This window comes from Dromiciops gliroides, chromosome 6, assembly GCF_019393635.1.
Source record: "Dromiciops gliroides isolate mDroGli1 chromosome 6, mDroGli1.pri, whole genome shotgun sequence".
In the NCBI taxonomy this organism is placed as follows: domain Eukaryota; kingdom Metazoa; phylum Chordata; class Mammalia; order Microbiotheria; family Microbiotheriidae; genus Dromiciops; species Dromiciops gliroides.
This window is the reverse complement of record NC_057866.1, coordinates 97,479,024-97,550,816: the sequence shown is the minus strand read 5'-3', so window position 1 is coordinate 97,550,816 and position 71,793 is coordinate 97,479,024. Positions and strand designations below refer to the sequence as shown.

The 71,793-nt window shown below is 43.7% G+C and overlaps 2 protein-coding genes across 2 annotated transcripts; both read right to left on the bottom strand.

Moving 5' to 3' along the window:
* Window positions 1-17,246: 17,246 nt before the first annotated feature.
* Window positions 17,247-37,769, bottom strand: LOC122732837 (stem-loop binding protein). The gene is made up of 8 exons (XM_043973236.1): window positions 37,546-37,769; window positions 36,046-36,207; window positions 30,333-30,437; window positions 28,191-28,250; window positions 27,656-27,793; window positions 26,325-26,474; window positions 25,061-25,142; window positions 17,247-18,372 (listed from the first exon to the last, which is right to left on the bottom strand). The coding sequence occupies exons 1-8, from the start codon at window positions 37,617-37,619 to the stop codon at window positions 18,256-18,258; spliced, it is 888 nt and encodes a 295-aa protein (XP_043829171.1). The 5' UTR covers window positions 37,620-37,769; the 3' UTR covers window positions 17,247-18,255.
* Window positions 37,770-48,184: 10,415 nt separating this feature from the next.
* Window positions 48,185-69,953, bottom strand: TMEM129 (transmembrane protein 129, E3 ubiquitin ligase). The gene is made up of 4 exons (XM_043971739.1): window positions 69,634-69,953; window positions 65,045-65,519; window positions 54,992-55,151; window positions 48,185-49,617 (listed from the first exon to the last, which is right to left on the bottom strand). The coding sequence occupies exons 1-4, from the start codon at window positions 69,836-69,838 to the stop codon at window positions 49,369-49,371; spliced, it is 1,089 nt and encodes a 362-aa protein (XP_043827674.1). The 5' UTR covers window positions 69,839-69,953; the 3' UTR covers window positions 48,185-49,368.
* Between the last annotated feature and the right edge of the window lie 1,840 nt (window positions 69,954-71,793).

Here is a 71,793-nt window from a genome sequence, read left to right as displayed (position 1 = left end):
CAAAGTATAATAAGGTTGGAACCAGATAGAGAAGGGTTTTAAATGCCAAACAGAGAAATTTATCTGTCAGAACCTGGACATAATAGGAAGCCACTGGAATTTACTGAGTAAGGGAGAGACATGGTCAGACCTGTGCTTTGTGAAAAATCACTTCAATAGCTGTGTAGAGGACAAGCCAGAGGACTCAGAGGCTTGGGGCAGGAAGACTATGAGGAGGCAATCCTGCCTGTTCACTTCCTCCTATTGGATTCTGGCACCAACTGGGTCCCAGTTAACTGTCCAACATCACTATCTGTCTAAGATCTATACCTATGTCTATATAGATATAAAAACACACACAGAGGGCAGCTAGGTGGCGCAGTGGATAGAGCACCGGCCCTGGATTCAGAAGGACCTGAGTTCAAATCCGACTTCAGACACTTAACACTTACTAGCTGTGTGACCCTGGGCAAGTCACTTAACCCTAATTGCCTCACAAAAAAACCCCAAAAAACAAACAAACAAACAAAAAACACACACATTCACAATACACATCTAAGTGCATATATGGATATTTATATATACATACACACATGTATCTGCATATGAATATAAATGTAAATATATATATGCATGTACATATATACAAATATAAATCTATATAGTTATACGCATATGTAGATATAAATATCCTACCTCTACCCCCACAGTCCCTAGCTGCCCTGGAAACTTCCTAGGCCTATCCAGTATATATGGCAGTCTTTACCCACTTCAAATCTTGGCTTTGCTACTTATGGCCTCTAGGTCATAGGAGGGGGGCACTACTTGTAAGGAGCAAATGAGGTAAGATTTGTAAAGGGCTTAGCACATAGTAGGGCACATAGTAGGCACTTAATAGATTGCTTATTCCCTTCACATTCCCCTTTTCTGCCCTATCCTCCCCTACCAGAAGGGTCCATAAGAGGCTCTTGCCTCTCTTACGCTAGCCGCCTGCCACCAGATCTGGGACGGCTGGGGGCCATTTCCAGGCAATACCTGCTTCCCCTCTTTTCTTTTTTTTTCTTTTTCTTTTTTTTTTTTTAGTAAGGCAATTGGGGTTAAGTGACTTGCCCAGGGTCACACAGCTAGTAAGTGTTAAGTGTCTGAGGCCAGATTTGAACTCAGGTACTCCTGAATCCGGGGCTGGTGCTCTATCCACTGCGCCATCTAGCTGCCCCTTGCTTCCCCTCTTTTCCATCCTGGTTCACCCCTTTTACAGGGAGGGATGGAAAAAGGAGCAGGCTGAATGCATGACAGCTCAGCTTGGCATGGCCTGATTCAGCTGTGATCTCACTAGCACAACCAGAAGGCCCTGGTGGGCTCAGGCCCACACACATGTACTGATGACACAGCCACGGTCTAATATTAGTAGAGAGAGGGCGTCGGGGAGAAGAGGGGCCAACAGGGAGCAGGGCCGCCCACCCTCTGCTTCGTGCAGTCATCCAAATCTGGTTTTGGCATCCCTAGCCTCTCATTCCTATATTCGCACACCCTTGTGTCCCCTCTTCTCGGCCCACCAACAATAGAAATCAGTCACCTTTCATCATGGCAGCCTGAGGAAGTGGGGCTATGATCCCCCTTGAGGGAGGGGGAAACTGAGGCTCAGAGCCAGGACTAAATTTCCTGAATGTCACCCTGCCAACAAGTGGAGGATCTGTATTTGAACCCATGGGTTACTTTCAGGTTTGTTGATCTTCCTGCTACATCATTGCTTCCGGGAAAGAACTAAGAGGCCTCACATTATTCTAGTGGGCAAAGGGCTGGACCTGGGTTCAAATCTTGGCTCTGACATTTACCATCTGTGAGACCTGAGGCAATTAGGTCAGTTAAACTCTGTAATCATCGACTTACCAACAAGCCATTTTGAAGTGCTTGCCATGTGCAAGCCACTGTGCTAAGGGTTGGAAACATAAAGAAAAATGTAGTCCCTGACTTTCAACTTCCTCATCTGTAAACCATGGGAGGCTGTCCTCCCTACTTTCTTCAGGTGGTTGTGGGGAAAGTGTTCTGTGAAATGTGAAACGCTGGAGGAATAGGAGGCCTAGAACCATCCCTTGGATAGATGAAGATGGCTGAAAACAGCTCAGAAGAACTGGCTTCAAACCTCACCCTGGTGACATTGTATGACCTTGTATGACCTGTATGATCTTGGACAAATCAGTCTGGCTCCGTGGCTTCCCTTTCCTCCTCTCTAACATGAGGGCATTGCATCCGATGACCTCTGAAGCCCCTTCTGACCCTACATCTGATTCTATGATCAAAGAAAATAAAACTGACCCTTAGTGCTCAGTCATCTGGCCCAACCCTTTCATTATACAGAGGGGACAAAGGAGCACCCAGGGAGGTGCCATCAGGTCCTGCCCCTGTCAGGGATGGCACAGTAGATGGCTGAGTCCAATGGGCTAGAAGGCTGAATTAAAACCAAGACCATCCCCTCCCCCGGATCTGCCTCTAAACCTTCCCCACTGAATTTGCATTTGCAAGCAGAGGTAGTTTCAGCCTTGGAAAGTTACACATCAGTTGGGGCTCTAGAAGCCAGGATGGGAGAGCTCTGCCTTCAGAGCCACCTCCCAGGGAGAGTCAGACCAGACAGGATGGCCCCAGACGTGGGGGCCTGGGGCTCGGCCGTACCTGGCTAGGTTGGCAGGCCAGTTGTTGCAGTGCCTGTGCCCGCCTGCCTTTCGCCTTCTCCTCTGACTCAAAGGTCAGAGCCCACTCAGAAAGTGAGCCCCAGTTCCCCCTGGTTCCCACCTCAAACTATGCGGCAGCCCACAGTGTTCAGAGTTTGGCCCATTGCCACCCAAAACTTGGCGCTGGCTTTGCCAGTCTCAGCAATATTTCCTGGCCGCGCCAGCTGGAGCTTGGGTGGCTGAAACCCAGAGGTTTTCCCCTATCTGAGGTGTGTCTTGATTACCTGGAGTTTGCACTGCCTGAAGAGGGGTTCTAACCACGAGGTTGGATAGCTTTGCAATGGCTGGGACACTGAGGGAGCTTGCCTTCAAAAGCTTTCTTGAGTTTGTCCGTGTGTGAGGGTCTTGTCTCTCCCCAACACTGAGGACAACCTCCCTCCTCCCTGTATGGGAATCCTCTCTCCAATGACCTTCACAGGGTGTCATCCAGCCTCTAACTGAACACCTCCACTGGCAGGGAGCCTGTTATAGAAACAGTCCATTCCACCGTTGAACAATTCTGTGAGGGAGAGGAAACCAAATTGTTTTTCCAAAATTTGGGGGAGGGGATAGCTAGGTGGCACAGTGGATAGAGCACTAGCCCTCCAGTCAGGAGGACCTGAATTCAAATCCAGCCTCAGACACTTGACCTTTACTAGCTATGTGACCCTGGACAAGTCACTTAACCCCAATTGCCTCACACACACACACACACACACACACACACACACACACACACGCAAAAAAAAAAATTGGGGGGAAAAAGTTTTTTCCTAGGAATTTATAGGCATTTAACAGGTATTTATTTTCATTCCTTCTGTCCCCCACCCCCACTGGGAAAACCAAAACAAACCAAAACAAAAAACTGACAACCCTGTAACAAATACGCAAAATCAAGCAAAACAAATTCTCATATTGGCCATGACCAAAAATATGTGTCTCATTCTGCATCTTGAATTCATCACCTCCCTGTCAGGAGGTGGCTAACACAGAGAACTAAATGTCCCAGCTTCACCTCATCAGTTAACCAACAGATATCTCTGAGAACAAGCAGCCCTGCCCTCAGGGAGCCTATAATGTAAGGAGAGGCGCGACTCACATACCTGGACAAAAAGAACAATTTAAGATTTTTTTTTAAATAAAATTTTTGTGACGTCTTTTGTTTTGACATCACCCACACTTTTCAATCCAGCCTTCCCCACCTCCTTCCACAGAAGCATCCTCTATAACAAAGAATAAAAAAGAAAAGGGAAAAAAAAACGTGCAAAGCTTGCCAACACATCACAAAGTCTGACTTTATCAATAGTGTTCCACACCCACAGTACCCCACCTTTGCAAAAGAAAGAGGGAGGTACCTTCTTATATCTCATCTCTGTGGCCAAGCTTGGTCTTTATACTTTCACAGCATTTGGTTTTAGTTGGTTATTCTTCTTTCCATTTCTGTGTGTTTTCCTGGTTCTGCCTACTTCATTTTTCATCAATTCATTAAAGTCTTCCCAGCTCCTCTCTCTATATTCATCATGTGACTCTCAAAATCAAAATTCTTCATCTCTCACGTGTTATTTGGCCCTTTGGCAACGTTTGATGCTTAAGTTTGTAATGGAAAGAAATGCTAACTTTCGGTTAGAGGTGAGTGAAAATAAAGATGAATATTTTCCCCCCTATCCATGTTCACAGACCCAGTGAAATATATCTGAAACCCCCTAGAGAGTCCTTGGACCCCAGGTTAGGAGCCCCTGCTCCAGAGAACTGGAGCCAGCTCTCATGTCTCAGTCTCTGGACCCAGAATCCTCCACGTTCACTTTCCCTTCCTCCTTGCCAAACTTGCTCTTTCATTTCTTCCTCCCCCTTTCCTTCCTGCCTTCTTCCCTTGACTCCCTTTCTTTTCTCGTGTTTCTCTTCTTCCTCTGCCCTCCTCTCTTCTTCTCTCCCTCCACTTTTTCTGCCTTTATTCAGAATATTATTAAGTCCCTGCTATGTGCAGAGCACTGTGCTTGAAAAGCTGGAGGGGAAGTCTGAGCCTGGCTCACAGCCAACCAGTCCCTCCCATCTCCACCAGCCCTTGGTCCTTAGCTGCCCTGGAAACCTTCCCATACTTGCTGGGGCTGCCCAGCTCAGGTCAAGCAGCTCCCATCTGCTCTTGACTGAGAAGAGGGTACCTGGGAGAGGAATTTAGTTGAGTTCATCCATGCCCTTAAACCACAGCAAGACAACAAAGTACACGTGACCCCTTCTTGGCAGATACTCAGAATCCCCATAGTGAGCATTTCTCCCTAAATGACTTCTAAAGGAAAGATGGACTTTCTCACTGGGCAGTGCAGCATACTGGAGGGAGCCTTTGATTTGGGGAGTCAGAACACTGGGGTTTGTGTTCCAACTCTGCCCCTAACTCCTTAGTGTGATTTTGGGCACATCCTTTCCAAACCTCCTTGGCCTCCCTCTGCAATTCTGACGTTCTCTGTTCTAAAATCCTTCTCCAGCCCTGGTATTCCCATGAGATAGAATCACAGTGTCAGAGATCTAGAGCTAGAAAAGACCTTAAAAGTCATCTGGGTCAAACACCCTGTTTCCCCCACCTCCATTTTGGCAGATGAAGAAACTAAGATCAGAGAGGTTAACTCACTTGCTCAGTGACTGAGCCAGGATTAGAACCCATGTCCTCTGAAGCCAAATTTAGGACTCTTTGGAAAGGAGGATTCACTGGCTAAGCTGAGTGTCTGGGCTGACTTGGCTCTTGAGCTAGAAGGGACCTTAGAGATCCCTCATTTGACGGCTGAGGAGTTTGAAGCCCATAGAACAAAGGTTCTTAACCATTTTTGTATCATGAGACCCCTTTTGCAGCCTGGCGACACCTAGGGACCCTTCTCATGATAATGGGTGGGGTTTTTTGGTGAGGCAATTGGGGTCAAGTGACTTGCCCAGGGTCACACAGCTAGTAAGTTCAAGTGTCTGAGGCCAGATTTGAACTCAGGTCCTCCTGAATCCAGGGCTGGTGCTCTATCCACTGCACCACCTAACTGCCCCATGATAATGTTTTTAAATGCACTAAATTAAATGCATCGGATTACAAATAAAGCCAGTTATATTGAGATGTAGTTATCGACACATAAAAAAAAAAAAGTTTTCAGACCATAGGCTTCTAAGAACCCTTGCCACAGAAGTTATGACTTGCTCAAGGTTACCCAAGTACTAAGTGAGAGATTCAATTTAATTCAACAAAAAACACGCATCATATGCAGGGGGTTGGGTGAGGTACAACAGTCATTGAAGATACTGTCCCTGTCCTCATGTAGCTTAAGTCAGGTAGGGCTGTGGTTTTCCAGAGGAATATTGGTGTTAAAAAGATGGGCCTTTAGGGGCAGCTAGGTGGCGCAGTGGATAAAGCACCGGCCCTGGATTCATGAGTACCTGAGTTCAAATCTGGCCTCAGACACTTGACACTTACTAGCTGTGTGACTCTGGGCAAGTCACTTAACCCCCATTGCCCTGCAAAAAAAAAAAAAAAAAGATGGGCCTTTGATTCAGAGAGAAACTTGAGGTCACTAAAAATGCTGCAAAATTAACTAACTTATTGTTCAATTCTGCACCCAGTTCATTCATTGTTCATTTGTAGCGTGTGTCCAAGATCTACATACTGATGGACCAGCTCTACAGCCTGTCCATTCAACCGTGTGTTATAGCTTAGAGGAGAGGCATCTTTTTCTCATCCACTTGGTTTTTCCTATGTGAATAGTCTCCGAAGTGATTATGTATAAGGGTTGGAAAGGTAAGGTAGTGCTGGATTGTCGAGGGCCTTGAATGCTATAGAAAGGAGTCTGAACTTTCTTTGGGATCCAACAGAGAGTCCCTTCATATTTTTAAGGAGGTTAGCAAGAGAGCTAAAACTGTACATATAACAAAGCTGTCAGCAGTTTGAAAAATGAATTGGAGGGAGCACCTGACATGCCAGAACTCCTTTGTCCTTTCAGAAGAGAAAAGGAGAAACAGGCCTGCTCCCTCACTGCCTCCCAATGGCTCTTCTTATCTGTACCACATGTGGGTTTGATCCAATGCCCAGATGGAACGCTGGGGCCTAAATTTCCTTGCCACGGGTCTGGTCTGGGATAGATGCTGTGTATTCTCAGGGCTTTCAAATACCCATGTCACGGACTGCAGAGAAGTGGATGCAATTACCTTGGTGTTGAGGTGTTGTTAATATGGGAAGCATATTAACAACATAAATAATGGGTCGGGGTCTTGGCTTGGTGACTTTGGGCAAGTTGCCTCCTTTCCCTGGGCCTCGTTTCCCAAACTGAACAATGGTGGGTTACACTAGAAAATCTCTGAAGTGTTTTCTGTCTCTTGTGGTCTTTCCTCCTGGCAGGTACAGAAGGGAATCTGCCTGACCCTGACTTGGAAGAGAAGTTGGGGTCTTGAAATGGAAGTTTTGACAGATGACCCAACTCATTCTTTTGGTGCTTATGATTTAGGGAGTAGTTTAAATGAGATAACGTGACCTCCCCATAACTGGAAACTATGGGGAATGGACCCCGAGGCAGGAGAACAGGAAATTTTGGAAAGGGAATGGAGGTTGGGAACAGCTTTGGAGGTAAGAAAGGGATCGGAAGAATGAAGAAGAAATCCAAGAAAGGAGATGGAAATAAAACCCATGGCTTCAGACAAACATATGCACAAAATATAGGTAACAAACAAAATCACTGGTGATCCTAGTAATGCAAGGAGGCAAATTTGACCTCAAAGGTCCTGAGACTTGATCAGATGGAAACTGAAGAGTGGAATGTGGCTCTAAAAGTTCTTTATGAAAAAGGAACAAAATAGATAAAAGGCCAGGGAAAGGTATGGGCACTAAGTATTATTGTCTATTAGGAAAATATACTCTTTAATTGAAAAATATAATAAAATTTTTAAAAGATATACTCATGTGAGGAAATTCCACCAGGAACCAGGACAAAGAAGCACGGTGGGGAACATTTGGGTGAAGATAAGCAGAGGCAGAAAGATAAGTGATATTGTCATAGTAGAATGCTACACACCCACCTAGACAGAACCAAGCAATACCTGAGGAGTTTGGGAAATAGAAGACAAGCCTAGCAGGGAGGCATGACATAGTAGCAGTGGGGACCTAAAATTACTCAGACACTTTCTGGATTTCTCTCTTTCTCTGCCAAAAGCAAAGCAGCTAATGGTTTCTTAGCTTGAATGAATGATATTTCCAATCTTCGAAAGGTAAAGGAAACTTTAAAACCCCCAAACCTATGTGCACAATAATTAAATAATGGTGAATAAGGTATGATATGTTAAAGCAATAGAATATTATGACATTGTAAAAAAAAGATGACACATACACAAAGAAATATGGAAAGACCCAGACAAAATTATAAAGTGTGAAATTAGCAGAATAATAATAGAAAACATTTATAGAACATTTTAACATTTGCCAAACACTTTACATTTGCCATCCTCACAACAACCCTATGAGGGAGGTGCTACTATTATTCCAATGGGGAAACTGAGGTTGGATGGGGTTAAATGAGTTTCTCAGGGTCACACACCTAGTATAGTGTCTGAGGAAAGAATTGAAGTGAAGTCTTCCTGACTTTTCCACAGCTCTATCAACATACAGGGCTGCTTCCGACAACCAACACTGTCTATGCACTGACTACAACTTTACTAGAAAAGAGGAAAGAATGATTAAAGAAGGAAAACAGGCCTTAAATTGGCAAGACTTCAGGCAGGCTAGGAAGGAGACGCAGAACAAAAGTATTTCCTTTGCTCATTAATTTGTTTGGTTCTCTCTTCTTAAAGCCAAAGGATATGGGAGAAGATCTTTGTCCCTTGTTTTGAACGTTCATTTAATTATTTGTTTGTGTTGATAGTTACAAATTATGATAGAAATTATAATAAGATAGAAATTAACTTTTAAAATATGAAGCAACAAGGGGGCAATTCTATTCTGAATTTGGTTCTTACCAGTAGGAAAAACCACTGTACTGCCCAGATGTACAATGCATTACTAGTACTATACAATTAACATCCATAAAATTTCCCTTCTTCCTCATACCCTCAGTACCTCCCACCCTTTTCCTGTGTCCTCCACTCCGAGTACTGTGTGTGTCCCAGGCTCCTTCTGATCGACTCAAATCTAAGCCACACTATCCATGACTTAGGAGTAATAATAATAAATGACATTTGCATAGTACTTTAAAGTGTGCCAAGAAGTAATTTGAAACTATGCCCCCAAAGTTATTAACCTATGCACACCCCAGCCATGCCACTGTTATACCCCAAAGATATCAAGGAGAGAAAGGACCCATATGTACAAAAATACTCACAGCAGCTCTTTTTTGTGGTGGCAAAGAATTGGAAATGGAGGTGGTACCCATCAATTGGGGAAGAGTTGAACAAGTTCTCTTAAATGAATATACCGTAAGAAATTATGAAAGGGACAGTTTCTGAGAAACCTAGGAAGACTCATATGAACTGATGCAGAGGGAAGTGAGCGGAACCAGAACAGTTTATACTATAACACCACCACTGTAAAGACAGACAGCTTTATAGCAACTTCATTGTAGATATTACCACCCCCATTTTACATTAAATTCCTCTCAGTGATCAGGGTCACAAAGCTACTAAGTGGGCAGCTTTGGCTGGAGCCACAGTCCTAGAGACTCGGGGCCTTTAGCTGGGCTTGCCCTAGAAGCTTTGCAGCCCACGTTTCATTGTCATAACCTTAGAGAGCTCAGGGTCCCTTTTACCAGCATGGAGTATCAGAGGACAACTGAGAAAAGGAACATACATGTGGGTGTATGTGCATGTGTGTAAACATACACAGCTGAGTGGACAGAAAATGGAAGGGACACAGGTGGAAGAATAACTCATCACTTTTATTGATGTCTATAGGCAAAAGGCTTTCTATAAATATTCATTTATTATAAAATTTTTCTAACGGTTTTGTTATTGTTGATTAAGTATTTACTTATTTGTAAATAGGGTATTTGGTGGGTTTTCCTTTTTTAAAAAATTTTTTTCAGTTAACAAAAATCTCTTTTCTATTCTTCCCCACTTTCCTTCCTTTTTCTATCATTGGATAAAAGAAAAGAAAAATAAAGCCTTTGTAACAAACAAGGAACATAAATTCTCCCATTGGCCACATCCAAAAATCTATGCCTCAGACTGCGCCTTGAGTCTGCCGTCCCTCTGCCAGACTGTGGGCAGCACTTTCTCATGCCTCCTCTGGAATCCTCTGGTATAGTTCAGAGTTCTGAAGTCTTCCAGAGTTGTTTTTCCCTTACAATGTTGTTATTGCATAATTTGTTCTCATGGTTCTGTTCATGCCACCCTGGATCAATTGAGACAAGCTTTCCCAGATATTTTCTGAAACCTTTTGTCCTCATAATTCATTCAGCCATTCCCCAGTTGATGGGGAAACACCCTCAGTTTCTAGTTTGTGCCACTACAAAAAGAGCAGCTGTAAATCTTTTTGTACCTGTGAGTGAGTGGTGACTGGATTTCAGAACTCTGATGCTCTGTGACTGCCCTCTGCAGTACTGATGGATCACTGGCTTTATTTCCAACTCAAAGCTGGAGGTTAAGGCCTAAGAGACTGCAGGACTTGGTATTTCTGGGCCCATGGTGCTCTGAAAATGTGTGTGTGTGTGTGTGTGTGTGTGTGTGTGTGTGTGTTGTAGACAACACAAAGCAGCAGCTTGGTGGTAGAAAAAGACAACCAGATCTCTCATAGCCAGAAGTCATTTTTGGCTTGTTTTGTGCTGTGAGCATTTTTGTGTGAAGGTCCTTCATTGACGGAATTTCCCACCCACTAGAGTTTGTGGCAAAGCCAAACTACTGCCCAGAAGGCCCTGGGACCCAGAGCCAGGAGATCAATGAATGAAATAACCAAGCATTTATGAAGGACTACTCTGTGCAAGGCACTATGATAGTCACTGAAGTTTCTAGGAACTTAATTTCTACCCTGGGAGTCCAACATGTACATATTACATACATACAAGATACATATAAAGCAGATACATGGGAACTTTGGTGGGGAAGGTTCTAGCAGTGGAGTGGGGGGCGGGAGCCAGGAAATGCTTAATGCAGAAAGGGGCATTTGAAATGAGTTTTGAAGCTATCCGGGGATTCCAAGAGGTCAGAATTGGAAGGGAAAGCATTCCAGGCGTGGGGTCAGAGATCTGGTTAAATAGATACGTTCAAATCACTTAACCTCTCAAGAGTTTAAATGGGAAAAAATAACCTTGTCCCACCTACATTATGGAGCTGTGAGAAAGGTTTTTTGCAAACTTTAAGGTACTAGAAGCATTCATTAGAGGGTCATCAATCTCAAGCTGGAAGGAACCTTAGGAGATAGAAAACTGAAGTGATTTGTTCACGGTCACCGAGGTGGGATGTGGCAGAGCTGGGGTGGGAGTTATTGTTCCGTTCTTCAGCAAGTCACTGATGCTCCTTTCACAATATCTCTTGCATCCATTCCAGGCTCTCTAGTTCAGACCCTTATGACCCCTCCCCCAGACCAACTCTCTCTCAAATCCGTCCATGCGTCATGATGAAAAATGCTCTCCACATTCAGAAAAAAGGACTGTGGATTCCGAATGCAGATTAAACCAGACTGTTTCTACTTTTGTTTTTTGAGATTTTTCTCTTTTTGTTCTGATTCTTCTTTCACAACATGACTAATGTGAAAATATATTTGATGTGACTGTACATATATAACCTATATCAGATTGCTTTCGGTCTTGGAGAGGGGGGAGAAAAATTTGGAACTAGAAATCTTATAAAAACAAATGTTGAAAACTATCTCTACATGTAACTGGAAAATCAAAAAATACTTCTATGATTTAAAAAACAAAAATCAAATATGTCCACATGGTTTATAGTCTTCCTTATGCACATCTGCTGAACATGTCCCTTTCTTGCTCAGAAGCCTCTAGTGATTTCCCCTTTCCTTCCAGGATAAAAGAGACTTCTCAGCTTGGCACCTAAAGGTCTCTCAAAATCTGCTTCAACCCTTCCTTTCCAACTTTGTTTCCTGGTACTGTCCTTCATGCACATCCAGTCAAACTGGATGGTGTGCCGTTCGCAGGACTCGGCAGCCGTGGATGGTGCCCACTCCTGGCTGGTACGCACTGTCCCCTTAAATTTGCCTCTGAGAATTATCCTCCACAGCACATTTTAAGCACTATGTCTGTCCTCTGTGAAGCCTTCCCCCTCTACCTTGAGATATTGGCATTCTTTGCCTTCTCAAAGTACTTTGTGAGGTTCTGGTATCAGTAGAATGTACCGGCTTACCTTTTCTCTAATACATCACCCCTCGATTACCCTGTGATGAAGATCGCCCATGTGGCAGCCAGCCCCAGCCCCTTGAAGACTTAGGTTCATGCATGGTGAGGCACTTTTCTATTGTATACCCCATGTGACTTGAAATTAGGGTCCCTAAAATTAATTTGGGTCTAGTCATCAGCAAACATTAATTAAGCACCTATTATGCTGCAGGCAGTGTTAGGGCAGGAGATAGACAAAAATCCCTAACCTTATAGAGTTTATAATCTAATGGGGAATACAACACTACTACAAACAAGATAGCCATGCATATTTACATATTGAGAGATAAATATAAAAAAAATGGATAGATAGGCAGACAGATTGATAGATGGATATAGATCTGCACTGGGAAGTGTAGGCTTTCCCTCATACGGTCCCTGTTGGATAGGTACTAGACATATCATCAGATGAGGAAACGAGCTTTAGAAAGGTGGTGACTTGCTCATGATAACACAGAAAGTGTGCAAGGGAGAATTCAGAACCAAGGTCTCTCTTTTCCCGAGGTCTACGGCTCTTTTAACCACCCTGGGGTTTTTTTCTCCTAAACTCCTGCCTGAAGGGAGTTTTTTGGCTTCATAATAACCAGAATTAAGCAGAATGTGTTTCACTTAATGTTGGTCAAGTTCAGTGAAATCTGACCCTACCAGTAATTTGCTGCAGGACCCTTTCCCTCAGTAGGCCTCAGTTTCTTCATGTGTAAAGTAAGAGATATGTCCAGATGACCCTTCAGGTCCCTTCTGGCTCTGAATCTGGTTCAACAGTAGTACTAGCTCCATCCCAAAGCAGGAGAGCCAACCCCACCAAGTTATTTGGGTCCTAGCATCACTCATTCTTCTTCCCACACCACTCTAAGGATGGGCCCGATTTGCAGTCAGGGGAGACAGTGTTAAATTGTTGGGAGAGAAGCACTAACTGCTGCTGGTAGGACCTCTCCCTCCAAGCCTGCCTCAGAGGCAATAGATAAAAGCAAGGTGAGCCAAGGGCCTTGGGCTGGTGAGGAAAAATCATCCCCACAGGAAAATAAATAAGAGTCAGGTGAGACTGCTTTATGGCAGCTCAGGCATTCCTTAGGGGCTTGCTTTATATTATGTATCCCTCAGAAAGACAAAGATGTGCAAGCTAGGCTAGGCTTAAGAGCAGACTGAGGGGCAGCTAGGTGGCGCAGTGGATAAAGCACTGGCCCTGGATTCAGGAGGACCCGAGTTCAAATCCGAACTCAGACACTTGACACTTACTAGCTGTGTGACCCTGGGCAAGTCACTTAACCCTCATTGCCCTACCAAAAAAAAAAAAGAGCAGACCAAGATCTTGGGCATAGAGCAATCAACAAAGCTGGGTGATGATTGTCCCAAGGACAGTGACATGCGCATCCTTAATTACACCTTCTAGTACTTTCCTTTTAGATAGGTCTGTGTCATAGGTCTTGGGATCCTGACAAAATAGAAGACACAAAATCAAATGAATTAGTCAGTAATCAAGAAGACAAGGATAATTCTTTAAATTACCTATGAAACGATGACATTCAGTACTACTGGGTACAAAGCAAAACATTGAGGACAGAAAAAATAATCAATCAATCAACAAGGACCAGTTAGGCAAGTTTAACAATACATTTATCATATGGCAACTGTGTGCAAGGACCTGTGCTAAATTGGAGGATATAAGGACAGGACAACATAATCTCTACCCTCAAGGAACTTGGTTTAAATGAGGGGGAAATGACAAATGAAGACTGAAAATGTTTCAACAGGTGAAGTCTATTCCAAGTAGTGTGCTCAAAGACATAGAAGCAGGAAAGGGCAAGACAAGATTAAGCAAAAGCTAATAGTCCAATTTAGCTGGAGACATAGTATGGCTGAAAAATATGAGATAAGAAATGAGGTTGAAAAAGTAGAATGCCACCAAATTGTGCAAAGCCTTGAATATCAGGATGAATTCCTAGCTCATCCTTAGGCCAGAGAGAGGCAGCCACTTGTTTCAGAGAAGGGGAAACAGCATAGTCACACTTGGGCATGCAGAAGACAAAATGTAGAAGGGAAAAAATAAAGCAGGGAACTGTAGGCAGCTCTATTACTACAATAGTTACAGATGAGGATCTGAAGCAGGGAATGGGAAAGAGGAAAGGAATAAGGATTTCACGCACTCTCCCTCCGAGAATGAGAAGGGGATGGGTGGAAGAGATTTATTTCAACAACTTTATGAACTGTACAATGATCAACAAAAACGAATGTTTCAATATACAAAGAAAAGAAAAAGTATTGCATCTGAAACTGCGCAACTTCTGTGTAGTTTGTTTTTAAGTGTATATTAAGCTTAACACAAAAGAAATAAAACCTGTCTGAATTCTCTTCTGAGCTTCTGCTTTCTTCTATGTTTTGTAGTTTCATTCATTGATTTTTTAAAAGGTGTTTCATTAGGCAAAAGTAAACAGTATGGGGGCAGATACAGAGACATTGAGGACAGAAAAAATAATCAATCATTCCCGCTTGGGGAATGACAAGTAGTCTGATTTAGCTGGAAAATATACCTGAAGGATTTTAGTGGGAGATAAGGATGGAGGTAGATTAGAGTAGATCCTGGAGGGGCTAACTGAAATATAAGTTTGGCCTTTATCCTTTGAGCAATAATAAAGAGCTTTTGGGGGATTTGAGCAGTGATATGGTCTGTGCCTTAGGAAGATTATTTAGATAGCTGATGAGGATAGACAGGAGACAAGGAGACCAATTCAGACTATTAGAACTCAGGAAAGGCGGTAAAGAGCCTGATCTAAGGGGGAACTGTAATAATTTGGCCTGGAGAAGGGTTAAAGGGTGAACCAATGGTTAACTTTAAATGTGCAATGGATTTTTAATAATTCCTACCAGCTTATCATTTGAAACTCATCACCTCTCTCCCTAAAAGCTGCCCCCTGCCTCAGTGTTTCTATTTCTACTGATAGTACTAAGATCCTTCCAGTACCCAGGCTAAAAACTTCCATCACATCCATTTTATGATATGGCCATTGTGAGAATGTTTTGCCTAACTTGGGTATCTGAACTGGGAGATTTTTGTTTTGTTTTTGGTGAGGCAATTGGGGTTAAGTGACTTGCCCAGGGTCACACAGCTAGTAAGTGTTAAGTGTCTGAGGCCGGATTTGAACTCAGGTACTCCTGACTCCAGGGCCAGTGCTCTATCCACTGTGCCACCTAGCTGCCCCCTGGGAGATTCATTTTACAAATTACAAGCCATCAGTCATTGCCTTCTACATTCAGTCAGTCCTGTCCATTCTCTGTGAATTCTCTGCTTTGTCTTCTATTCTCTCATTTAGGTCTTTCATAACCTTTTACCTAAAATTACCTGCCAATAACTTATTGTTCCAAGCTTATCTTTCAGTACTTGTCTCCATATAGCCTATACTCCAGCTAATTGTATTATTCACCATTTACTGAACACGTGCCTCTATGTTCTTGGTCCTTCCATAGATAGCATCTGGTCCAACTCTTGAATTTTGCAGATGAAGAACTGAGGCCCCCCAAAGCTAAGTAACTGAGGCAGCTTGGTATAGTGGAAAAAGCATTGGCGATGGAGAAAAAATGGGTTCAAATCTTGACATTTATTACCTGGCTAAGTGACAGCCCCCTGGGCACCATTTAGATGAGCACATGGCTTTCCAGCCCTAGATCTTGAATTCCCAAGTTATTTGTACTGCCCAAAATTAAGACAGCGAGAGCATCCTAGGCAAACATTCCTAGCATCCCCACTCATTACAATCTAGTACATTACTAGTATTACCCTACTTGGGGTTAAGTGACTTGCCCAAGGTCACACAGCTAGTGTCAAGTGTCTGAGGCTGGATTTGAACTCAGGTCCTCCTGACTCCAGCGCCAGTGCTCTATCCACTGAGCCACCTAGCTGCCCCATATTACCCTATTTGTAATGGCACTCAGCATTATTTTACTTGTCCTCTCTAGGGTCTAGCCAAATTCCATGGCTGTTCTGCTTCTGAACTTTGTATTACATTGGTTACTTTTACCTAGTTTAAGTTTCATAAGATGATTTAGCTCATTACATTTTTGTACTTGGGAAAGTATAATTGTGTAATCTTCTATAAAAGCACAGGAGAGTAATCAGCCATTTTCCTTGATCATTTTTGTTACTGGTTGTGAAGATGTTGATAAGGTGTCAAAAAGATGTGCAAGTCTTATTTGTAACAAAAACAAAACAAAAAAAACAATCCACCTGAGTATTATAAATTTCAGGCTAAATCCCAGTCATAAAACTTAGCTAATGAAGGGATGGCAGCATTTTTGAGTCTCAAGTGAATTGTGACCCTCACAGAAACCACCTTCCAAAGACCCATTTCATTAGAGTGGATCCTTAAGCATAGATCTACATCTATACAAACACACATATACTCTCCTAAATAGGATGTAAGTTCCTGGAGGACAGGTACTATTTAATATTTCACCTCTAAATTCCTAATGCCTAGCAGTACTTGGTCTGTCATTTACTGGAAATAAGAAACCATACACTTTCAAGTGCGGTCCACAATAATTGCTCAGTTTTTTTGTTGGGCTCTGTCCTTTTGGATCATTTTTGCTAGTGTTATTCAAAGGTTGGAATAAAAGAATGAATAACACAGCCTTCCTCATTCTCTGTAACATTTCCAATTTGTCCTCAAAGATTGTCGTTATTGACCTGATCTCCAATTCAACAACCTAAGAAATCAATGTAACGATATTCCAGATGAAGCCTGACTACATCTTTAAAATAATAATAACAAATTTTCCAATAGTTGTACAAACCAGGACACATTTACCACAGAACCACCAAAAGGTTTTTTTTTTTTTACCAGACCAGGGCAACTAAAATCCTAGCAATGAAGTCTAGACAGGATTCACTAGGAGTAAGAAATAATTAAAAAGAAATACGTATCATCTGTCACTAGTTGGTATTTCACTACGATTCAAGTTTTGAACAATTTTCATTCATTCAACTATGTATATTGAACACCTATAAATTTCAAGCTACCAATCTATAATAATAAAATTACAGTATCTGTACCTTCCCATCTATAGCATGTATCTACCTTTTTAATGGGGAAAAAAGGGAAGGTATAAGATATACAGGACAGTTATTTCTATTCTTTTGAAAGAAAGCTATATGAATTCTGAAAATGAATGCATGAGAGGCTCATCAGGAAGTAGAGTAACAAAATTCACACCTATCTGACAACCTAATAAATCTGATACACCATATTCTTTTCCTTTTATTTTTTTTGCAAGAACATTCCATACAAAAGCAATTAAAACATTAACTGTATTAAGTTTACAATTGAATATTTGAACAGAAAATCTGTACAATGTTATCATTTACAATTTTACATGGCTTATTAATTGGCTGCATCTTAAAAATGCTTTTCCCTACATACTTCGAATTCCTTTAACTCTTCTTCAAACATCACAAGAAGAGCTGTCTATCACAGACTATTTACAAGTACCAAACTAAGAATGTGGCAATCTTCAAGCTCAGTATTCAAATAATTCACCACATCTATGGTGACCTTCCAGTGCTCTGGATGAAACGAAAAGCTTTAATACACATGGTACCTTGAAAAGATGCCAAGAGTTGAGTTTGTTTTTTGGGATTTTTTTTTTTGGCAGGGCAATGGGGGTTAAGTGACTTGCCCAGGGTCACACAGCTAGTAAGTGTTAAGTGTCTGAGGCTGGCTTTGAACTCAGGTACTCCTGACTCCAGGGCCAGCGCTTTAACCACTGCGCCATCTAGCTGCCCCCCCCCCCCAGTTGAGTTTGTAAGGAACATGGAGTCATTCAATTCAAAGTACACTGACAAGACACAAAGAAATGCTGGCTCCTTGTTCTAACTGTATGATAAAGCCAAGAGACCAACGTGACACTTTATACCTTGAAAAAGCCACTCGTGTCAGCCAAGTTAACGTAAAGAGAAACCTATGGAACAATTAAATTGTTTCAATGTCACTTTTCTTGGGTTGTTACAATTTATAATTTAACACTTGCAAACCCATCCAATATACAAAAAATTATGTAAAAATAAGAAATGCAGCAAGAATAGCAATATCATGAAACAACAAACTATGAACAGGAGAGAAACACCCAGTTATCAATGCACAACATAGTTTGGCCAACATTTCACCAAAATTATTTTCACCTAAACAATGTCATCTATTTTAGAATAAAATTCGTTTCCTCAAAACAGCCTCCAGGTGGCACCCTTAGCTCACAGATGGGAATTCTTTCAGTGGTTCAGTCAAACAAGCCTCCAAGTCAAATTCATCTCCTGCTTGGTAATCAACATGTCTAACTTTTGTGGGCGTGCCAGAGTACATATCCTACAAAACAAAAATGCGAGTCACACAAAATTAAGAAACACAGATAAACAAGTATTCATCCTGTTGGTAAAAATGTTATTCTTTTAAAAAAGTCTCCTTTAGTGTTTTTAAATTGACTTCTTCACTTTTCTGTCATCTTAAATACAGGCAGAAATATTGGTACAATTTTGTTACAGAGATATTCACATACCTATTAGCCCACTAATTCAAATGCATAGAGGTAAAGAAAATCTCACTTAACTAAATTTTCCCCCCTAACAAACATTTCCCCAAAACTACAACAAACAAGACTAATATGTTGTTTTCCCCTGTACCTGAACTTGATAATCCCTTTCTCAGTGGAGGGAAAGGATTATCATACGCTAAAAATCTTATCTTAAAAAATTTTATGTAGTGCCACTTTGTGTGATCTATGCTTTCCAGGTTAGAAACTATATCACTTTAGTATACTGATAGATATATTCTTGGTTTAAAGCACAAACTCTGCTTTACCTCCTAACACCTAAACCACAGAAATGGAATCTTATGGAAACTACTTTCATAATTCAAATATTTGGTTAATTCCCAAAGTAAGACTTTTGAAGTGGGTACAAAAGTGTTTTAAATTATAAAAACAAATTAAAACTATTGGTTTTCCTTCATATCTTGCAAACTGGCAAAGATGAAAAAATTTTAACAAGGGACTGTGGAAAGAGATTAATATGCCATAGTAGGAGCTATAAATTAGTATAATGCATCCAGATATCAGTTTGAAATTAGGCAAGTAAAAGAACTTCTCTGTTTCAAAACTTCTTGACATAACTCCCTATTCTTTCCTCTTTGGTTCTAAGTCTGATGAAAAAGGTTACTCTTCTTGCCTTTTATCCCATCTTTCCTCCTCATCCTGCAGATTGTTCCCCCCTTCCACTATTACTACCCTGTCTCTTTTTTTCTTTTTTTTTTTTTTTTTGCAGAGCAATGAGGGTTAGGTGACTTGCCCAAGGTCACACAGCTAGTGTCAAGTGTCTGAGGTTGGTGCTTTATCCACTGTGCCACCTAGCTGCCCCGTCTCCTTTTTTCTAATCTTCAAGTACTCTAAGTCTATGGGTTCCTTTCTTGATACCCTCAAACATGTCCCAGCTGCATTCATTCTTTAAATAACAATAACTTTGCTTGTTCCCACCATCCTCCACTATCTTATACCTCTCTTCATAGTCAAAATGAAAGGATCTCTCTAGCCTCAGTCTCCACTTCCTCCTCTACTCTTGCTCATTTCTCAATGCCTTGCAAAAATGGACTTCCAACTTTGGGGCAGCTAGGTGGCATAGTGGATAGAGCACTGGCCCTGGAGTCAGGAGGACCTGAGTTCAAATCCAACCTCAGACACTTGACACTAGCTGTGTGACCTTGGGCAAGTCACTTAACCCCAACTGCCTCACCTCCTCCCACCAAAGGACTTCCAACTTCACCACAACTTGAATCCACTCTTTCCAAAACTCGCAATGATTCCAAATTGCCCAACTCAATGGCCTTTCTCTCAGTCTTTATCCTTCTCGACCTCTGCATTACTGATCACCATGCTTCTCCTTCTGGTTATTCTCTTCTTTTTCCTGGTCCCTCCATCTCAGTCTCCTTTGCTAGACAGTTATTCACCCATCATTCTATGCAGATGACTCCCAGATCAATGTCTACATTTAGAATCTGCTGAGCTCCTGGTCTACATAGCCAGCTGCCACCTATTGGTCTTTCCCCACTGGATCTCGAATTTAACAGATTCCAAACAAATTAACTGTACTTTCCCTCAAAGCTATCCTCCCCTTTTTACTTTGCTTATTTATGGTGAAGATACCATCAACCTTCCAGTCACCCAGATTCAAAACCAGAATCCCATGGCTACCATCCTACCTCTAGGCCTCATCACCTCTTGCCTTGGCTGCAGTTAATGGCCTCCCAATTTGTTTCCCTGCCCAGTCTCTACAATCTCCAACACAGCCTCTTGACCAAACTCAGCACTGGCAAAACTGGAGCTTGAACCAGATTAAAATGTAATTAGGAAATGTCTAACAAAATAAAAACTATTTAACATAGATAACATTAATTTGTGGTTTTCTAAGTCAAAACACAGGCCACAGGCATCTACTTCTCTTTAAGCTTGACACCACTGCTCTAAATAACCACTTAACATGGTCTGACTACATTGTCCCCTGTTCAAAAATCACCAGTGGCTCTCTACTGTCATTAAGACCAAATACAAACTCCCAAAGTTTGGTATTTTCAAGTTGCTCATAATCTGGCATCGACCTATACTTTCCAGGCTTATATTACTCATTATTCTCTTTCCACTCAACTCTATTCCTCAGCCTTTGGTACAGACTGACCTACATGCCTGGCACATACTCCCTTTCCCTCTTAGCTTTTAGGAATCCTACCTTCTTTCAAAGCTCAATGCCACCACCAGATGCTTCTCTCTGGAAGTAACAAAATACATACAATCACAAGGTATTGATGTCCTCATTGCAATGTCAATTCCCTGATGGGCATGGACTACTTCACTTTTGTCTTTGTACATCTAGTGCCTGGCTAAGAGCATCTATCAGGTCAAAGGAGGCCCAATACACTGGTATGTAAAAATAACAGATTATTACTAAGCAGTACAAAATGACGAGTTCCAAGAAACATGGGAAGATTTGTATGAACAGACACAGAATCTAAATAAGCAAAACCAAAATATATACCACTACAACAATGTTAATGAGAACATCTACAAGGAACCTAATGTTGACTAACTGAAAATCTAACTTGCAGTACTGGAGGATAGAACAACGAAATATTAATTTCCACATCTTGGCAGAGCGGCTGGTCACCCCTCTGGCAGAATGCTATATATACACACTATCAGCAGTGGCAATTATCAGATGTTTTTGTTTTTTTCTTTGTTACAAGAATAGAAACAATATTTCCAAAAATGAGTAATGTAAAAACTAAAAAACATCAATAAAAGTTTTAAAGATCTAGAATTTTACTGTTTAATTACTTCCCCCCCAAAACGAACCACAACTCCTCTGTCAAAACCTACTAAAGATGGCCGTAGAGAGTTGTCATAGTGAAAGTAGCCATGACACTGCAAGCAACTTGATGAACCTCTTCCAATGTGGCTGGTTCTCCAAAGAGCGGAGAATTCATTATGTGGGCCAATTAGGAAGCCATTACAAGATGGCACAACCTTCCCCCAAAGAACATCTTTCTAAAGCAGTGACTGGAGTCAAAGGACCTTAAGTTCACTTACCCACCCTATGCCTCAGTTTCCTCATCTGTAAAATGAGATGGGATGGACTAGATGGCTTCAAAGGCCCCTATCAGCTCTAGAGCTTTGAGAACTTCCAAGGTCAACTCCATGCCACAAGAAAAATCTCATTGTGGAGATTTCTTTAGAGACACTAAATAAAAGATACAGGTAAGAGCTAGAGAGATCATAGTGCGGCCCTTCTATTCAGCCCTACTGCAAATGCAGCACTGAAGATCCCTTTAAGGAATTCCAGAGAGTTGACAACAACAGCACGGTTAGAACCACCAAGATGCCCAGTGTATTAGTGCTGGGACAGCTCACTTAGGAAGCTAGGCTATCAGACCCTACACTTTTTAGTATAAGACTAGGTCGGCAGAAAAGGAGCAAAGTTTCCTGGACAAACCAGGGCTCCCTGGAAACTAGCAGCCTCAAGGGAAAGAGCCTCACACTAACTCAAAAGGGAAAAGAAGCTTAAGTGCCAATCTCAGTCCTAAGGAGACCACATTCCGGATATGGAAGGACAACCAGGGAGAAGGTGGAGACTGGAGATGTAGTGCCAAATGTGAGGAGCAGCAAGCCAGCTTTTGCTGGGCTGTAGAGTGTGACAAAGTGAGTGGTAATCAAATGTGGTTGGAAAGTCAAGGCCAGATCGTCATGGGCTTTAAAAGCTATTTAACACAGTCAATCCAATGACACTGGAGGAAACAAAATAAGTATTCATTTTAGTATACACTTAATTACCACTGGTCAAACACAAAAATAACTGACAGAAATAAAAGTTCATTTTAGGGAGACCCAGAGACTCAATTATAGTCTATTTCTTACAAGGAAAAAGCCAACTATCCCTAACAAACCCTCTTTCCCCCTTGTAACAGAAAAACCATAATGGTGTATGCAACATTCCATGTCCACAGTATCCCCCCAACTCTCAAGAAAAAGGAAATGTATAAATATATTTCATTATCTGTTCTCATGGACCAAGACTGATTACTATTATTTTAATTAGAGTTCAGTTGCTTTTCAGAGCTGTAATTACTCACATTATTGTAACCCATTATGTATCTTATTTTGTCTGTACCATGTTTAAATTTCCTGTATTAATTACTATTTTAACTGAACTATGTACTGAAAAGGATGTTTAATATGAATATTCAATATTCTTGTTCAAAATATGCCTTAAGGGGCAGCGAGGTGGCGCAGTGGATAGAGCACCGGCCCTGGAGTCAGGAGGACCTGAGTTCAAATACAGCCTCAGACACTTAACAATTACTAGCTTGTGACCCTGGGCAAGTCACTTAACCCCAATTGCCTCACTAAAAAAAAAAAAACCAAAACAACAAAATATGCCTTAATCTTTCAAATGTTTTTCCAACAGTATGTCAACTGTTTTCCTTACTTTTTTTTAATCATTCCTAAGTTCATTCTGAAAGCTTTGAAAAGAGCATTAAAAATCTATAGATCCAGGGCAGCTAGGTGGCACAGTGGATAGAGCACCGACCCTGGAGTCAGGAGTACCTGAGTTCAAATCCGGCCTCAGACACTTAACACTTACTAGCTGTGTGACCCTGGGCAAGTCACCTAACCCCAATTGCCTCACTTAAAAAAAAAAAAATCTATAGATCCAACCATTCTGGAGAGCAATTTGGAATTATGCCCAAAGGGCTATAAAGCTGTGCATACCCTTTGACCCAGCAATACCACTTTTGGGTCTTTTCCCCAAAGAGATCATGGAAAAAGGAAAAGGACCCACATGTACAAAAATATTTATAGCTGCTCTTTTTGTGGTGGCAAGGAATTGGAAGTTGAGGGGATGCCCATCAATTGGGGAATGGCTGGACAAGTTGTGGTATATGAATGTAATGGAATACTATTGTACACGATGAGCAAGAGGAGTTCAGAGAAACCTGGAGGGTCTTGCGTGAGCTGATGATGAGTGAGATGAGCAGAACCAGAAGAACATTGTACACAGTGTCATCAACATTGTGTGTTGATCTACTGTGATGGACTATATTCTTCTCACCAATGCAATGGCACAGAAGAGTTCCAGGGGACTCATGATGGAAGGGGATCTCCAAATCCAGGGGAAAAAAAAAAAAGAACTGTGTAGTATAGATGCTGATTGAATCATACTATTTCTTTTGTTTTTGGTGCTGTTGTTTTTCTATTTTGAGGTTTTTCCTCATTGCTCTGATTTTTCTCTTATAACATGACTAATGTAGAAATATGTTTAATGTTATTATATATATATGTGTGCATATGTGTATATATATATATATATATATATATAACACCTATATCAGATTACCTGCTGTCTAGGGGAGGGAGGGGAGAGAGGGAGAAAAATCAGAAATTGGAAAGCTTGTATAAACAAATGTTGAGAACTATCTTTACATGTAACTGGAAAAAAATAAAATACTTTTATCAGAAAAAAAACCAACTCCTATAATTCTTGTCCTGCTATCATGTTTTTTATAACCAGACTAAGCTTTTCCTCCATGATCTTAGATAGTCATTTATTGCACATATTTTAATATCACTATCCTTGCAGTCTACAGTGACACATGAATTTTTTTTCTCTTGACACTGAATTTATTTCCTTGTCCAATATAATCATTTTAACTCATGCTTTTAAAAAATATCTTGATGTAGACTAAATTTTGTTCTAGTTCCTCATTTTCATTTCTATTTCAAAGGATGTTTCTATTTTTCTCTAATTCTCTTTTGTCTCTTCTGAAGTCAACACTTGGCTCCTGCAACTAAGTTTTGCTTACACTAACTGAAGCCTAATCTTTCAACTGTTCTCCCAAACCTCAGTCCCCATTTTTTTGTCCTAACCTTCCTTGAGTCGACTTAAATTATCCTTTTATTCTTTTTACTGTTTCCAATCACCAAGAGTTCCTGCACACCTTACAAATAGTTGGATGAGTCCACTGAATGAAAGCTGAACTTTGTATTTGCTAAGTTTGTATTCATAGTATAGACTCAGCATTCAGGTCTTTTAGTTTAAAGCCCTTTGTTTTTTCCAGGGGAAGCAAGAGACCTAGAGGTTAAAAGACTTTGACAAGTTATTTAAAACAGCTAGCAACAGAACTAAGATTAGAACCAACATTCTATTTTCATTATGCCACATCTTTTGTCGTAATATTGCCACTGAATATAACTGAGAGATGTGCATTATCTTCCTTCATAATATCCCCATATTATAAATGTCAAAATCATGGTCAGTACAAGATTTCACAAGCCAATCCCAGGACGAAGCCTCGAGTTTTACTATAAGATAGACTGAAGTCCTTATTCCCTAGTGTCAAGTTCAAACCAAGCACATTTTTATATCACTACTTAAAATGAACCAAACTGCCAAGAGCTAAGTGAAGGAATTAGAAAACTTGAGGGTAGAAAAGGAGACACAACCCCAGTACTCACAAAGTTATCCTGAGAGCTTGTTTGTGACTCAGAGCTACTTTCGGCAGATTCAGTCTCCATTTCACCAATATCTACTGGAGTGCTGTTCAAATACAAAACAACACATAAATGACATCAATGACTTGCTTAACATAGTGCTGAAAGAATTCTGCTGGTTGATGAGTGTCTCCAGGGAAAACCACTAATGTCTCTGTAGATTTCTCCTGCCTAATATTATTCTAAAGAACTTTGAAAAGTTGCACGTGCTAAGTTTCCTCATCTACAAAATAAGGATCACCCCAGTACTACCTAACTTACAGAGTTGATGCAAATACATTACTTCATAAATCTCAAAGTATCATGTAAATGTGTCAGGTTACTAGTAAGCAAAACTTTATAAAGTTTTAAAGGTAGTTCCTGCCCTGGATTCAGGAGTTCCTGAGTTCAAATCCGGCCTCAGACACTTGACACTTACTGGCTGTGTGACCCTGGGCAAGTCACTTAACCCCATTGCCCCATAAAAAAAAAAAAAGAAAAAACCTGGACTGGTTGTTTTCTAATCTTGAAATGAAAACGCTACCATTTTTTACGTTTGTTCTTTTTTTTTGGTGAGGTAATTGGGGTTAAGTGACTTGCTAGTAAGTGTTAAGTGGCTGAGGCCAGATTTGAACTCAGGTCCTCCTGAATCCAGGGCCGGTGCTTTATCCACTGCACCACCTAGCTGCCCCGAAAACACTACCATTTTAATACAAGGAAGCATTCAAAAATAACATGTATAGTTGGACAAAAAACTGAACATCAAAACAGTCCTTCAACGTGATGTTATAGTCTCACTTTGAGAAACATGCTTTAAGGGAAGCACATGGTACCGGGGTGGGGATATAGGCTTTAGATTTTAATGCAAGCATAATGCATTCTGCTCAGACAGAACCCTTCCCTGTGGGAGGTGAGAGACTATCCATAACTTTAACTTCATTAACAAATTCTGAGCCCACCAATCTAATAATATGTTCTGCCTACCAGCCTTTACGTGCAACAGAGCTTAATTAAGGGTTTGTTGTTTTTACTCTAGACTACTCCCAGGGAGGAGACAACCTGCTACCTATACCCTGTAGATCAAGCCAATAAGTATTCACTGAATTGTTCTTATGGGAAGATCTGAAGAACACCATTTCACAAGCCACAGAACCATGTATATAACTTATGTCAATAAGCACAAATGGTCTACTTGTAGGACACACACTTGCATAATACAGAGAAAAAAGAAGTCCTAACTTATACATACATTTCTTGTAAGTTACAGTCTTCCTCAGCTGGAGGATCCCAAAAATGTAAAGCAACCTTCCACAGTTTGATTTGCTGGTCCCACGATCGCCTACTGTACTTCTTAAATTTGTTTGGAGTCTTGGGATGAATTCCAGGCTGTCTAAGATGCCTATATTAGGAAGAGAACACCCATTAGTCTAAGGAATCATACATACTATGTTTCCATATGATTCTCACTACTAATTACAAAACCAAAGATTTTAATGAAAGACTGAGTTTTCAAAAACTGAAATTTTGCTTAATTTATTAAAAAACCCATCAGTGGATGTTAATATTTAAAATTAAGCCAGACATTTCTTTGGATTATATTAGGTTGTCCAAATTATTTGGAAATCTATGAAAAATAGCAAGTCCTAATATATCAAATTATGTTCTGACATTTCCCATTATTAAAAAACAAAATCAGGGGCAGCTAGATGGCGCAGTGGTTAAAGCGCTGGCCCTGGATTCAGGAGGACCTGAGTTCAAATCCAGCCTCAGACACTTAACACTTACTAGCTGTGTGACCCTGGGCAAGTCACTTAACCCCCATTGCCCCGCAAAAACAAAACAAAACAAAACAAACAAACAAACAAAAAAACAAAATCACTTAAAAACAAACAAACAATGAAGCCAGCTGGTTCGACAGGGACCAGTATACCTATAAAACCCACAAAAGACCAAAGAATTTGCCTTAGCAAAGGTCCTTTTTGGGGTGAAAACTAGCCAATGGCTTCAATCCAGTTTGCTAATTCCCTGCATACCCACCCCTTGTCCTCCCTACTGGGCATGCCTTCTTTGGTCATTGCCAGATTTGATTTTTAGCTCAAGTTTCTGCAACAGCTTTCTTTGTTCAGCCTCCTACTTTCTTTCACTCTAATGCCCATGAATAGGCCAAGATAAATCAAAAGTCCTAGCTTTCACCTCTCATCTTGAGATCTCCCCAGGTATTCAGCCATCACTGTAATACCAGTCAATTTGCCAGAATCCTAAGGGATCTTGTGGTCATCAGAAGACTACCCCATGCCACATGTACAATACTTTCCTCTATTATGAAGATTACTGTAACAATCTCTATATCACTATGTATTTACTCATGGTAATAATCTATACAAGCTGTCCTTGGCTAACAGTTCTTAAGATATTTTCCCAAAACATAAACTTTATTTTTTTGTTACAAAGGAATGCTTATTGATGGGATAAAGGATGTATATTCAGAAATAAGTAGTATAAATGATTTTTTTAAAGGAAGCTATCTATAATGACATTAACTCACTTAAAAGGCTGCCATTCACACAACTGAAAATCTACCTTGGAACTTCTTTAATATAGCGATCATAGGCAATGGTATTCTTTCCATAATTGATCTGTTTTTGTCTCCTCATCAGAACATTTTCATCTGTTTCTAGTTCTGCTGGTGCTGCAGATGTCGATTCTTTTGAATCAGAACTAAACAAAACAAAAAGATTATGACATTTCCAGATGTCAAAAATTTAAAAGTCTATTTAATGCATATTAACATTTTCACAATTTTACTGAACATTCAAAACAAATAATCTTGCTTTGAAAATATATTTAAATAAATGGATTTCAACATATAAAAACTTCATCTTATTTAGGTCACTCCCATTAGGTATCCGTTAACTTTCTCAGTTTGCTCCATTCATTTCCATTTACTTTTCCATAATATACTTTGTGGTTATAATGTACTTTCTTGGTTAAGCTTTTCTTTTGCATGATTTCATAAAGGTTACCCTAGATTTCTTTATAGCATTCATAGTTGTTGGTTTTCCCCATGAGTAACTTTAACAGACATAGAAAATTAAAAGTATTCAATGTTATTTACCTTCCAGAAGATGACTTTCTTTCTCTTCCAAATTCATTTATGAGAAGTTTTCTTTTGTATCTGTGAGAGAAAAGACAAATTATACTTACTATTCAACAGACTTTAAAGATAAAGGCTAGAGAGATTTAATGGCTCAAGCAGCAGAAGTGATCAGTACAAGAACCAAGTTAGACTTCACTTTTCCTGATGTCTAGGCAGAACCACTCCCATGCCCTCACACAATAATAAAGATGCAGAGTAGAATGTAAACAAAACATTTCTGTTTATGCTACATCTGTCCAAGGTAGTGAGCATTTAACACAGAAATAAATGCTTATTAATAACCACAAACATGGTCGGGAGGCGAAGGCTGCTGGGCGCCTGGTGGGCCAGAGGAAGCAGCTGGACTGGTATGTCAGGGGGCAGGCCCTGGGAAGGGGGGGCAGAGCCCGAGGAGAGATCATGGCACCTGGCGGCCTCAGCCATGTCCTACTGCCAGCAGGAAGGAAAGGACCGAATTATATTTGGGTTTTTTGTTTGGTTTTTTTGTGGGGGCAGTGGGGGTTGGGGGTTAAGTGACTTGCCCAGGGTCACACAGCTAGTGTCAAGTGTCTGAGACCAGATTTGAACTCAGGTCTTCCTGAATCCAGGGCTGGTGCTTTATCCACTGTGCTACCTATCTGCCCCCAGGACCAGATTATATTTATGACCAAAGACCAAGAGACACTGAGCAACGCCCGAGCTGGTAGCGGACAACCCCAATGATCCCTATGAAGACCATGATTTGATACTGCCCAATGGAGACATTAATTGGAACTGCCTGTGTCTCGGGGGAATGGCCAGTAGTCCCTGTAGGGAGCAGTTCAAGTCGGCCTTCTCCTGTTTCCATTACAGCACAGAAGAAGTCAAAGGTTCAGACTGTGTAGATCAGTTCCGGACCATACAAGAATACATGCGGAAGTAACCAGACCTCTATCCTCAGGAGGATGAAGAAGAAAAAGCCAGCGAGGGTGCAGTGGGGGCCACGGCATCCAAAACGGCAGCCATGGTGGCTCTGACCAAAAGAGGGGTCCAGCTAATGAAGACAGATGGAAGCACCCATCTCCTGCCTTTCCTTTCAGACAGGCGTGGACCTTATGCACAATGCCTCTCTAGGGATCTTCATAGAAAGTCTCTTACCTTTTAATATTTTGTGTACTGTATGAGAAAAAATAACTTATTTTGATAGGCAGGGGCCTCAACCCTGTTACACAAACACTTAAAAAAAAAGCTGGGAGAGTTCTGTATGTGTCTGTGTATACATGTACCATGTAAACTTCTCGGCAGATGGAGGTGCTGCTACTTGAATTCTGTCCAGAGCACCCCAAGTCTCATTAGTTTATTTGGAATAAGGTATTAAGGCTTCTTAGCTATCCCACAAACCATTGCCCTTTGGCTTTAGGTCAGGATGGTAGGTGTGCTGAAGTCATTCATTCTGTTGAGGTCCCTCTTTTGTGGATTTCATTGTCCACTTAGAACTTATGCAAAATATATATCTATATGTATATATACACATCGCAGAGAGGAAGGGCCATCTTCTAAGATGACTGATTCTCCTTTTTTTGGTGACTTGCCCAGGGTCACACAGCTAGTAAGTGTTAAGTGTCTGAGGCTGGATTTGAACTCAGGTCCTCCTGAATCCAGGGCCAGTGCTCTATCCACTGTGCCACCTAGCTGCCCCCTAGAATAATGTTTAAACAGAAGATTCTAGCAAATCCAAATGCCTCAACAAATTTAAAGCTCAAAAACTTTGTTTTGGATAATCTTAATTCCAATTTCACTTAACTGGATTCTATTTCACACTAGAAGGGAAAATAACTAAAATTAATGATAATTTCACTTGATAATGTTTCAAGTGCATTATTAATTACTGTAGTACATATTATAGAATTGTTTGGAAATTCCCTACTGCTGAAAGTACCAAAACTGTCTGCATCTCAAAGAACTACCTGATATTCTATTCAGAAATAATATTCAGGATTATTAATACGTTACTTTTAAAAGTTAAGCTATCGTAGAAGCACCAATCAGAACATATCTAAAGGGGGAAAAAAGAATAGCTTAAAGAATGAAGGTGGATGATCAAATTACCAAGGAAAGAATTAAAATTCGACGCTTAAGTACCTTGCAATTTCTTTATTCACTTTGGTTCTCATTTCATCCTCTTCAACTACACTTCCCCAGTCTGTACATCTTGAACGGGGTTTTGGACCTTCTGGTGTTGTAAAACTGGGGGGAAAAATTGATAAGAAAAATAAACTGCCTGTTGAAAACTATCTCTACATGTAACTGGAAAATAACAAAATACTTTTATTTAAAAAAAAAAAACTGCAAAAATTCATACATTTAAATGACACCTACCTCCACTTTACTTTTTTTTTTATGGCAAGGCAATGAGAGTTAAAGTGACTTGCCCAGGGTCACACAGCTAGTAAGTGTCAAGTGTCTATGGCAGAATTTGAATTCAGGTCCTCCTGAATCCAGGGCTGGTGCTTTTATTCACTGGGCCACCTAGCTGCCCCCTTCCAGTTTACTTTTTAAGATTAGTTCAGCAAAATTCAAATTTACAGTTCAGATAAAAGAATGAATTTTGAAATTTTTAACAATTTGTGGGTTTACATACATATAGGTAACTAATGGGTGTGAACAGGTTGCAACACAATGCTAATAAGGAACCATGGAAAGAGAGGTAGTATAAAGGAGTAAATACATAAATAAATGCATGCTTTACAAAGATGGGCTGGCAGAGCTCCCACTGCTATACATATATACTAAAATATCCCAAGGACAAGACAAAAAAGTCCCAAATATATCCAAATTTTATAGAAGCACTTTTAAGGTAGCAAAAAACTGAAAATGAAGGTGGGGTATGGACAAAGTGTTACATGAGTGTCACAGAACAATAGTGCACTGCAAAAAACAACTATTGGGGGCAGCTAGGTGGCGCAGTGTATAGAGCACCAGCCCTGGAGTCAGGAGTACCTGAGTTCAAATCTGGCCTCAGACACTTGACACATACTAGCTGTGTGACCCTGAGCAAGTCACTTAACCCCCATTGCCCTGCAAAAAACAACAAAAAACAACTATCTTCAATTAGTCAGAAAGCATTTTCTGATATTTTTTCAGTCCTAAGCTTGGTCACTAATTACAGAGTTCACTTGTAGTTATCTTTACATTATATGTTGTTATAGTCATTGTGTGTTTATTTTTCTGGTTCTGTTCTTTTCTCTTTACACTGATTCATATTAAATTTTATTATTTCTCATTGAAGAATTCAGAACTGGTTATGGTATTGTACTCTCGACACCCTCCCCCACCTTTCTCCATCAGATCGCCCTCAAGCATTCTCTGCCTCCAACTTGTTTCTTTCCTTAAAACTTCCAGATTGCCCAAGTGTCCTCCATCCTTAAAAGTCCTTCATTCAACCCCACCATTCCCCCTTAATTCATCTTTTTAGACAAACTTCTCAAAAAAGCTGCCTAAATTCATTGCCTTTTACTTCCTTTCCTCTTGTGCCACAACACTTTGCAATTTGCCTTCCAACGTCTTTACTCGACTGTGGCCAGCTGTTGCCTACATTCTTCTCTCTTTAGGTTTTCTTTTAAAGTTTTTATAACACCAACCTTCTTTGTGTAAGTGGGAGACTAATGTGTATACACACACAGAGTCAGTTGATGTTTTGTTGAACCGTGTTTTTTCCTTATTCTTTATTAAATGGGAAGGATCTATAGAGGGAAAGAGGATGATATATTTGGAAAATAAAGGGATCTATGTCTGAACATGTTACCACCTTGCTTAAAATCCAATGGCTTCTTATTACCTCTAGGATCAAATGAGATCCTTTTTAGCACTGAAAGCTCTTCAAACTTCAGTTCTTCCTATCTTTCTAGTCCTTTAACACATACTCCCCTCTACACACTACTATGGTCAAGCTCCCTCTGACAAGAGGTCTCTGTTGGTTCTCCAAAGTACTAGTGCTTTCCCCTCTAATGTTGCTATCTATTCACTGTTTGTTGTCCCTGATTAGAATGTAAGCTCTATGTTGGTAGGGACTAGGGATCAGTTTGCCTTTTCTTTTTATCTTTAACACTCAGCATATTACTAGATACAAAGCAGGGATCTATTAAAAAAAATATATGAAAAAACCCCACCCCATTCCTTTGCAAAGGGAGGAGACACAGATGTGACCCACAGCAATCATTTTCAGATTTTCCCCACCCTAATGTATTGGTTGATTTCCGCCCCCCTCCCCTTTTCTTTAAAAATATTATTTGTAATATAGAATGGCTGTCTGGTAGGGGAAAGAGGAAGAGATACAGGGGGAAATTCTGGTAATGTAAAAACAAAAGATATCAAGAAATTTATTTTTGCTCGAAGACAAATGATGTGGTTGTTTGTATGTGTTTTGCTTCCAATTAAGTAAAGACTATTCTGACAGCTATTAATTTTTGCTTAGAGGTGCTACCAGTTGGACTGTGATATTGAAGAGCTTCAATTCTTCTGAATAAACAAATACAGGCAAAGGTAAAGGAAAATGTGAGGTTAGCCATGAAACAAGCTTTTCAGTGCAAAGAAATCATCTTTAGCACCTTCTGTCTTACCACCAGACATATCTCTACAAATAACATGATTTTGCATACCTTTCTGTTTCCTTTAAGGTAAATATCAATAGAAACAGGTATCAACTTTAAATTCCTTAAATTCCCCCAACATAAAATTTAAGGCAATAATTTAATTAATACCTAAAATTTATTTTATACAGCAAGTCAATTTTAGGCTAAGCCAGGATACAGTAGAGGTTATTTCTTTTTCCTTTTTTTTGGTGGGGCAATGGGGGTTAAGTGACTTGCCCAGGGTCACACAGCTAGTAAATGTCAATCAAGTGTCTTGAGGCCGGATTTGAACTCAGGTACTCCTGAATCCACGGCTGGTGCTTTATCCACCTAGCTGCCCCGAGGTTCTATCTTTTATGTAGTATATAGTCATTCTAGCATCATTTTTAAATTTCAAACTTCAGAAATTTGTAGTTACATTTTATAACACTGTCTAATGATAGAACATTCCTTATGAGGAAGGTCTACTCTGAGAATTCTTAGGAATACAGCCCAAAGAAAACTAAAGATTGTCTGCATATTTCAGTGTTAGACATTGCAACCATGTTTTGTTTTTGGTAATGAAGCAGAGTAGACAATGGCAGAGTCAGGAAAATCCAAATTTGAATCCTCTCCCAGACACAGCTCTATGACCTTGAGCAGATAAGCAGACACAGATGCTTGACACTTACTAGCTGTGTGACCCTGGGCAAGTCACTTAACCCCAATTGCTTCACCAAAACAAAACAAAATAAAACAAACAAAAAAACCAAACCAAAACAAAAAAGATACTATTAAATGATTTTTTAAAAAATTAGCTCAATAATTTTCAGCCATATAGCAAAAATGAAACAAAAAAGGGTAAATTTAATTATTCAGTCCATTGCTACCAATTTCTACAATAAAAATGACCCAAACATATCACAACCAATCTCTATGTCAAAAAGAACATCAAAAAATTTGTTTCTGTTAATTTCTCATAGCCCACTACAATGCAAGACAGTTTATTAAGACACCAACACAATTAATATTGTGTATAACAGTGCCCAAACTTTTAGTTTGTTAAAACTGAGTGTAAGTTCAAACAGAGGGAACTACATGGAGGAAATGGATAGACAGTAGGAGCAGAGCCGGAAAGACCTGAGTTCAAATCTGTCTTCAGATGCTTATTTACAGAGTAGCTAGGTAACCCTGGGCAAGCCACAATCAAGTTTGACCCAGTTTCCTTGTCTGTAAAATGGATATAAAAACAGCACCTACCTCCCAGATTTATTGTGAGGATCAAATGAAATTATGTTTGTAAAGTACTTTGCAAATCTTAAAGCACTAATAAAAGCTAACTATTATTATCAAACAGGTTAACAACATTTCTATCTCAACCACTTTTTGAAATCTCCAAATTCAGGGGGCAGCAGTTAGGTAGCACAGTGGATAAAGCACCGGCCCTGGATTCAGGAGGACCTGAGTTCAAATCTAGCCTTAGACACTTGACACTTACTAGCTGTGTGACCCTGGGCAAGTCACTAAATCTCTCCTCAAAGAAATATCCACATTCTATGGCTCAATCTTATGACTGAACCCCCCCCCCCATATAGTTTTATGAACCTATCTCATCACTGTCTCAACGTCTACAGTATATTCTTTTTGGGTTGTTTTTTTTTTTCCTGCAGGGCAATGAGGGTTAAGTGACTTGCTCAGGGTCACACAGCTAGTAAGTGTCAAGTGTCTGAAGCCAGATTTGAAGTCAGGTCCTCCTGCATCCGGGGCCAGTGTTTTATCCACTGTGCCACCTAGCTGCCCTTACAGTATATTCTTAATAGGCAATCCTGGGTTTAGTAATACAAATTAATGAGCCTCAAATAAATGAACAAAAAGTTCAATCATTTTTAAAAACTTGAGAATTCTGTACTCACTTTCTCAAACATGTTAAATTTCAATGTGCTTTTCCTTAAAACATACAGTAAGTAGCAAAATTTATTAAATTGGTCAATTAAAACATATAACCTATCAAGATATTTTTCTGTTCCCAGTCAAAAGTGACTAGACAAGGGCAGCTAGGTGTCGAAGTGGATTAAGCACCGGCCCTGGATTCAGAAGTACCTGAGTTCAAATCCGGCCTCAGACACTTGACACTTACTAGTTGTGTGACCCTGGGCAAGTCACTTAACCCTCATTGCCCCGCAAAAAAAAAAAAAGTGACTAGACAGTTTCTTGCAACAATATAAATTTAGGGTTTTAAAAAAATTGTCCAAAATATCTATTTTTGAAAATGTTTTAAAAAAAAACCCTAATATGTGGCAAATTTATGGAAAGACCTGGTCAAAAAATGCACAGAAAGGACAGGCAGAGATGTGATGCAATGTGTGATGTTGGCAGGAATATTCACATGGACGATATCACAGATCTACTGAATATAAAAACAGAGCATGTGTATTATGACTCAACCTAGTTGGGTCATGGTTATTTATGAATATGACAATGGTAACAGAGAACATGGATTCTAAAAAGGGTTAAAGTCAGAACAACACCTAATGGTTCCAGTCTCATTAGTGTTCCCACAGGGACAAATTTGGCCCAACCTTTCTGGTTATCTAGGAATTGGGATCATACTTTTTTTTTTTTTTGGGGGGGGGGGCAGGGCAATGGAGGTTAAGTGACTTGCCCAGGGTCACACAGCTAGTAAGTGTCAAGTGTCTGAGGTCACATTTGAACTCAAGTCCTCCTGAATCCAAGGCCAGTACTTTATCCACTGCGCCACCTAGCTGCCCAATCATACACTTCTAACCAAGTTAAATCCTAATTCTCTCTATATCCATCAAAATATGCAAATATGTATAAAGGTTCAAACTTCAACTGGAACTAGATGTATTCAGGTATAGCTCCCAAATCCAGCAGCCCTTTCCCCACGTACAAAGCAAATACTCTAAGAAATGGAAACAGAAATTAAGGTTTGTTTTGAATATGCCAAGTAAGTAAAGCAAAGATTTTGTAAAATGAAGACCAATTAGTAAAAACAGAAGTATAAAGTTTCCCCTTATCAAGTTTTCCCAGAGCCTAGATACCTTCTTTTCAGCTATCGCATTCTGCCATACTGGTCTACCATTCTGTGTATAATTTCCCCAAAATGGGCTCAAACAATAATTTTGATCTGGCCATGTAATTGTCATAAAACTATCACGAACATCAACCATAACTTGCACAAAGAACCCCCCCCCCACAAAGTATGTTTCTGCCAAATGTCGAACCTCTCAAGCCTGTTGTCTGAATTCCGACATTCATTTTCTTCTGAGTGTTTAGATTTGATCTCATCTTCCACCAACAGAGATGAATCAGTATCTTCCGGTTTTCTGTGCCTTCCATCCAATCTTCGTTTTCGGCCAAGAGACCACCGGGATGGAGAATGTGTGCTATGTGCAAGAAAAAAAAATTTAGATTTACTTGCTAACCTGTTCTAAGTTATGAGGTGCTTTGGAGATTAGGCAGTAGTAAGTCTAACAGTAAAAGTACTAGACTAGGGGGCAGAAAAAACAAGGTTCTAATTCTGGCTCAATTGAGACTCCACTATAGCCAATTCACTGTTCTGAGTTTCAGTTTCCCTTTCCTCATCCTCTAAGATAAAGAAAGTGAATGTACATGATAGTAGTATCCCTTCCAACCCTTAAAATTCCTACCAGGCTTTTGGCTTAATAACTGAACTTGGGGCACAAATGGAGGCACATGCTTTTGATATACGTGATTTCTTGGTATTAGGTTCACGCATCCTCTTTGAACCCCTGGTCCTAGGTCAAGTGATAAAGCTGCAAGAACATGCAGCTACTTACTAGGACCGAGGTCGGACCTAGGTTCTAGGCGTCCTAGCTTTGTTTGACCTTGGACAAAATCATTTCTCCCTCCCTCATTTTTTCCATTAGTAAAAATGGCGATTACACAAATCCTCCTACCTTTATGGGAGTGGGTATAGTGCAAAGGAGAAGACTGGTACACAATGGAAAGCACAGGATTCTAATTCCGGCTCTGCCAATTAACCTTATTCATCTTAGAAATGGGGGGGAAACCAGGACTATAAAAGTGACTTACCCAAAGTCACTCTGTTAGTAAGAGCCCACGCCCTCTGAATCCAAATTCATTTTTGCGCCCCCCCCGGGGGGGCTGTATATCAAAGAACACGGCAGTTTTTAACACCCGAGTATAATATTTAGGGGTTTTTCCCTCCTTTGCATCTCAATCTCTCAGCACGATAGCTGGCTATTCCTGTTTGTGGCATTCAAGCACAAGGGATGGGAGCACTTTAAAGACCAAGGTTAGTGTCTCGACTCTACATACAGCCCAGAGCTAACCCCTCCCCCTCATCAGGTCTCCTCTTTATCTGTGGCCCCCAAGTAAAACGGGCCGTGCGGACTAGAACGGGGACTTCAGGAAGTTCTCATTCGGATTCAGTTCTTGCAGCGAGGAAGGAGAAAAGGGTAGAACTCCTCATCCCAAAAGGACCGGTATCCCACCCTCAACCCCGTCCTAACCCGCACACCAGCCCCACACCCTTCCCAGGATGAAGGAGGCTGACTAGGGTCTTTTCCCGCCACCCGCATCCCGGGGGGCAGGAAGGTGGAGTCGGGGCTGCCACGCAGGCGCAGTACGGCCCGGGCCCGCCGCTAGCCCAAAGACTAGCCAGCGAAAGCGAACGCCCGTGGTCGCCTAGGGCTCGCGCTTAGCGGCTGAGGCGGGCCGGCCGTCCTCAGCTAATTTACCTGCTGTTGCCCTGCCAGCAGCTATTCCCAGGGCTCGTCCCGGCACTGTGAGAACTGCGCTGCCGGCAATCCATGGCAAGGTGTGCGGCAGAGGCAGGGGCGCGATCTGACAAGAGCAGAAGCCGGGGCGGGAGGTTCCCTTCACTAACGTCAAGCTGACGAGCTTGGATAAGAACGCTGCACCGGCGCAGACTGATTTCGCGCGCGAGCGGTGTCTACCTCAACGGCTTTTTATAGACTTGCCGCCCCTCCCCCCCTCCTACCGCCTCTCGCGAGCCTGGGACAAACCATCAGAGAGTGGACGCGAAGGGAAGGGGAGTCGGGAAAAGGAGACGCTAAGTCTCGATCCAGAAAAGAGGGCAAGGGAGTTTAGAATAAACTTTGAGGCAAAAATAGAATATTAAAAAGAGCGGGATACGCCTAGGAAGGTAAACGAGATTCCATATCTGGGTTGGGAAAAGGCGTAAATAAAATCTTTCCCTAACTCCGAATTAGTTCGGCCCAGAAGAGATCGGGGCGGCAGATAAGCGCGCCGCAGGTTCTCATTGGCTGCTTCTGCGCGGGCTGGGGGAGGGGTGTTGGCGGGAAATTCTGAAGCCCGGAGGGAAGATTAAGGCGGGGAGGTGAAGGGGGCGGGGCAAAGAAGAAAAGAGGGATCATGCTCATTGCTGATTGGACCCAATCGATCTCAGTCATCTCAGGGCGGGGAAGCGTAGAAAAACCCACCTTTTGAAGGGGGAGGCGCGGCGGGGGTTCGGTGAGGAGAGATGGAGGGAGAGAATTCCATTCATTTCTACCCCGTTCCATTCCAAGCCCAGTCATTCCGTGCCAGTATCATTCAGAAATGTCAAAATCATATAATGTTAGGGGTGGACCGGTCCAATCTCATTTTGCAGTTACAGAAACTAATGCCCGGAGAGAAATTACTTGTCCAAGGTCACACCGTCAAATTAATGGCCGGAGCCTCCCGGTCCCCAGCTCGATGCCCTTTCTCTTCAGCTACTTACCGTACACGCGATACAGGCATGGAGATACGCCATCTCTATAAAGCAACAGTGCCAGCCGGCGGCCGCTCCCGGCACTGGCCTAGCTCGAACAGGAAGCACCGCGGCCATCTTGGCCAGAATCTCCGCTCAGACCCAGATCGATCGATAATCAATCAATATCTATTAAGTACCTGCCGTGTGCCAGGCACTGGGATGGAGACAGCCCAGGACCTCAACTGGTGCTTCCAGCCTGGTGTCCGATGGTTATCAGTGGACGTGACATTGAAGCAGGGACGAGGCCATCCGCTGCCCCCTGAGGAGCACGGGACCTTCTCCCCTGCGGCTGGAACCTTCCATATGTGTGATCTCCCCCCATTGGAGTGTGAGCCCCTTGAGGGCAGGGCCTGTCTTCTATTTCTGTCTGCGTCCCCAATGTCTAGCACTTAACAAATGCACGTCCATCTCTCCATCCGGAGGGAGAGCCAGTACATAGGAAACCTGGGGTCCCTTACGGTGGAGAGCTAACAGGGGCTGTGGAGGGCGGCCTGCCGAACCCCGAGTACCGCATTGTGCCTCCACCACCCAAAGAGCTGGCTTCCTGAAGAGGCTCGGCTCTGAGCAAAGCCCCTGCCCACTGAGGGGCTGGGAGGGGCCTGGAGCCCTGAACAGGAGTCAGCCTCCTCCAGAGCATCCCCACAGGGGGATCCTGGTGCCTGAGCCTGGACCCCTGGGGAGGGGCCCCAGCTCCCAAGATAACCCCTGCCACTTTAGGGCAGCAGGAATCCATAGGGAGCTTCTTCCTTGGAGCTAAAATCTGCTTCCAGGCTTGTGGGGCGCATGGCTGCCACACCTGCCCTGTGGGGCCCCATAAGCAAGGCCTTTCCATCCACCAGGCAAATGATAAGCAAACATGTCTTGATTTTCTTCTCTTTTATGTGTGAGGTGTGTAGTTTTTAAAATGAGAAGCATAACAGAAATGTTATTTTGCTAATCATTACCTAGAGCTTTAACTTCTTCATAAATGTAGTCACTTGACTATTCTAATCATAGTATAAATTTGAGGGAGGACTTTGCGTTTATTTATTTAGAACACTAAGTTTTTCAAACATTATTTATCAGATATGCAAGTTTCAGGAGACATTAGGGATCCATAGGATTCCTCTCCATTTTCCCGGTGTAATGAAGGAATATTTTTATACTTTACGGTTTTGTAAGCAACTGTATAAGAAGCAAGTGATCCTTTGGATGTTATAGACATGATTTTTGAAAAAGACTGCTGGGGGGGGGCAGTTGGGTGGCAGGCAGCTGGGTGGCAGTGGATAAAGCACTGGCCCTGGATTCAGGAGTACCTGAGTTCAAATCTGGCCTGGGACACTTGACACTTACTAGCTGTGTGACCCTGGGCAAGTCGCTTAATCCCTATTGCCCAGCAAAAAAAAAAAAAAGAAAGGAAAAAAAAAAGACTGCTGGGGCAGCTAGGTGGTCCAGTGGATGGAGCACCAGCCCTGTTTTTGGGAGGATTTGAGTTCAATCCAGCCTCAGACACTTGACACTTACTAGCTGTGTGACCCTGGACAAGTCACTTAACCCCCATTGCCTGCAAAAAACAAAAACAAACTAAATGGTGATGGAGGTGGGCTTCCCCTCTCTACATCACAACATGTGCAGGTATCCTGTGGCTTAGGCTGGCCTGCTGCATGGTGACATGCTGATCTGGAACTGAGTGTGCCTGCAAAAGGCTTGCTCCAATAAACTTGATTTCTCTTCAATAGGAGTTTTCAAGTGAAGAGGAGGAAGAAGTGGTATGTATAAGGCACTGGGTTGTGGGGAAAGGCAGCAGCAGCAATAGTAGGTGGCAGCCAGATGTGAATGCACGGTGATGACTCCATTTCTGTCTCCTGATTGTAAATGAATGAATGTCAGAGCTAGATGGAGCAGGCCACAAGATCGTGAACTCTGAGAGGCCCAAAGAGCCACCAGAGGTGCAGTAGAGGCCATACTGGCCAAAGCAGTTGAGGCTGGTAAGGATCCAGCCCAGCAGTGAAAGGACCTATCGATCAATCAGTAACACAATCCATAGACATTTCTTAAGCACGGAACTATGTGCCAGGTACTGTGCTAAGTTCTGGGGATATAAAATTTAATAGGGGAGACAACAAGCAACCTATAGACAAGATAAATTGGGAAATAATTAACAGAGGAAGGGCACTGGGATCAAGAGGGGTTAGGGAAGGCTTCCTGTAGAAGGTGGGAATTTATTTTAGTGTGGTTTTGTGGGGCAATGAGGGTTAAGTGACTTGCCCAGGATCACACAGCTAGTAAGTGTCAAGTGTCTGAGGCTGCATTTGAACTCGGGTCCTCCTGAACCCAAGGCCAGTGCTTTATCTACTGTACAATCTAACTGTCCGAGAAGGTGGGAGTTTAAAGGAAGTTAGGAAGGTCAGTTGTCAGAGCCCACAAGGGAGAGAGTTCTAGGCATGGGGGATATAGCCAGAGACTGTCTGGAGTTGAGAGTGTCTTGTTTGTGGAACAGCCAGGAGGCCAGTATCATTGGATGGAAGAGTATGTGTTGGGTGTAGGAAAACTTGAAAACCTTGAAAAGGTAGGAGGGGACTAGGTTCTAAAGAACTTTAAATGCCAAACAACATTTTGTCATATGACAAAATTTACCTTGTCATATTAGCCAGTCTGATAGTGGTACCTCAGAGTTGTTTTAATTTGCATCTCTAATCAATAGTGATTTAGAGCATTTTTTCATATGGCAATAGATAGCTTTGATTTCTTCATCAGAAAACTGCCTGTTCATATACTTTGACCATTTCTCAATTGGGGAATGACTTGGATTCTTATAAATTTGATTTAGTTTTTGATAAATTTTAGAAATGAGGCCTTTGGGGCGGCTAGGTGGCGCAGTGGATAGAGCACTGGCCCTGGAGTCAGGAGGACCTGAGTTCAAATATGGCCTCAGACACTTCACACTTACTAGCTGTGTGACCCTGGGCAAATCACTTAACCCCAATTGCCTCACAAAAAAAAAAAAGAAAAAAAGAAATGAGGCCTTTGTCAGAAGTACTGGCTATAAAATTGTTTCTCAGTTTTCTGTCTCCCTTCTAATTTTGGATGCATTGCTTCTGTTGTGCAAAACCTTTTTAATTTAATGTAATCAAAATCATCCATTTTGCATTTCATAATATTCTCTATCTGTTGTTTGGTCATAAACTGTTCTCCTTTCCAAAGACCTGAGAGGTAAACCATTCTTTCCTCTCCTAATTTACCTATGGTATCACCTTTTATGTCTAAATCATGAACCCATTTTGACCTTATTTTAGTAAGGTGTAAGATGTTGGTCAATGCCTAGTTTCTGCCATACTCTCTTCCAGTTTTCCCAGCAGTTTTTGTCAAATACTGAGTTCCTATCCTAGAAACTTTGGAGTCTTTGGGTTTATCAAATAGTACATTATGAAAGTCATTTACTACTGTGTCTCCTGTGCCTAACCTATTCCATTGATCCTCCGCTCTATATCTTAGCCAGTACCAGATAGTTTTGATGACTGCCACTTTATAGTAAAGCTTCAGATTTGGTACAGCTAGCCTACCTTCCTGTAATTATTTTTTTCATTAGTTCCCTTGATATTCTTGACCCTTTGTGTGTGTGTGTGTGGGGGGGGTGGGGGGGGTGTGTGAGGCAAAGAGAGTTAAGTGACTTGCCCAGGGTCACACAGCTAGTAACTGTCAAGTGTTTGAGGCCGTATTTGAACTCAGGTCCTCCTGAATCCAGGGCTGGTGCTTTATCCACTGTGTCACCTAGCTGCCCCAACCTTTTTTTTTTTCCTGATGAATTTTGTTATTATTTTTTCTAGCTCTATAAAATAATTTGTAGTTAGTCTCATTGGCATGGCACTGAATAAGTAAATTAATTTAGGTAGAATTGTCATTTTTATTATATTAGCTCGGCCTATTCATGAGCAATTGATATTTTTCCAGTTATTTAGATCTGATTTGATTTGTGTGAAAAGTGTTTTATAATTGTGTTCATAGAGTTCCTGGGTTTGTCTTGGCAAGTAGACTCCCAAGTATTTTATATTATCTACTGTTACTTTTTTTTTTTTTTTTTTTTTTTAGTGAGGCAGTTGGGGTTAAGTGACTTGCCCAGGGTCACACAGCTAGTAAGTGTTAAGTGTCTGAGGCCAGATTTGAACTCAGGTACTCCTGACTCCAAGGCCAGTGCTCTATCCACTGCGCCACCTAGCTGCCCCTCTACTGTTACTTTAAATGGAATTTCTCTTTCTATCTCTTGCTGCTGGATTGTGTTGGTCATGTATAGAAATGCTGATGATTTATGTGGATTTATTTTATATCCTGCTACTTTGCTAAAGTTGTTAATTGTTTCAAGTAATTTTTTAGTTGATTCTCTAGGATTCTCTAAGTATACCATCATATCATCTGCAAAGAGTGATAGTTTTGTTTCCTCCTTGCCTGTTCTAATTCCTTTAATTCCTTTTTCTTCTCTGATTGCTAAAGCTAACATTTCTAGTACAACATTGAATAATAGAGGTGATAATGGACATCCCTGTTTCATCCCTGATCTTATTGGGAATGCCTCTAACTTATCTCCATTACATATAATGCTTGCTGATGGTTTTAGGTAGATACTGCTTATTATTTTAAGGAAAGCTCCACCTATTCCTAAGCTCTCTAGTGTTTTTATTAGGAATGGGTGCTGTATTTTGTCAAAAGCTTTCTCTCCACCAAACAATCTTTTGTATTTGATCCAGGAGGCAATAGGTAGCTACAGGAGTTTATTAAGTAGGGGAAAGGGGAGTGACATGGTCGTATTTGTGCTTTAGGAAAATCACTTTAGTGACTAAATGGAGGATGGATCGGAGTGGGGAGAGACTTGAGGCAGGCTAACTCACCAACAGGTTGTTGCAATAGTCCAGGTGGGAGGTGATAAGGGGGCAGCTAGGTGGCACAGTGAATAGAGCTTGGAGTCAAGAAGACTTATCTTTCTGAGTCCAAATCTGGCCTCAGACCCTTACTAGCTGGGTGACCCTGGGCAAGCCACTTAACCTTATTTGCCTCAATTCCTTATCTGTAAAATAAGCTGGAGAAGGAAATGGCAAACCACTCCAGTATCTTTGTCAAGAAAACCCCAAATGAGGTCATGAAGAGTCAGACATAACTGAAACGACCCAACAACAACAACAAGAGGCGATGAGGGCCTGCACCCGGGTGGCTGCCATGTCGGAAGACAGAAGGGGCATATTCGAGAGAGAACTGTAAAGGTGAACAGCTTGAATATGGAGAGAGATAATAAAGAATTTAGGGTGACTCCCAGATTCTGAGCCTCAAAGAACTGGGGGGATGGCATTGCTCTCTACTGTAACAGGGAAGGAAGGACGGGAAGATAACGAGTTCTGCTTTGGACATACTGAGTTTAAGCTGTCTACTGGACACCCAACTGGAGATGTGTGAAAGGTAGTTGGAGAGGCGAGCACTTGAAAGGAAAAGGAGTTGGAGAGGTGGGAGGTCAGCAGAGAGACTGGGTCAGGAGGGGTAGATTTGAGAATCATCCACAGAGAGATGGCCATTAAATCCATGGTAGTTGATGAGATCACCAAGTGAAAGAGTAAAGAGGGAGAAAAGGGCCCAAGACAGAAGCTGAGAGACACCTATAGTTATAGGGCATGATCCTCGGGAAGATCCAGCAAAGGAGACGGGGAATGAATGGTCAGAGAGGGAGGAGAACCAGGAGAGCACGTGTGGTGTCCCGAAAACCTAGAGAGGAGGAGAGAGTGATCAGCACTTCATAGGCTGCAGAGAGGCCAAGGAGCATGAGGACTGAGAAAAAGGCCATTGCATTTGGCCACTAAAGGATCATTAGTGACTTTGGTGGAATGATACCATTGGAAGCCAGACTGCAAAGGGTTAAGAAGAGAGTGAGAGGCTAGAGAGTGGAGACCCCAGTCTGCAGGCACAAAAGAGGCTCTCAGCTTTGCCATTTCCCAAGTGAACTTGGTGGACGGAATGTTGGTAGTAACCACCCTGAGTTTTGACCTACCCTTCCCTAGGGCTGAGGTGCTAAGGGAGAGTATGTCTCTGTTTGGGAGACTATTGTACTTTTTCAATAACTAACTCCACCTAAAAACCAATTGATATTAATTAGTCAACTGATATTGAGGAGATACTTTGCTTGTTTATTGGTATTGGGAGTAACACACTGGACAGAGGCTTCTGAACAACAGCATTGGAAACACCACCTCCCAGCCCCACCAGGGTTACCCCTGGGACTCTGAGGGGAGGAATAATCAGCTCCTGCAAGCCAGGGACCTGACCTGCCAGAGTGGGTCTTATAGCTAATTCAAAAATAAAAAGAGCAGCCACAGTAGAATAAATCAGTCAGCATTAGTAACTCATCTTACATTCCTGGCCTGCAAAGCAAACATCCTGTGTCCCCTGGGTGCAAGGGGTGGGGGGCAGGGGGGCAGGTGAGGCCAGAATCTATGTGCTAGAGGAATACCACAGGTCTAATGGACATGGCGTGTCTGGGACATTACGTGACTCTCCTCCCCCTCCAATCAAAGGGTGGAGGGAACTATACTTACAAAATTCATCTTCAAGATATATCTACTGACTATTTTAATGCTCTTTTAAATTATACACTTATTGATCTATTTGAAAAAAAATATTTCTCCTTCTACTTAGCCTAGCTATAGAATGTGAGACTCGTCAGATGGCTTGCCACAGCCGAGGATTCATATCTAGATTAGATCCTATTTCATTTCTGCATCTTCCCCTCACCCAAATGATGGATCTTGCCAGCAATAGATCTTCCTAAATGCCTGTTGAATTGAATTGGATCTTTCTCCCAAAACATTTTATCTTGGGTACCTACAAGCAAGAAAGGCTAGAGGATTGGCTTTGTAGGGGAAGACAGTATGTCTGCTTTGCTGGCCGGGAATGTAAGACACATTATTAATGCTGGCTGATTTATTCTACTGTGGCTGCTCTATTAGCTTTAGAAAACCCTATGCTTTGAATTAGATATGTGATCTACTATGCAATATTAGGATAGAGTCGATGGGAAGAGATGTGGAATTTGTGTCTAAAAAACCTGGTTTAAAGTTGCTAACTCTCCCACTTAGTGATTGGGTTGCCTTGGTCAAGTCATTTCCCTTTTTTTGAAACTTGGTCCTCATCTGTAAAATGGGAATAACAATCCTTTTCTTTATTTCTTTTTTTTTTTTAGTGAGGCAATTGGGATTAAATGACTTGCCCAGGGTCACACAGCTAGTAAGTGTCAAGTGTCTGAGGCCAGATTTGAACTCCAGTCTTCCTGAATCCAGGGTTGGTGCTTTATCCACTGTACCACCTAGCTGCCCCCAACAATCCTTATACTAACTACCTCTTAGGGTTGTTATAAGGAAAAAGTGCTTTGTAAACCGCAAACCTAGGGCAGCTGGGTGGTACCATACGCCTGGAGTCAGGAAAACTCATCTCCCTCAGTTCAAATCTGGCTTCAGGTATTTACGAGCTGGGCGACCCTGGGCAAGTTAATTCACCCTGCTTGCCTCAGTTTCCTCATTTGTAAAATGAGCTGGAGAAGGAAACGGCAAACAACTCCAGTGTCTCTGCCAAGAAAATCCCAAATGGGGAATCAGATAGGCCCATACAACAACAAAACCATAAACCATTATGGAAATGGGTGCTGCGGTTGTGATCACAGCACTCGTGTCTGTCATGATTCTCACTCTGCCACATTTGGGCATCACTCGTTCCCCTATTCTGTCCTTCCAGATGCCTTTCCAATGAAAGGATGGCATTTAAGCCCTTAGATATATAGGTCCATAGGATTGAGAGCTGAAAGGGAACTTGGAAACGCTCCAGTCTGATCCCATTGTGGTGAAGAGCACTGAGCAGGGGTCAGCAGGCCTGGACCTGATACCTGGATAAGAATGTTTGTTGACTGATTGATTCTGCCCATGCCATCACCCTATGAACCACCTAGTTTTCTTTACATTTACTCGTAACTGCTTGTTTCAATAACTAATGGATTCTTCCCCATGACTTATTTCTGAAGTGCTTACCATGTCATGTCAGTGGCATAGCCCAGAAAAAAAAAAAAAGGCCATTATTGGGGGCTGGGTTTTACCTAAGTCCAAAAAACCAGAGCAGCTAAGAAAGTAGAAATTCACAACTGCTGCTATTTCCTAAATGCCCAAGATCCTGACCAATCCGGCCTCTCTAACAATCTGCACAGGAGTGGAATGTAATCATTCCCTCATTCCTGGCTCTCAGTGCAGAAGGAATGACCACTTGCTAGGGGCCTTGGAGGGTAAGCTCCAGTATAGGCCTCTGAGGTAGCCTCCCAAATCTAGGCAGCTAGATGGTATAGCAGATCAAGCCCTGGGCCTGGAGTCGGGAAGCCCTGAGTTCAAAACCAGCCTCAGACACTCTCTGTGTGACCTTAGGTAAGTCACTTAACCTTTTGCTGTCTCAGCCCTTCTGCTGGCCTGGAGGACCAGAAGGAAGCAAATACAAGCTGGGCAGCAGGGATACTTCCCAGCAACACTTCCTTTCCTGCCCTGCCAGCAGACGTAAGTGTCAAACAGCACTTATTAGTCCTGACAAGGGCCCCACGAGTCACACCTGCACTTATAGATTACAACTGCTGCAGTCTTCAGAGGGTCATGTTTGTCTACCCCTCCAGGCTCATATGTCTTGATCTACCCGCCTCTATCCATGAGCCTATAAATCTACCCATAGTGGAATCGTGGGAGCACACAAGTACTGAGTTGGGCATCAGGGAGTCTTAATTCAAATCCCAGCTTTGCCACTTGTTAGCTGTATGTTTTTAGGCAAGTCACCAAGCTTCTCTGGGCCTCATCAAACTGAGAAAGTGGAACTAGATGGTGTCTAAGGCCCCTTCTTGTTCCAAGCTGATTATCCCATGACCTGGGTTCATATCTGGGCTCTGTAACTTACTACCGACATAGTGTGAGGGATTTAAAGCTGGGAGGCACCTTGGACTTCATCTAGTCCAGACTTCTCATTTTGGGAGGTCACACAGCCAGCAAGTGGCAGAGCTGGGGTCTGAACCACGGTCCTCTGCCTTCATATCTAGGGCTCTCGACACTATTGCTGCCTCCCTTCTGTGATCTCAGAGAAATCACTTCTCCCTGAGCCAGTGTGGTCCCTTGTAAAAGGAAGGGGTGAGAGCAATGGGTTCGAAAGGTCATTCTTGGTTTTAGAGCCTAGGACCTTGGGAAGACAAGAGTACATTTCTTCCTGTTTGGTTCCTGTCAAAAAGTTCATCTCATATTCACAGACTGCTTTTTAAAAATTAAGTAGGTTTGATTTTGTGTTCTATGAAATTTAAAACATCAAAATATAAATTTATCAGCCACATCAGATCACTTTCAGGGTGGGGGGGTCATTTGACCTAAATTCTCAAACAAAACAAACAAATCTAAGTTATTTATCTGAACCTCAGTTTTCTCATATATAAAAGAAGTTGAACCAAATGACCTCACCTGACCCTTCCAGGGCTAAGGTAAGAGTTTATTTCCTTCCTTATTTATCTATTGTCCATCCATCCATGGTCTACACTCACCCTCTGTCTAGTTCAGTGGGAAGTAAGAAAGCAAACACATAAAGCCACATGATTCCTCCTCTTTATTGGAATGAGAGAGTTCATACCCTTTATACTAAGGGAGTCTCTTCAATTGCCCAACAAGGCGAATGCTAGGAAAGAGGCCTAACAATCAGATGTATCCAATATGGCTAAAATACTGCATCCCCTGCAAAGGAGGAAAGAACTTTTTTTGCATTTAGACAATGAAACTAATTGCTTTCGTCCCAAAGTTGTAGGCTTCTGTATCTTACTTAAGTGAATCTAGTCTTGTCCTTTAAAATACCTGAAAGGAAAAAATACAATAGAATACCTTTATGGTACAGACTTTTGTATTATAGATAATTAAGGTGTTTGCTTTTGTCCCTAACAATTGTACTCTGAAGCAACTTTAAACACTGTGGCCAAGCCAAAGGACGGAGCTACAGGGCTGTAGTTGGGGGTGGTGTGGAGGAAATGGTTGGGTTTAGAACCATGGTTACTGAAGCTTTGGACATTGTATTTTGCTACCGCAGGACTTAGCCTGCTTTCCTGTGACCTATGGTGGATTATCTCACATAAAACAGATGGGTGGGAGGGAATACAAGAATGGGAGATAGGAAGAGAGAGGCAAGACGAAGGGAGGTGTAGGGGCTGGGGTAGGACAGAGTGAGATCAAATAAAACAAACTAAAATTACACTTCCCAACTTGATAAACACAGGCCTAGAAACCAGGCCTGTCCGGTACATCTGAGTGGGCAGGCTACAGGCCTGAAATGTGGGTGAGGAAGTCCTGGAAAACTGTATTTACTTGTGAAAAAAACATAGGAAATTAACTTTGAAAAACAGCTTCAGTAAGAGAAAGGTCAGTCCCTGTCTGAGACGATGTCTGACTTGTGACTTTAAAAAAGGAAAAGTAGCCCTTTGCTAGTCTAGTCACCCAGAGGATGATGGGCAATCGCCCTGGAATCCTGCACTATGGATGAAGTGTGGAGAGGGTGAGGGCAGGGGTGGGGTGGAGGTGTCACATCTTCCCTCCTAAGTCTGGAAGTTAAATCCTTGCCCTGGCTCTGGGAGCAAGGTGAAGCGGGAGGCCTCCGGGGGGTGGCCCCAGGAGTGTGAGGGGAAATGCTGGGCTTGCTGAGCTTCCCACACAGAAGGGGGATGGCGATGCCGAGATGGGCCTGGGCCTCGGCTGCGAGCACAGCCCTGCCCCAGAAAGGGCGGTCAGTGGATGACGCACACGTCCAGGATGCAGAACTTGGCCCTGCAGGTGGGGCAAGGCACTTGGCTGGAGAGCCAGGTCTCCGGATGCTGCTGGTCCTGGCGGCTGGCGAACCACTTGCCCATGCATGTCAGACACCACATGGGGCGGCAGTAACACTGCTGGCACTCGCCCTCATCCGACTCCCGGCAGTTCTTCACCAGCTTGATGTTGGCGCTTATCTGCATGCAGCCAATGCAGGGCTCCAGCTCCTTCCAGGGCATCGGGAGGCCAGGGCAGGGGAAAACAAGGGGGGAAAACAAAGCAGAAATGGTCAACTCCTTTTCGGACTCTTCTGAGAAGACCCACACAGTTCAAGGTTTTCTGTCTTTCTTTCTTTCTTTCTTTTTTTTTTTGGCAGGGCAATGAGAGTTAAGTGGCTTGCCCAGGGTCACACAGCTAGTAAGTGTCAAGTGTCTGAGGCCAGATTTGAACTCAGGTCCTCCTGAATCCAGGGTCAGTGCTTTATCCACTGTACCACCTAGCTGCCCCCCAGTTCAAGGTTTTATAAATTCAATGCAAAGCAAGTCAAGGCAGTCAAGGGGAATGAATGAACCCCCCAGTCTGCCTGGGGCCTGCTTCTCTACCCAGAGGAGGCACATAGCTTAGAGGAGAACAGTAATACTAACTCACGGCTCCACAGCAGCTGAAGGCTTGGGATGGAGGCAGCAAAACGACTGACCGTAACCCTGATTTTACGGATGAATAAACAAGCTCAGAGAGGGACACTAAGTCGCCCAACAGCAATGGGATGGCTTGAGCCCTCGGCCCCATGGGGAATTCACAGTTGGGTGGGGGTTAAGATATCAAATGGGTGATACTTGATAGTGCATTCCTGTGAAACCACACGTATGCGAGGGCACTACTGACAAGGGGCATCAGGGAAGGCTTCCTGGAGGAGGAGGAAGTCTTTGATTTGGTCTTTAAAGGAGCCGGGGCATTGCAGCATGTGCAAAGGAGTAGAGGTGGGAAAGCTCAGGGGGGCTCAGGGCATAAAGGGAGGCTGGGGAGACCCCGGTGGGAGAGAGCTGTGAATGCCAAGCAAGGAGCTTCAGCTTTATTTGGCAGGTGACAAGGCACTCATGAGAAGAAGGCTGACTGGCTCAGAGGGATACAGGGTGAGGAAAGCTGCAACTGCAAAAAATCAGTGCAGAGCCAGCTCTGATCCTGCCCCTTTCCCTCTCTGCTCAGCACTGTGTCCATCACTACATCAGCGTCCAAGGAAGAGCCTCCCTGTGATGGCGATGAGCTGCCTGGGGTGGGGGGCGCTGCTCTACTGTTGGCTTTCAGCACTGGCTGCCCAGCCAAGCCCTCCTGGGAAGCCTCCTTTTAAGACCCCAAACCAGTGACCTGCTCGGCCCTGTTCCTTTCCATCCGTCCCTCCCTTCCCTGAGGTCCAGCTCAGCTCCCAGCTATGGCCGGCCAGGCTGGCCTGCAATTGTTTCTGAACTTAGGAGCGGCTCTGCCTTGTGTTCCTATGAGTTCATGAGCTCCCCAAGGGCAAGGGGACCGTCTTACATTTATTTTTGTGCTCTTCCCCGTTAGCACTAAGTACAATAAATACTCAAGTATTTATTGACCATTTACTCCCTGGCTGTGGCAGGAGCCCAATAAATACTGGCGGAATTTAATTTAATTAAATCGATTTTTTCCAACCAATTTATCGCTTGGTTCCCCACAGCCGCCCTCCCCACCTGAGACAAACTTCAGATCAGGGAAAGGAATTCCTTATGGTGCCAAAGCAGCAACACATCATCCAGGCTCTCTCAGAACCAATGAAAGGAGCAGCATAGATTGTCTTCTGCCGGGCATCCATTTCCACCCAAATGAAAAACTCGCCTCGCTTTCTCTACCTGGACAGACCCACATGCACATGCACACACACATGCACACAAGCGAGGCTGGATTCTTCAAGCTCACGTTGGTGAACACAAAAGTGACAACGTCGACAATAAGGAGGCTCAGGAAGGTCGTCAATCTAAAATACTCAATTCAACGCAGTATTTATTAAGCACCTTCTGTATGAAGAGTCCCATGCTGGATACAGGAGGAGACAAGTTTATAGATAGATGCACTGCTCCATGATGAGTGACTAGAGAAGAGTAAGCACAGCGCTGTGTGTATGAGGTCTGAGAGGGGACAGTGGAAGGAGCCTCCAGCCTGGTGGCTTTAGAGGGAAGGGCAGAATTCAGTAGGTGGAAAGGGGGAGGGAGGACCCTCTAGGCAAAGAGCACTGCCTGGGGCGGGGGGCATCAAAGAGTGACTGGGGGCCCAGTTAGCTTGGTTTGACTAGCTGGCGCAGAGAGCTTAGGCTGGAGGATGTGCTGCAACAGGGCAGAGCAGGTTGGCTGGACAGGGCCCGGGATGCCAAGCGTGAATGACAGACCAGACTCTCTGTCAGCGTCTATCAGCAGGTGAGACAGGACTGGGGTGGGGAGGGAATGGGAAGGGGAAGGCATGGGAGCACAGTGAGGATCCGGGGTCTGGAGCTGGAAGGGACCTTTGAAGTCATCATTTGACAGATGAGGGAACTGAGGCCCAGGCAGGAGATGGGTCTCAGGGTCATACAGGTATCAAGAACCCAGGTTCTCTGCTCCCAGTGCCAGGGCTCCTTCCACTGGGCCCCTGCTAATTCCAAGTTAGAAGGCAGCTGCATCTGTCCAGGCTGGTAACAGAGCCTGATATCCAGGGATGACAGCTTTAAATATGGGTGTTTCCTGGGAGTGCTGAGCTGGGCATACAGGGGAACCAAGAGATGGAATTCCAGGACTTTCTGAGCAGCCCAGTGAGAGGAAGGAGCCCCCAGGGTATAAACACAGATGAGGTGCTGCCCTGGGAGGAGCTTCCTATTCTGTGCCTCAGTTTCCCCCAGATAGCAGAGATGGGTCCTAACAGCTGTATTCCTAGGACATATCTAGGACATAGAATTCAAACCTCGGATCCCAATTCCAACAAGCTGACTCTCAAGTCTACCAGTATTCTAATAAGTATAAGTGAGTCAGAATCATCTATGAGGTTGAAGTGGGTTGGGGTGTAGCATAAGAAATCAGGGATTACTCAGACTACAGAAATACAGCGAGTCAGCACCCATTTATTAAGTGCGTACTGTGTGCCAGGCTCTAAACTACATGTTTGCCATTGGCTTTCCAAACCTCCCCCCATTTAATGTGAATAATCCCCAGTGTTCTCTGCTTCTGAATTCCTCCTTCTCTTCCTAATGCTGCCCCCCGATACATGTCACCAGACAAGTTCCCAAGGGGATCAGGCCTCACCCATCCCCATTCAGTACCTCCAGGAATAATTATAACATGACGCCAATACAATTGCCACCAGATGGAGGTGTGGGCAGTAGCAAAGGGCCTGACGACCCAGCATCTAGATGTTCCGCCCCTCCGTGTTGCTGGCAGTTTTCCAAACTGCTTTTTTTCATAGTCACCCTGGGAAATGGGCAGCACTAGTGTGATCACACTCAGTTTACAGAGGAGAGAGCTGAGGCCAAGAAGCAGGGGCCCAGCTGGTGAGCACTCAGGTGGAGACGTGGTTCTGGGGAGAAGCCCAGAGGTCAGGCCTAGGGTGAGAAGCTGGCTGTGCGTGGTCTGCAGGGAGCATCTGAGTTGTAGAGGGAGTAGGGAGGAGAGAGGAGAGAAGAGAAGGCTGAGGACAGTGTGCTGGGGGATCCACACATCTTATGGGCTGGGAAAGGGAATGGGCAGCCAGGAGAGGAGACTGAAAAAGCACCGAATGACTCCTGCTTACTCTGTCTGTCTCTCTCTATCTCCCCAAGGACTTTCTGTACAGAAAGTAATTTTCTATCTCCTGATTCCTTCTCTGTGGCATCCATACAAGCCCGGATCTCCCCCCATCTCTTACAAAAGCAAACATGAAAGTCTTCACTTGACCCTTCCAGGCCCTCCCAGAACAAGCTTTCTGCACCTGCTTCTACATCCTGTCCTCTACCTCCTGGCAGCCTGCCTTCCCATCCCACCCCCTGACCAACAGTCACTTCTCTGAGGTTACAGTCACCTCTCAAAGGCTGACTTCAGTGGCCTCTCCTTTCTTCCTCTTGTGACTCCATCTTGGGTGCTCTCCCCCCTGCCTGTTGTGCAGGATTCTCCTCCTCCTTCTCCAGCTCCTTCATAGAACCGTCATCCAGTGCAGTGGCCTGGAGTCAGAATCCAGCTTCCAGCTAGCCGAATGACCCGAGTCACAACAGGCACAGTCTCCCTCAGTTTCTTCATCCGTAAAATGGGCATCATCATAACACCTACCTCCCAGGTTGTTGTCAGGACCATACGAGCTATTCCTAAAGCACTTTGAAAATCTTAAATCACTAGATAAATACCACTGTTGCTGCTGTTAATGTGCTCTCCCATTTCCATCACTGATATTGATGGTGGATAGAATGCTCGACTGAGTCCCAGGAACACTAACTTTTTCAGTTCTCTGAGCCTCTGGCTCCTCGTCTCCAATATGGGGACACTATCTGTAGCCCCCCTCCTAGGATTGCTGAGAGCCTCAAATGAGCCCTAGAAAGCTTGCTGGAAGCTCTGAGGTGCTACGAGAATGTTGGCCACTACTATCTTTACTTTGTCTGCGCTTCACTGTGCCCCTATTATATCCCTCCTATGGAACATTAGCCCTGTGAGGGCAGAGAGGCTGTCCTCTTTGTCTCTGTGTATCCACTTCCCTAGCACAGAGCTGGCATATTAGGTGTATTAGTGAATGCTTGTTGAATTGAACAAAACTGAAAGTATGGTTAGGACCAGTCTTACAGACACAATCAATGGAAACTCGACTTCTATCCACCTTCCTGGCCTGCTTGCTAACAGCTCTAGAAGCCAAGGGAGGCTAGTACCACCATAAACACTGACTGGCCTGCTGCCTCACTACCCTCACTGTCAGGTATACTACCTGCCCTGCTTCACTAACAGTGGGACATGTCACCTTTCTCAAATCTCTCTACTATCTGTTTTTTGGGGTTTTTTTTTGGTGGGGCAATGGAGGTTAAGTGACTTGCCCAGAGCCACATGGCTAGTAAATGTCGAGTGTCTGAGGCTGGATTTGAACTCAGGACCTCCTGACTCCAGGGCCGGTGCTCTCTATCCACTGTGCCACCTAGCCGCCCCTCTCTACTATCTATTACAGAAGTCCATGTTTAGGCCAGTAGCGGGGCAGGTCTCTGTCTCCATTACTCCGATCAACCAACCAAGTACTGATTACTCATCCACCACATGCCAGTTACTGTGCTAGGTGCTGGGATACAAGTAGAGAGAATGAAACCACCCTTACAATGAGCTGGAGACAACAAGTACACATCAATATACACACAACATAAATATAGAAGTTTATAATACACAAATTAGTGAAAGACAAGGCAGTTTGGGAGTGTGAGTGCTAGCAGTCTGAGGACACCGAGAAAGGATGTTCAAGCAGAAGAGAGGGGACTCTATGGGGGAGGGAGGCAGCCAGTGCAAAAGGATGGAGAGGGTGTGTTGTGAAGAATCACTGAGTTGGTGGCAGAACCACAGCTCGTTCCCAGGCCTCCCGACTCCTACCTGAAGACTGCAGGTGCCTCTGTTTACCTACCTGGTTGCTGGGCATGGAGTAAGGTGGGTTAATTTCTACCAAGGACGTAAATGTTTCCAGAAACAAGTCGCCAAGGCTCTGGTGGATGACAACGTTGGCGGCATTACGGATGGGGGCATGGAGTTTCTCAAGCAGCTCACCATATTCTGTAGAATTCAACCTGAATGAGAGAAGGGAAAAGGAACATCATTTCCTCATCCTATCTGTCCTAGGGTTTAGAGGTTGAAGGGGTCTGAGGTGATCTAATTCAGTTCTTTCATTTTACCGAATAAGGAAACCAAGTCCTGGGGGTTATGGAACTTGCTGAGAATCAGGGCTAAGAAATGCCAAGGCCAGAATTTGAACTCAGGTCCTCTGACTCCAAATCCAGGACCCTTTTCACCATATTACTTTGCTTCTGACATAGGTTTGGTGAGGAAATATTATTTACAATGACAACCTCTGCACCTTCTTGGCCAAAGATTCTGACCTGACCTATAATAACTCTCCCTCATTTTAAGAACACTTCAGGGCAGCTAGGTGGTTCAGTAGATAAAGCACTGGCCTTGAATTCAGGAGGACCTGAGTTCAAATCCAGCCTCAGACACTTGACACTTACTAGTTATGTGACCCTGGGCAAGTCACTTAACCCTTACTGCCCCATTACAAAAAAAAAAAAAGAATACTTCATACTTTCCCAAAGGGCAGTAACACGACCTTGATTTATCCTCTCTGTCTCAGTGTGTTCGTCTATAAAAATGGGGATTAAAAACACTTTCACTCACTACCTCAGAATTGTGGTGAGGACAAAATGCGATCCCAGTAATTCCAAGGGGTTCAATTTGGAGTGTAATGGTTTGACGAGATCACTAATGAGCTGAAGTGTACCCAGAAAAAAGTAACAAGGATGGTTAAGGGGATTTCTTCTAAGATCAATTATAGATACCTATTTTGTGGAGGAGAGAACATGCTCACAGGCTTCAAATATCTAACGAGTCTTATGTGGCAGAGGGATTGGACTTGTTTTCATTGGTCCCAGGGGAAAATTCGAAGCAGCAGGTGGAAGATGTGGAGAAGGAGATTTCAGCCAGATATAAGGAAACATTTAACAACTGGAACTGTCCTGGAATGGAGTGAGATGCCTCCAGATGCAGCAAATTTTCCTGTTAATACTGTTCTTTGCATAAGGAGTGATACCATAAGTAAATTAGGAGAGGAATAGTATACCTCTCAGATCTATAGAGAAGAGAACAATTTATGACCAAACAAGAGATAGAGAAAATTATGAAATGCAAAATGGATGATTTTGATTACATTAAGTTAACAAGTTTTTGTACAAACAGAAGCAATGTAGCCAAAATTAGAGGGGAAGAAGAAATCTGAGAAACAATTTTTACAGCCAGTGTTTCTGATAAAGGCCTCACTTCTAAAATATATAGGGAACTAAATCAAATTTCTAAGAATGCAAGTCATTCCCCAATTGAGAAATGGAATATGAATAATGGAATACTATTGTGCTGTAAGAAATGAGGAGCAGGCAGATTTCAGAAAAACCTGGAAAGACTTAAGTGGACTGATGCTGAGTGAAGTGAGCAGAACCAGGAGAACATTGCACACAGTAACAGCAACACTGTGTGATGATCAACTGTGACTGACTTAACTCTTCTCAGCAATGCAATGATCCAAGACAATTCTAAAGAACTCATGATGGAAAATGTTCTCCACATCCAGAAAAAAGAACTGTGCATTCTGAATGCAGATTGAACCATACTATTTCTACTTTTTGGTTGTTTATTTTTCTTTTTAGAGGTTTTTCCCTTGTGTTCTGATTCTTCTTTCACAACATGACTAATGCAGAAATATGTTTAATGGGAGTGCACATATATAAACTATATCAGATTGCTTTCTGTCTTGGGGAGGGGGGAGGGAAGAGAGAGAGGGAGAAAAATTTGCAACTAAAAATCTTATGAAAACAAATGTTGAAACTATCTTTACATGTAACTAGAAAATTATAAAATACTTTTATGATAAAAAACAAATACTGGTCTTCAGGTAGAGGGAACGGCATCATTTGTCAGGAAGGCTGTGGATAGGATTTGTCCTACTAAGGAAGGGTGAGCTAGGTGCTCTCTTGAGTCCCTTCCTGCTCTGAGATGATGTGAAATGATCCTAAAAATGCAGTAAGGAGTCAATCATCAGCATCATCTCATTTTAAAAATAGGACTCAGACAGAAAGCATACTGGGACATTCTTTTACATTTAACATTTTATGGACCACTGCCTGTTTGTAAGGCTCACAGGGCAATAGATTCATCTAGTCCAACTTCCTCATTTCACACTACTACACAGGTAGTAAGTGCCAGAAGGCAGATTTGAACCTTGGTCCTCGGGAAGGAAATCAGCACTTACTAAGCACTGGTATTGTACTGTGCTTAACAATTATTTCATTTGATCCTCCCAAAAGCTCTGGAAGGTCGGTGTCTTCCTGACCACAGGTCCGGCGCTATCTCCACTGCATTGTAGCTGACTTCAGAGAGTGCAATCTTGCCACTGGAGTAGGCTATAAATCAGGCAATAAACTTTTATTAAGTGCCTATCATGTGCCAGGGGAGCTGGGTGGTACACTGGCTAGAGTACTGGGCTTGGCATCAGGAAGACTCATCTTCCTGAGTGCAAATCTGACCTCAGACACTAACAGTGTGATCTGTGGACAAGGCATTTAGCCTTCCTCATGTATAAAACAGAAACAATACTTGCAATGATTCCTTGCAAGGTTGTGATGAAAATGCTTTTGCAAACTACAAAGTGTCTTATAAATGTAGGTTATAATGATTGTTATTATGATGTCATCTATGGAGAAAAGAGGATGTATTCTCCCTTATTCTGGATCCCTTCATCATGTCAGATGGGAATAAAAATACTTTCAGTACATGTCTTTTTGTTTTCCGGGAGGTGGAACAAAAGTGATGGGAGGAAGCTTGTGGCTTAAAAAAAAAAATGAATTCTTTCTAGATTTGTGAGAAGCCATTGGTTATCAGCCATGGTCTAAATTGGATGAGAGAGAACAAATGGACTGAAGGGCACACACTTGGCTTAGAGGGTGAAGACGTGTTTGAGGAAATGAGCTGGGGAGAATTATTCTGATTTCCCAGGTAGCAGTCTTTAAATCAGACCAAGGGAGAAAAAAAGGCTCTCTCTGCAAGCCTGATGGATTTTGCCTGGCCTCATGCCTTCCCTGAGCACCCGTTTTACTAATTCATGGTGCAGCGATAAGCAAAGGATGTTTATAACAGAGTTACAAGAGTCGGCTAGAGCTGAGAGCAGCTACAATGAACTTTTAATCTTTACTCAGGCAAATGAAAACATATCTAGCATTCTCTAAACACAGTATTTTCAACAGACTACTTTTTTTAAAAAGCTTTACTGATCTTGCTTTTCATACAATCATTTCTCAACAAACCCACCCATCTTGTACTGATCTGACCCCAAGTCACCTGCTTCTGAGAACATGTGGTACAATGTTCCCTGCCCAGAATTCCCTACTTCTCCAAGAGGAAGTGAGGGTCAGCACAGCGACTTAATGGAGGGATGGAGGGGCAGAACTGGGGGAGGGAGACAGAAAACACTTGTTTGTTTGTTTTTTTTTTTTTTTAGTGAGGCAATTGGGGTTAAGTGACTTGCCCAGGGTCACACAGCTAGTAAGTGTTAAGTGTCTGAGGCCGGATTTGAACTCAGGTACTCCTGACTCCAGGGCCGGTGCTCTATCCACTGTGCTACCTAGCTGCCCCCAGAAAACACTTGTTAACACTGTATTGAGGGGCAGCTAGGTGGCTCAGTGGATAGAGCACCGGCCCTGGAGTCAAGAGTACCTAAGTTCAAATCTGGCCTCAGACACTTAACACACACTTACTAGCTGTGTGACCCTGGGCAAGTCACTTAACCCCAATTGCCTCACTAAAAAAAAAAACCACACACACACACACAAAAAAACCACTGTATTGAGCAACAGGGAATGCCCCACACTGCACCTCATTCCATGTCCCCACTGTTTTTTTAATGATGTAGGCACAGTAACAACAGGTTAGCCAGGCGACCCTGAGAAAGTCCTTTCCCACCTCTGTCCCTCAGCTTTTTCTTTTTTTTTTTCTTTCTTTTTTTTTTTTGATGAGGCAATTGGGGTTAAGTGACTTGCCCAGGGTCACACAGCCAGTAATTGTTAAGTGTCTGAGGCCGGATTTGAACTCAGGTCCTCCTGAATCCAGGGCTGGTGCTCTATCCACTGCGCCACCTAGCTGCCCCTTGTCCCTCAGCTTTTTAATCGAGTGACTGAGTCCTATGGCAGCCTCACTTCTGCTCCTAATTCCCTGAATGAACTTCAGCAAGTCTCTTCCCTTCTGGGTGCCTCTTTTCCCCAAAATGCTCAAAGGGGAGGTTGGACTTTGTGAAGTCCCTCCCTCCCACCTCTGACATTCCATGTGCTATGCTGCAAGGTCCCTCTTGGCTCTGATCTTCTGTGCTCTATGCTGTAAGGTCCTCTGACCTTACAATCCCAAGGAGGTGCCCAGGTCCAACAATCCGTGTTCTGGTCCCAGGACCCTTTCAGCTCCAGCGCTCTGGCATCCCAGCCCTTTGCACACCCTGACGGTAGAAAGGGGGAGCCTCAGAGTCTCCTTGAGAAGCCCACTCAGAAGGCAGGGTCCAAAGCCAGTCTTTATTAGAACAGTAGATTTCTAGGAGTACAGCCAAAACAATGACTCCCATAAGCTTCCCTGCCGAGTTAGGGAATGAAAATGAGGCGGCCTATGCTGGTCCTCAGGGGAATGTGTATCCAAACACACACACCAGTCTTGCTACAGTCACTGAATGCCACAACACAGAATGCAGGGCCCCAGAAAACCATTTAGTCCACGCTCCTTATTTTACCGAGGAGAAAACTGAGGTGCCAAGAGGGGACGTGCCTTGCTCAGAGCCTTACGGCAAGTTACTGGCAAAATCAGAACTGGACCCCAGGTCTCTTGAGTAGATCCTGTCCACTTATTGTTAGTGTTCTAGAAGCCAGAATTCTAATCAATGATGAGGAAGACATGTGCTTGGGGAGGGTCACCCACACGGCACCAGTGTCAGCAGAAGAACTGGGAGGTCCCAGGCAGAGTCCCAGGAGATGAGAGCCTCTGAACTTTTTCTGTCTGATCCCCTGGGTGGTCTGGTGAGACCTACGTACGCCTCCTGGGAATAGTGTTGTAGGGCCTACATCGGTAGTTGAAGGACGTTTGCACTTCAGTCAGAGGGAGGATACATCCTTCCCCCATCCAGTTTCCAGACATGCCTGTAGCCTGTAATCTCTCTGTGGGCCCTTTGGGAGATTTGTGGACTACAGCTTAGGACCCCCTGCCACCAAGCCAAGAGTCCAACCTGGGAAGGTTTCTCTCTCTTACTTTGCATCTTACTTTTCTACAGAACAAGCCCAACGACTTGGCAAGGCTGGTGTCTGTATTTAGACACACTCCCCCGGGGACCACGTGTTCTTAACTGAACTTCCCAGGAGGGCACTGCTGGTGAGGGGGCTGGAGACATTCATTCTCACTCGAGGACGAATAGAAGGAAAGGAGGGTACTGGAGGCGAGAAAGCTCTGGGCGGCCATGATGTGGGAGGGCCGTCAGCGGGCCTGGAACTTGGGAACGAGTTACAGAGGAGGCCTGCTGCTCAATGTAAGGAAATGCTTCCTGACAATGGATCCTGTCCCAAAGTGGAGGTGCTGCCTTGTAGCAGTGGTCACAAGTAGGGGATGGAGTAAGAAGGATTCCTGTGCAGCTGTGGGCCCTTAATCTGGGTCTATGACCGTGTGTGTGTGTGTGTGTGTGTGTGTGTGTGTGTGTGTGGTTTGATAACTATATTTCAACAGAACTGATTCCCTTTGGAGTTGTGGGTAATTTATTTTATGCATTTAAGCCAGGGGCTTTACCAGACTGCCAGAGGGGCCCATGATAACCCAAAGGGGAAGGTGATCCCTGAGAGTCTTGGGTCCTGTTATCCGCCATGCTTGGGGTCTTGTTCTAGGCACCACAGGGAACGGAAGAGATGCCCTCACAGAGCTCACAATCTATTGGGGCAGATGACACATGAAAAGAACATAAGGAATAAAGGAAATGAATGGGTTATAGGCAGCTTGGGGATCCAGTGGCTGTAGAGCACTGAGCCCAAATCCAGCCTCAGATACTTACTCCCTGTGTGACCTTGGTCAAGTCACTTAATCTGTTTGCCACAGTTTCCTCAACTGTAAAATGGGAATGAAAATGTACCTGCCACCAGGGTTGTTGTGAGAATCAAACAAGTTAATCTTTGCACGGTGCTCAGCACAGAGCCAGGCACACAGGAGGCACGACAGAAATGCTAGCGATTATTATTCTAGTCGGAATTCAGGGCATGTCAGGGAATTGTGAACCTTAATGATTCAGGCAGGCAGAATTGAAAAGTGGAGGAAGGCATCCTACATGTGGGAGAACAGCAGAAGCGAAGGTGAAAATGTGTCTTGCTGAGCAATCCCCGTGCCTGGAATGATCACTCACCACATCCCATCCTCTGTTCAACCCCAGCCTGAAGCCTTCTGAGCCCCCAAAGCTAAGGAATCTTCCTCCTCTCAGAACCTTCGGGGCACTTGGTTTTTGCCTCTCCCAGCACCCTCATACTTGCCTTGTGCTTGTCATGGCTATCTCTAAGGCTTCATCACGGCTGTGGGAATCCTGGATTTTTAATGGTCTTGTGAGACCCTGCCTAGCTGGGAGGGCTCAGTGCCTCGGCTTGGCCATGGACCACGGGACCACAGGCCATGAAACCATCCACCTGTGATCTGACTGGGTTAATTAGGTGCAGAGATGCTCATCTATACCATGACCCACGAGGGCTTGCACTGAGCCAGTAGTTCTCTGAAGGGGCTGGAAGTTTCACAAGGTATACCCCCACATTTGGGATGACAGGTTATTACAGATAAAAGAAAATGAGACTTGGCTTTGTGTAGTATACAAAGTATTCTAAGGATGTGCAAATAAGGGGTGCAGAATTACTAAAACCAGCCTCTAACATACAAAAGTGTGAACCCCAGGCCTTGAACTCAAAGAACTCAACAAAAAGGGAAACTGTAAATGGGTGATCTCCCATGGGGCTGCCAGCTTAAACGTATGGCAGTGCACTGCGGCTGCTCACAGCACAGAACAATGCGCCGCCAGTAGAGAACACTCTGCACACGACTCTACAGCCTGGAGGGGCCCACAGTTTGTGCCGCTACAAGAGGACACCCTAATTAAAGCAGAGCCGAAAAGACTCAGGCACTCTCTGTGGAGACCCAAGGGCCAAACTCCCCTCCCTCCCCCCAGCCCAAGAATAGTCCTTACACTTTAAAACACAATTACTGAGAAACACTGCTCTTAGCTGGCTGGCCCGTACAGAGACAAGCAGGCAGACCTGACCTGCTGCCCAGGGTTTGCTGATGCCTGGTTCAGTCTATAGGCTCCCTAAGGACCAGACCCAGGGCGTGCACACAGTGGGGAATGGCTGTCTTCTGCCTTGAGCCTCCCAGCATTTTCAGAATGAGAGGGAGGGAATCAGCCACAGCAGGTGAGGTCGAGAAACAGCTGTGGCCAATTAAAAGCTTCAACAAGAACACCAGGGAAAAAACCAAGAGCATAAAAATGGCCCTGCAAGGACCAATCAGCCCTTCCTTCTCTGTCCCTTCCTCCTCCCTGAGGCTCCCACGGAGCCCAGGCTCTGTACCCCGCAGGTGGCTGCCGCCATGTGTTTCTGCCTTCTATATTAGATGACAATAACCACAATACCCTATTTTCCTGAGTTCATTGAAGTTCAGAGAAGTCAAGAGCTAGGAGATATGGGAGCCTAGATCTGAACTCAAAGAATCATGGTTCCAAATTCAGGACTCCTTGCATTGAATCAACTCAATCTCAATCTCTCTCTCTTTCTCTCTCTCCCTCCTTCCCTCCCTCTCTCTCGTTTAGTCTCCTCCCTCATATTAATACTAAAGAATTCAGGGGCAGCTAGGTGGCGCAGTGGATAGAGCACCGGCCCTGGAGCCAGGAGTACCTGAGTTCAAATCCGGCCTCAGACACTTAACACTTACTAGCTGTGTGACCCTGGGCAAGTCACTTAACCCCAATTGCCTCACTAAAAAAAAAAAAAAAAAAAAAAAAAAGAATTCATGACTATTGTCAAGACAATGAGCATTTATTCAACACCTACTATGTGCCAGGTTCTGTACTACACACTAGGTATACAAATAAAGGCAAAGATATTGTTGTCCAAGTTTTCCTCCTACTGGGATGCTCAGACGCTTCACCATGGTTGCCTCCTGTGCTCTTGAAGGCCACAGAAGCTCAAGGCCTGACAGGCCCAGGCATGGAGGATGTGCCTGCTGTCTAAGATCCAGCTAGCTGGGTGCACAGAGAGGCACCATCGGGGGGGGGGGGGGGGGGGGGGGGGGCTGGCCAGCAGGACCCCTGGGCCTGCCTACACAGGTGTGGAGGATTTGTAATCTGCAGATGTGTCTGAAATTACAGAGGTTCTGCCTGTGTGGATTCCCTCCATAGAGCCCTGCAAGCTCTCTAGACACAGTTTCATTTGCCTTGGATCACTCTGGGATGGCTGCCCTAACAGGAGGGGGGAACTAGCTGTGTGACCATAAGCAAGTCACTTAATTTCTCTGCACCTCAGTTTCCTCATCTGTAAAATGGGCTTTAAAATGTCCATCGTACCTTCATCCCATGTCTGTTGTGTTTTACAGATGGGAATGTGTTGATAAAACATTTAACAACTGGTTGGGGGGGGGGGGGAGTACATATGATGGCCTTTTAAGTTTAGTCAGCATTATTATAATTTTCTCCATTCTTCTTAAAGTCTAGGGTCTAGAAAGATAACAAAACAAGCCAAGCCCTGATTTGCAGCATTTGCTGAAATGCACCGTGGAAAGGACAGCTAGGTGGTGCCATAATGCACAGAGTACCAGGCATGGAGTTGGGAAGACCTGAATTCAAATTCAGCCTCAGACACTAGCTGTGTGACCTTGGGCAAGTCACTTAACACTGTTTGCCTCAGTTTTCTTTTCTGTAAAATGAGCTGGAGAGGGAAAGGGCAAAACACTGCAGCATCTTTGCCAAGCAAACCCCATATGGGCTCATGGAGAGTTGGACTTGACTGAACAACAACAACAAAAATGTTATTCTTAAAGCCCAGGCAGGTTCTGTGGATGAGCCACCCAAGAGGCTCAGCAGCAGGAAGCTGGCTAGTGAGGGATCAATTATTGAGACTAAAACAGCTCAGGAAGCCCAGGTGAGGCAGGCCTGTGCAGGAGGAAGTCCAAGCAGCTGGATTCCAGGCCCAGCTCCAGGACAACGAGGTGTGCCTGCCACAGGACAGGTGATTCAATCTTTCTGATCTCAGTGTCCTCCTCCTCTGTAAACAGAGATAACAACACAACTGACCTCACAGGGCTGTTGTTGAGAAAGCCCTTTTCAAAGTGCCCCAGGTATGTGCCTAATGATCACTCAAGTGTCAGTAAGTTACCGAGCACTGATTAAGCACTGACTGTGTGCCAGGCACTGTGTGTGTTAAGGGGAGAAATTGTGATGACCTCCACTGGTGTGGTGTGCATCCCCTTCAGAGGAATCCTTCATCTTTTCAAGTGCTGAAGAATTCCAGGCCTTTTCAAAGAAATTCAAACCAATCTGGGGCCTAGATTTGCTCATGATCTTTGGGCAGGCCAAATCAGAGCCCAGCTCTCCCCGACAGCCTCATCATTTCACCTGAAAAAGGAGCTGTATGAATAAATCTCAAAGAGGTGAGATTTATGCTGCTCACCCCCAGGGGCCAGATCGAAGAGCACAAAGAGACGGATTTCAGTTCAAAATAAGGATAAACTCCCTAATGTAGGGGGTGGGCTGCCTTGGGAAGCAAGCAATCCTCCATCACTGAGGTCTCTAAGCAAAAGCTGAGCCAGCACCTGTCAGGCTGGAGCCTCCCATCTGAGACTCAGCGGCTCTACAACTCTACAAGGAAGAGAATTTGCTTACCGAATGTCAAAGCCTTTGACGAGAGGATGGACGCTGGTCACTCGGATGGTGAGAAACTGGACAGGCAGATTGGAGTCTGGTGAGAGCTCATGCTGACGGGACTCTGTCACCGTCAGGTAGATATCCTGCTGCTGAGCCACGTGGATGTAATAGGTGGTCACTTTCATCACCCAGGTGTCTGTCACAATCACCCGGGCGCCTGGAGCCCCCGTGGCAAACTTGTCAATGCGGAGGAATTCTATGTTGATGGAGGATGCCACTGCTCGCCACCTTGAGTGAGGGAGGGCATAGAGCGCCAGAGTCCTGGCCAGGGGGTGGTGATCCCACCTGTTCCGGGACCAGTAGTAAGCAATGGTGCAAGTGACTGTGGGGAAGGACACTGAAAGTAGAAGGAACAGCTTCCAGCCTTCTGGGGCCTGGCTGAAATAATACAGTTGCTTTTCAGATGCTGCAAAGCACATGCCCAGGTAGTACCCTGCAAAGAGTAAAGAGAGATTCTGCTCTTAGGAGACAAGGCACAAAGGTGTCCTGTGGCCTTGTAAGGTCTCTGCTTGTACAGAACCCACCAATATGCATTCCCTCTCTCTGGTGCTGCAGGATGCCCCAGTGCTTTCAATAACCCAATTCAACAAATATTTTCTGCATGCCTCCTGGGAGTGCGGAAGGGGGTCAAAGTTTGTAAAGACACAGCTGCTTCTCAAGAAGTTTACAGTCTTATGGATGATGGGATTGGGTGCCCAAATGAGTGTTTCTGACTGCTATTGTGCTTAATAGCAGCAATGATGATGATTCTCCACCAAGACATAGGATCCTAAATAAAGATTTGGAGAGAACCACAGATGTCATCTAGTCCAACTCCCTCATTTTACAGTTGGGGAAACAAAGGCACAGAGAGGTTTGGAGACTTGTCCAGGCTTACACAGTATTAAGGGCAGAGCTAGGATGAAAACCTAGGTTACCCTGGCTCCAAACCCAGCACTCACAGCCTTAGGACTTCTCTAAGTCCTCCCAATGATGTGGCACCAAGGTGCTCCTGCATCATGGAAGGCTGTGGAGTCTCGATCCTGCGATAGCAGGTCTAAGCTGGAAAGACTGCAGTGCCTGACCAGACCACCACAGATTGTCAGCAGGTCACCGTGGTCATTAGCAGGCAGCTGCATGAATGGTGTGGCCGCATCAACTCCAAACACGGTCTGCTAAATCAAAGATCTACAAGGTGGGAGAAGGGCCCACCAGGACATCAGAGATTTTGGCAAGACCGAGCATTAATATCAATTCTTCTTATGGCCACCCTTCCAACAAGAGGCCATTCTTCAGGTCCTAGACAGGCCTGAGATTGATGTCAGTATCAGTGATCAGCAGAACTACTGCTGTGTTGTTGTTTGTCCTTTGTTCTTAAAGAAGACCATGCCTGGGGCAGCTAGGTGGCGTAGTGGATAGAGCACTGGTCCTGGAGTCAGGAGGATCTGAGTTCAAGTCCGTCCTCAGACACTTAACACTTACTAGCTGTGTGATCCTGGGCAAGTCACTTAACCCCAATTGCCTCACCAAAAAAAAAAAAAAAAAAAGAAGAAGACCATACCATTGGGGTGATGTCATGACTTGCACTGAATTGGATTTAAGTGAGGGAGGGCTGTGCAGGGTCACCAACTTCACTCTCTCGTGCAGAGCATTCTGGGGTCCAATGGCAAGATATAGATCAGGACAATTGGAGATGGCCCTGGATGTTTAAGGCAGTTAGGGCTAAGTGACTTGCCCAGGGTCACACAGCTAGTAAGTGTCTGAGGTGAGATTTGAACTCAGGTCCTCCCAACTTCAGGGCCAAAGCTCTATCCACTCACTGCACCACCTGACTACCCCACTGCTATGTTATGGGGGAGTGTAAAAAGCCTGGCTTCCAGGATGAGCTTTGACTTTTTAGTAGCTGTGTGACTTTGGGTAAGTGATGTTACTATCTGAGCAAGGACAATGCCTGCTTACACTCACACTGTCTATTCTGGCTCACTTTTTTTTTTGGTTTGGATCTGTAATTTCATCAGCATTGGGACCTTCCTCTTATAGAAACTGCCCCCATGGATGCAAACTAGGGGCAACAAGGTGCTTTGGGGAAAGGACTCTAGACTTGGAGTCAACAAGGCCAGGATTCAAATCCCAAATCAGTTACCTAAATGAATGAATGAAAAAGCCTGTATTAAGGCCTTGCTATAGGCCACACTTTGTGCTAAAGGCTGAGGATTCAGATACAAAAGCAAAAACTCCGGTGATCTGTAGCCAACCAAAGTTACAAGGATGGTGAGTGTGGCTAGAAGTCAGAGCAGGGGTGATTTCATCAAGGTTCGAGGGTACAGCACTGGATGAAAGCAAGGAAGGCAAAGGGTGGTGCTCCAAAGCTTGCCCTCTGGCGTGGGGCCCGAGGTCACTGGTGCTGTGAAGTATGTGGTCACAGAGGAGGTTCATTTGAGTTACCTGACTCAGGACCAGTTACTTAACTACCTCACCCCTCTGGGCCTTAGTTTTCAATGAGCTCATCAGCTTCTAAGGTCACTTTCAGCTCTAAATCTATGAACTTAGGAACTCATTCCCTTGAAGTGAATTCAACAAGTGATGACTAGCACTGAACTCTGCTGATGGCTGAGAGCAGGCCAGCCTATCTCTGGATCTAGGCAGTCCTTTCCCAACCTGGGCATACTGGAACTTTTTTATTCTATTTTTTTAATATAAATTTTACTTTGACTTCCCTTGACAAGCACATAAGAAATGAAAATAATCAACTGGGGGAATAGCTGAGTAAAACGTGGTATATTATTGTGATGGAATGCTATTGTGCTGTAAGAAATGACAAAGAGGATGCTTTCAGAAAAACCTGGGAAGACTCACATGAACTGATGCAAAGTGAGGTAAGGAGAACACTGGACATATTAACAGCAGTACTGTACAATGATCAACTGTGAATTAATTAGCTATTCTGATTAATACAGCAATCCAAAACAATTCTGAAGGACTTATAATGAAAAATGCTATCTACCTTCAGAGAAAGAACGGATGGAAGTCTCACTGCAGATTGAAGCATAATTTTTTTCACTTTCTTTTTCTGCAACGTGGCTAACATGGAAATGTGTTTTGCATGATTTCACATGTAAAATGGATATCATATTTACAATGGGTGGGGGAGGGTTGGGAGGGAGGACAATAACTCAGAACTCAAAATTTAAAAAAATGAATGTTAAGAATAATAAATTTTTGGGAAAAAAAGAAATGAAATAAGAAAAAGGAGCTTATGATAAAACAAACAAGCACTCTAATTTCCTTCAATATAAAATGAAGATAATAGCACCTAACCTCCCTGGGTTGTAAAGATAATATATTTGCAAAACTCTGCAACTTTAAAGTGTTATATAAATTCTACTTTTATTATTACTGATTAAGCCCATGCCCAGAAATCTGCATACTGACTTTCTTTTTATTTATATATTATTTTGTTCTGACACATCAGTCACTTCCAATAATAAATAACATCCTATAAAAATACAGTCAAGGGGGCAGCTAGGTGGCGAAGTGGATAGAGCACCAGCCCTGGAGTCAGGAGTACCTGAGTTCAAATCCAGCCTCGGACACTTAACACTTACTAGCTGTGTGACCTTGGGCAAGTCACTTAACCCCAATTGCCTCACTAAAAAAACAAAACAAAACAAAATACAGTCAAGCCAAGCCACAAGATAGTGATTTCGACTGACTGTAGATATAACTTGTGGTTTACAGCTTTTAATTTTTTTTAACAGAAAAGAAGTGTACTTAGAGTTTGGTAATTTGGAAGAGACACTTGTGTTTGACTTGCGTTTTGTTGCCTGCATCTCATTTATTTCACATCTGTAACTTTTCCTGTTCGGAATAATGATAAACTCCTTCAGGGGAGGGGATTTGTGATGTCATTTTTCACCTCTGTGTCTTTCTCATTGGTTTTGTACAAAACAGGAACATTATAAATGCAGGTTTACTAGAAGTGAAGAGTTGACAAAGGCACGGAAGTCGGTGCCTAAAAAATCTTTGTTGAATGTTTCATAGGGTTTATGTACTTAAGGCTGGAAGGGCAGAGAGGTACCCCTCCCTTACCCTCAGCTTCCCTGGCTTGCATCAGGCACACCCACCCCCGTTCTGCAGGAGACCCTTCCCCGACCTGTTCCTCATTGGGCCGGACCATCTGCCTGCCCCCTTGACACCCCCGTGGGTTCCCCGGGCCGCACTGTCCTGCGGGCTCTTCCCCACTGGACTGAAGCTCTTGGAGGATTAAGTGCCCGCAACTCCCGGCCCTCGGCAGCAGGGACCCCGCCCCTTCAGCTGGCCCCCACACGCACACTAGAGGAAGGGGCAGAGTCCCACTCCGGGCTCTCTCGGAGCCCCCCGCGTTTGCCCGGCCCAGGGCCCTGGCTGCAAATGCGAGGTTCGCTCTCCCGAGCGGGGGTGGGTGACCCCTCCGGGGTAGGTAGGGCGCATCTCAGACGCTTCCAGGAACAGACGGGGAAACTGAGTCCCAGGTGGGGAGGAGACTTGCCCAGGGGCGGAGGGCAGGGCCGGCTCCCAGCCTCACTCACCCAGGGGCAGCAGCGAGTGGATCAGCATGGTGACCGTGGTCCTGCGCAGGTGGTACTGGACGAAGGCCACGTCCTCGGTGCCCAGCCAGCCGGACAGCAGGTTCTGTACGGTCAGCCCCGCAGAGTGGAATTCATTGGGCGTGAAAACGAAGCAGAAGGAGAACACAATGTACGCCAGAGTGAAGGTCACCTCGGGGCTGTCCATGCTGGCCCTCCGGGCGCCGTCCGGCCACCCGAGGAGGCAGCCCAGCCCCACACGGGTGCCGAGGGTCGGCCCGAGCGTCGGTCGAACGAGGCAGGAGAAGCGGCAGCTCCCGGCCCCGCCCCCGCCCCCGCCCCCGCCCCGGGCCGCAGGGACTTCCTTTTCCTGGCATCGGCGGCCGCGAGGCGCGCTGGGAAATGTAGTTTCCCAAAGGGGCTCCTCCTGCGGCTCTCCCCTGGCTGCGTCTGCCGTACAGGTGTACCTCGAGATGTCACTGTGGCTTTGCTTCGGGACACCTGGCTTCACGGGCTCTCTGTGTTGGACACATTAACCGACCTCTGGGGTGTGTATGGTGGGGGAGAGAGGGGCGGTCTCTCTGCAAGCCCCAATGTTCGCATTAGAACGTCACCCAATGGTCCTGTACAAAGACAACGGGAGGTCTCTTCAGTTCAAGGAGCAGTCTCTTCCTTCCACAGGAGAGGAAGCAGCGCCCACGAGGACTTAAGTGACGTTCCCACCTGGGGCAGAACTGATTAGATCCAGCACACTGTCCTCAGCAAGCCACCTCACCTTCTTTGCCTACACCTCGGGCTGTTCTAAAGAAAGACCTGGGGCAGCTAGATGGCGCAGTCGATAATTCAGGAGGACCTGAGTTCAAATCCAGCCTCAGACACTTGACACTTAACTAGCTGTGTGACCCTGGGCAAGTCACTTAACCCTCATTGCCCTGCAAAAAAAAAAAAAGAGCTACCCCAATTTAAACAATTGGATGTAGATGTAGAGTATATTTAAATATGTATGTATATATGCAAATATACACATATTATTGTATACATAAATATGTATTTCACAATATAGCTTACTGATTGTTAACAGATGGGAAGCATCCTTTAACTTTGACAATATGGAACTAAAACTGACCCTTATATTTGACCAGAGTTTTGTTGAATATCAATATTGACTTTAGTTACATTGTTGCAACCACACATATATTGGTGTGTTTTTTTAAATTTTTCTTTCTGTCACATCGTTCGTCTACTCATGGGATAATTTTCATGACCACTTTATCAGATGTTTAAAGGAGAGTTTTCTCTGTTAAGACTCTGTTAAGAACCTGTAGATTCACATCACTTCCCTTTCTCCTTCCCCTCTTCCCTCTCACCTCCCCTTGTCCTCTCCCTCTTTCCTAAACAACGGATATCTATTTTGATTCCAGTTCTTGATACCATAATTAAGTGCTGCCATAAATATTTTGGTGTATATGGAGCTCTTCTTTTCTTTCTTTCTTTCTTTTTTTTTGGTGGGGCAATGAGGGTTAAGTGACTTGCCCAGGGTCGCACAGCTAGTTAAGTGTCAGATGTTGGATTTGAACTCAAGTCCTCCTGAATCCAGGGTCGGTGCTCTATTCACTGCGCCACCTAGCTGCTCCCTGGAGCTTTTCTTTTTTTCAATGACCTCCTCAGGGTATCTACCTGGCAAAAGAATCATTGTGTCAAAAGGTATGTACATTTTAGTCGCTTTATTTGCATAATTACAAATTGTTTTCCAGAATAGTTGTGGCCAATTCAAAGCTCAACCAGCACTGACAATTCCTATAGTTTGTCATCTTATGTATATGTATAAATATATACACATATATAGTATGCGTACAAATATACGAAATAGATGAATACATTATGTAGTATATTTATATATTACATTGATTACAGTTCTACTTCTTTATTATATTTCTTTGCATAACATGTAATGCATAGGATAACACAATGCACATATATCTATGTGTGTGTCTATATGTCTACATCCACGTAAATAATCCACATTTACAGATACACATTCAACCTCTGTTGTTTATGCATAAGTATTTGTGTATATATATTTATTAGTAAATTATATTTAAATAAAAATATAAATATATGTGCACACACAGAGAATGAACCAGGTGATCTCCACACTCTCTT

Bases quoted from the DNA above. Each gene is read 5' to 3' on its own strand.
- TMEM129 (XM_043971739.1), bottom strand. From the start codon at position 69,838: ATGGACAGCCCCGAGGTGACCTTCACTCTGGCGTACATTGTGTTCTCC. The intron at 55,152-65,044 runs GTAAGCAAATTC...TCTCTCATTCAG, and splicing joins GTCAAAGGCTTTGACATTCG to GTTGAATTCTACAGAATATG. The intron at 49,618-54,991 runs GTAGGTAAACAG...ATGCCCTGGAAG, and splicing joins ACTCCATGCCCAGCAACCAG to GAGCTGGAGCCCTGCATTGG.
- LOC122732837 (XM_043973236.1), bottom strand. From the start codon at position 37,619: ATGGATTGCCGGCAGCGCAGTTCTCACAGTGCCGGGACGAGCCCTGGG. The intron at 28,251-30,332 runs GTACTTAAGCGT...TTTCTCTCACAG, and splicing joins GTGAATAAAGAAATTGCAAG to ATACAAAAGAAAACTTCTCA. The intron at 27,794-28,190 runs GTAAATAACATT...TGTTTTGTTTAG, and splicing joins AGAAAGTCATCTTCTGGAAG to TTCTGATTCAAAAGAATCGA.